This window comes from Argiope bruennichi, chromosome 7 (genome assembly GCF_947563725.1).
Source record: "Argiope bruennichi chromosome 7, qqArgBrue1.1, whole genome shotgun sequence".
NCBI classification, from domain to species: Eukaryota; Metazoa; Arthropoda; class Arachnida; order Araneae; family Araneidae; genus Argiope; species Argiope bruennichi.
In genome coordinates, this window is record NC_079157.1 from 20,623,945 (window position 1) to 20,696,033 (window position 72,089).

General features: G+C 29.8%; 3 long non-coding RNA genes across 3 annotated transcripts; all 3 read left to right on the top strand.

The window, feature by feature from the left end:
- Positions 1–1,828: 1,828 nt before the first annotated feature.
- LOC129974833 (uncharacterized) lies at positions 1,829–7,486 on the top strand. Its single transcript, XR_008784970.1, has 3 exons — positions 1,829–1,950; positions 5,194–5,330; positions 7,313–7,486. It is a non-coding gene; the product is annotated as an uncharacterized LOC129974833 (long non-coding RNA).
- Positions 7,487–13,813: 6,327 nt separating this feature from the next.
- LOC129976517 (uncharacterized) lies at positions 13,814–25,177 on the top strand. The gene is made up of 5 exons (XR_008785152.1): positions 13,814–13,931; positions 18,620–18,785; positions 19,417–19,580; positions 24,155–24,240; positions 24,796–25,177. It is a non-coding gene; the product is annotated as an uncharacterized LOC129976517 (long non-coding RNA).
- A 4,975-nt stretch (positions 25,178–30,152) lies between these two features.
- On the top strand, positions 30,153–34,485 carry LOC129974897 (uncharacterized). The gene is made up of 3 exons (XR_008784993.1): positions 30,153–30,264; positions 33,415–33,587; positions 34,359–34,485. It is a non-coding gene; the product is annotated as an uncharacterized LOC129974897 (long non-coding RNA).
- Positions 34,486–72,089: the final 37,604 nt, after the last annotated feature.

The window sequence follows — 72,089 nt, forward strand, 5'->3', positions numbered from 1 at the left end:
ATAAGAGAATATGCATTGCTTGTGCTTATTACCCTTCATGATCTGCGAGATTAAATTGCTATCATTAAGGTAGGTAACCAAGGACCAGTTACTGAAATGCGGCTAGACATGGGCTTTCATTTCAATTCCATTCGTGCATTGACGTTTGATACAAACTACAAGAAAACCAGTTTAAATGCAAAAAAATGAGATATTTTTGATCCAAGGAGTATCATGTACGTCTTTTATTGTTAATTAAAAATATTTTAAATGTGATTCTTTTAAATAAGCTTTAATTTATAGTAAATTGAACATTTGGAGATAATTTGGTTTAAAATGTCATTAGCCGATATTCTGACAATATATATATATATATATATATATATATATATATATATATATATATATATATATTTAAAAATCTGATATCATTGCATGTAATAGACGAAAAATGGATTCAGGAGATTGACGTGTGGCATTAATTAGCGTTTTCACTCAATCTGTCTTGGAATCACTGGTTATTTTATGATTAATATCTGGCAGGTTGTTATTATGTAAGTACCCGAAAATCAATATGAATTTTAAGGACCCTTTTTCTGACAGATTGAAACTAAAATTTGACATAGGACTGCAACTATAATTCATTGATAACATGCCATATATCATTCATTTAGATATCATTGAATCTTTCAGTTATTGCGATTACAAATATGAGAAATTAGACTGTCAGTCAACCTATGAACGGATTCAATTTCAAAATCTGACGTGGATGGTTTGCAGTTATCCTGTTCAGTGGTACTCGAAGAATCGAACAAACCAACAGAATCTGAAAGTACTTTATTCAAAATTCAGCATAATACGAGCAAATCCACTATACCAAATTTTTCCCGTTTAGTTCAATGTGTTTTCGTGTAAGCATGTTCATAGACAGACTAGAATACCGCTAAATGTTTTTTTTCTCTGAATCAAGGAGGTTTGATAAATGCAGATTTGAGAAAATCTTGAAATCAAATTTTTGTGGTGATTAACATACTTTATGTTGCTTTCTTCGCGTTCGAGAAAGTAAAGAGCTTCAAATATATTATTTGCGATGCATATTTAGATAAGTATGTAAGAGGCCTTAAATATGATTTTTATGTATGTTAGAGTAATAAAACTATATAAATTATGCGATGGATTTTGATATGGATGCCATACTACCAGGCAGTGGTTCGATGGAAATGAAGTCATTTCACCATCGTAAGATTTTCAATCATCAAAAGAAAATTTTCCTTTCGATAAAAATGGCAAGGTCTAGAATTTCGGATTTTCATAAAAAATCGAAATTTCTGGATGGCGTGTTTTGTCACTAATCCTCTCACCTCCTTAAATGTTCATGTTTTATTTAATTTATTGTATTTCTGTCTCATTTTTGCAAAGATTATTTCTTAACGGATCTATCATGTTTGAACCATGGCTAATGGACGAAGAAAACACCTGAGACGATACAGTCTTTTCTCTTTAATACTGAACACCACACCAGTGAGATGACATTTCAGCTTTGACCAAGTCAGAACACATCAGGTCCATATACAGGTTGGATCTTCCGTATATTCCCCTGCTGGTGCTTTACCAGGAAGTCAAAGCTGATCCCTTCCCCCTCCTTCCTTTAACAGCCAAGTATACGTTGCACGGTTTCCGAAATTGTGCGCCAAGAACCGAAGTATTTTGAACTGATACAATAAAATCTTTCTAGAATAAGGTACATTTCTCTTGGAAGAACTGAAATGAACGGATGAGATTTAGCGACGGTAAGTGCACCATTCGCTGAGTATAAATATCATATTGTGTATATTTAATTCAGATAGGTGTCTAATTGACTGAATTTGCATCAAACTTCTTTTCAAATTTAATTTGAATCAATTTTTTTTTTCAGTGTCATTTGATGAAGGTTAATTTGTTATGCGGAGTGGAATTTTATATTGGTGTTTGGTAAGAAAGCTTTCATTTTGTCATATCAAAAGTGTGAATTTATTTTGTAGTTCTCATTTGATATCCGATTCATTTTATGTTGCATATAATTCGTATAATGCTGAAATCTCCATATAAGCTTACCCTTTGACTGTGAATTTAAGATCTTACTTAGAGGCTTCATTTTGTTTTGAAAATTTACTCTTAATTTAATTAATATAAGAATAAAATGCGCACTCGAGATTCTCCCGCTCATCCAATTTATTCTACTTAAACAGTTCTAGTTCTTGGATAATATTTCATGAACAGTTCATCGGATATCAAAAATAAGTAACATTTTTGTGTATTCTCTCTTATTATAAGCCTTTTAACCGTAGTTTCTTGATATTGCTTGTATTTTTCCCGTAGCTTATAAATTATTGGAATTTCGAATCAAAGTTCTATATTTACGTACATGTAATATCGTAGTTAAATATTATTTCTCAAATATATTACAATTGTAGAATTCTGAGACTTTCGGAAGTACTTGGACACTCGAATTTCAGTTACTATGTTGCAGGTTTTTGAAATGAGATTGAGACATTTAAATATAACTTTTTTTTTTAATTGTATTTTCAAAACTTTTTCGAAAGAAATATTCCATGTGATCACGATTGAAAATATATTTGGATATTTTCAAAGCTGAAGAAATTTTCCAGATTTTTTTAAACGTGGTTTATATTCCAATTATGGAATACTTTAAAATGTCGACATACAATCGCAAACAATTCTGAGGGTAAACGTAGATTTCGGGAAATCGATGTGTGAATAATATAAAAACTTCCGAGAAAAAAAAAGTTAAATATTTTCCAATGAATAACTTCAGATGCGGTGAAAACTTGGGTAAGTAGTCAAAATTTAACGTTTTCTTAATGAAGTTTTAATAGTATATCTACTACTTCATATAATCCTATATCAAAACTTTGCAATTCTAAATTGCTGTAATTTACGGAGCAATGATTTTTTTTTTACTGTAAAAAAAAAGAAGAAAAAAATGACAGAATTTTAATTTCTAAAATTATCGATTATATTTACCAATTGGGTATTAATTTTATCTTTCGCATTGGCAACTTCGGTAATTACATTGGCCACCAATTTCCAAAAATAACAGTTGAAATACAGGATGTCCATATTTAAGTCAATGGTGAAAAGTCGACAAATATTACGGTTTTAGCAAATAATCCTATGTTTAGTAATCGTAATAATTAATATGTAAACGTAACTTTATTTAAGCTCAACATGAGTATTTTTCTGTGGACAAAATAGAAATGGAACTATTTGAAACTAACATTTTAGGAATATTAAATTTTAATTGAATTGGTTTACAATCTCGTGACGGAGCTACAAAATGCTCGATAGGAGGAAAATGTTGTTCTGTTTTGAACAAAAGTGACACGTATGCATCCAAATCCTTTCCGAATTCGTTCTTAAATAATCGGGAATATACTGGATGCACTCCTTATACTGCATGTCTGGAGCATTAGGCTATTCTATGCAATTATACATTCTTCATATTACCTGTATTAAGCTGAATTTATATAAAGAATTGTTATGTTGACCTCTTTGAAATATATGCCTACAAATTTATTGAGTAATTTTTTAATATGTTGAGTGCTATGGTCTCGCCAATGCTGTAAAATTCAACGGTAGTAAACCCATAAATATGAGAGCAAATTCTATCGTATAATCGTATGCATTACCAAACTTCTTCTTTAATAATTGACAAGCAATGCAAATTCCTTTCCGTTTTAAGGATGGATCCACTTCTATTTAATAAAATGCTTCCACATTGAATAGTGTCTTATAAGGAAAAGTTTTTATGGCGTCAGTCGCCATCATTTTTGAATACTTCCATTAACAACTTTTTGAAAAGAAATTTGTTATATTGAAGACCATTTATGAATGAAGAGTAATTGACGTCGTTCTCTTTAGCCCTTTCAAAAATTTAAATTTAAGAAAATGTATTATATGCCCAAGTCTCGGTTCTTGAAATTTATTTATTCACCATAATATTTCCGTGGTACGAGTTGAAAATTATACTTATTAATACTTAAAAAAATACTAATTGTAAGATTTAGCACTATATATTTTTGTTTTAATGTAAAGGTCGGTTTCATTCAAACATTATTTTGAGATAGAATAAATGTAATTTTTGGGATTTGCCAAGTCTCTAGATAAGACGTCAATATTTGTACTAATTGTTTTACTTTATTGTAGTGAAATAAAAAAAAAAGTCCATTCAACTAAATACTTTTTATGTATCTAATTTTGTTTTTATTAAATTTGTTATAAAATTGAAATTTATTAATTTTTTTATGCATCGAATAATTTGTCACCAGAAATTCGCAAAATATTACACCATCAAGAAGACTATAAACGACAATGTACATTTTCAAGTCCTTAAGGAAATCTTTATAATTCAAAGTAATAAAAAAAAAATACGCAAGCGTCAATAGTATATTAATAATAAAATGAGTGTTTTAGTCTGAATTTTAAGGACTTTCTAAAAGCGAATTTTCAAGATTTGGGTTTGGTTAAGGGAGTAAAGAAAACTGCAGATTTTCCCTCTTGGAAACGCGATTTACACATATATTAGATGAAGGAAAAGTACCCATGAGAAAATTAGGCCTCTTGAAACTTTTACATCTAAAGAAATCGATATTTGAAGAAAAAGATCCGCTTGTTCAAGAAATTTTAAATTCATTATTTCATTGTTTATTCACAACGTTTTTAGTTACTAATAACTTTGGCATTGAATTTTTTTTTTCAACGCTGGTTTGAAAGATATTTTCTATATGTCCGCTGACGAATGTATGTTTCTAGGTATTCTCAAATCTGAGAAAAATATGTTCGTTTTGTTATTTTTTATTTCATCTGGATTTGTTTATTTTCTAACAAGTCTCGTTTATTTAGTCTTGGGATCTTCTGAAGGGTCGAAAAATGGGTAGGAGCGATAAGAAGTATTTCGCAGAAAGCAAGCAAGCATCGATTCATGACGGCTATGCGAAAGCATAGATGTGCAAAAATTCTGTCAAAATCGGAAATTCTACACTTTGCTTAACATTTCTGAACATGAGTTTAACATTTCTCAATGTTTAATGAAATTTTTAATAATATACCTGTTATTAAGTAGTTATATGTTCATATAATTTCAAAGTTAAACTTAGTCAGTTAAAGTATTTTAATTTTATTTTAAAAACGTAATTTAATATTGTCGAATTTTAGTCTGAAATTGAGATAAAGGAAGAAACTGGTGAGCATCAAATCTCAAGATTAGAAACGGCCCACATAGTGCTTGATCTCTCCAATCATGTAGCATTTCCATCAACTCAAGCATCACTTGCACCACCAGAAAGATACTGGTAAGTAAATGGCAATCACATTCGTTATTATTTTGATATTTATCGACGCGAGAAAGTATTATTCTAAACTGGGGACTGATAAATGTTTCAGACGTCAAGTATGTCATTCTAAAAATATTTTTTTAGGAAATGTATAGTGTGGGATCTCGGTTAGTGCGATTTTTTCCATACTTGTTTTTACAAGCATTTGAAGGAGTTGAAGACACTTTCTTTTCGGTTTCCTTCTGAGAACGGAGTCCATTAAGTAGTTGCGTCCAAGCTAGAATTAGGACATTATGCAGTTAGGTTAACAGCCTAAAACGCGATATTTTTCTATTAGTTTCCTAGATTTTCAATGAAATAGCAATATAATTACTTGTTGTGGTGGTATTTTTTATTGGAGCATTTATTTTTAAATATATAAAACAACCTCTATTCTTCTCAATTCAAGTTTCATTATTTCTAAGTTGACCTGTCTTTAAACTCGATCTTTATCTTTTTTTAAATCTCCGATTTGAATGGACTTAGCCAATCTCGCGAGCATTAAGAGTATTAGCTACTTGCTGAGACAATTTTCTATTCAGTAATTTTATTTACAACTTATGCAATAAAAAGTACCTAAAACTTTTATTAAATTTTTATATCATTCAGAAACTTTTTCTTTTCGATTCTGCTATTTGGACCTATTATTACATCTTGAATCTTGTAGGATTACAAGATTCACGATTCTTGTAGGATCGTGAGCTCGTCGATTACACCTTTCTGAGATCTTATCTATTTTTATCGACTGTTCTAATATAATATATGCATTGAAATTCATCATGTGTTCAAGAGTTTTCTACTTAATACTATATTTTAATAATTCCGAAAACTATCAATTAATAAATTGTTTTTATAAGGGTGCTGTATTTTGTAATTTTTTTAGGTAATTGTGGTATCTAATAACGTTCGAAGAGATAATTTGATTGAAATATCCCATAAAAATTTTCAAAAGGCATTTAATACTGAATTTATAAAACGCATTTCTGTTAGTAGTTTAATAAAAAAAGAATATGCTTATTTTGGTCAAAAGTTTATTTTCTGTGATATAAGTATAAGAAAACTAGGCTTTAACGTCAGAAGAAAATCAAATTATGCCACAATTCTACCAAGAAAAAGTAAATTCTCAAACTTTCAGTGAAAATTAAATCTTTTTGAATGCGATTGGCATTAAAATTATTTAATTATTCGTAGATGCTTTAACTATTTTTATTTCTTCCACCATACTTTAAATGAAAAAAAATCTTTAAATGAATTTAAGCTTCTAGTCCGAAACTTCTGTTAATGATTATTTTTTGACTTAATGAATCGATTCTTCCTTTAGATGGTTTGATTATTTTAGGCGAACTGTTCATAATTCAGTGTGTAATGATTTTTCCAACCCTCAATTTACAGAAGACGCTTAAATACCTTTTTATGCTACAGAAGAATCATTCTAGAAACAAATACATTCTTACAGAAAATTATTAATTCATAATAACCTTGTTTAAAATTTTAAAAATTCGTTGTTGAACAATATCTATTTAATTTTCTTTAAAAAGGTCTTTCTTTTTATATTTTATACTATTTTCGAAACTTTTAACCTTAATTAGAGAAAGAAACAAGTACTGAAAAAAATGCATTTAATTTCATGGCAAAGAACGTGATAAAAAAAAATCATTATCTGAAATAATGAGAAAGGAAATGCATCGTAAAAATATACAAAACATTGTTTTTAGAAACTTTTAAGGGTTTTCAAACGATTTATTTTTCTTTTTGTATTCCATATCGTTTGAAGCCATTTGTAGATAAATTGTCAGAATGTGAGCTTTATCAAAATACCAGTTAAAATGCCCATCTTGAATTTCGGTACATATAAACTTCTTTCCCTTGTGTAGATTGTATAGAGTTTTGCTTTTGAATGCAACATTGTTAGGGTATCTTGCAAATGCATTTCTAACACGAGAATTTAATTTTTTTTACAGAATCGTACCTGACGTGGTGGAAGAGAATTCTGAGAGTTTCATGATTGTTTCTCATTATTGTAAAAATTTTATTTGTAAATATTGTATCGCGTATCTCTATCTCATTGTTTAATATTTTTTGTTAATTTTGTAATTAAATTTCTTTCTTCTATATATGTTTCAAATTAGTAAATATTAATTTAATATAAGCAAAAAATATGAAGCGCTCTCGAAATACAATCGTCTTTTTTAGTTTGATTCAGAAATCTTAAAAGAAATTTCATAATGTTTGTATTTTTGTTCGTATTTTGAATGTAATGCAATTTTTGTATTTTTTATTCTTCTAATTGTATCTTTTTTTAGTTTAAGAAATAAATTTTTATTAAAATATACCGTAAGTTATAATGTATTGTATATAATTGCCGCATTGAAAAGAGGTAGTGGACTCTCCATGACCGAATGGTCATAGCACTGATCTCATAATCACGAGATCGCAAGTTCGAATCCCGCTAGAGACGATACGATTCACAGTTTGTGTAAATATTTAATTCCTTGATTTTTATATTTTCCTTTATTTCATGCTCCAGGAGATACTGAACATTTCTTTAGTTTACCAGACAAGTGTTCTGGACTTTTCTTACTGTCTCCAGAAAAGTATTCTGCAATTTTCCCTGCTAATATAAAAGCAGAAGATCTGTCGGTCACTGTGTTCTCAGTTCAGAATCGAGTTAATAAATTGGTTTAGCTCTACTTCTTGTGTGTGTCATTGAATTCCACACTAAAGAAACTATATGACAATATATATGATGTGTAGTATGTATGCAACTTCAGCATTTAAATTTAATTAGATGAGAACTTCGCAACGGTAACAATTGCGAGAGTGGATAATTTTACTCGAGAGAAGAATGAAGAAATTATTCAAAGAGTCATTTTTCTTTCGTCTTTATGTAAAGAAATTTGGATATTCCAAGAATTTTTATACTTAATTATGAGTTTTAATAATTTTTGATTTTATCGGGCAATAAAGTCTTTGAAGTTTGAATTTCAAAATTATATTTTGAAATATAAAGTGAAAAAAAATCGATTTTAATATATATAGCATTAACTAAATATTTGTTTTAATACAATTTGTTTATTGATTACGTATATATTAATATTAAAGTAAAAACAAAATTAGATTTTTTTTTAAATTATCTGAGGCGCTTGAATATAAGACCTCGGTATTTTTGCTGAAGATTTCCTTTTGCTTTATTCCAGCGAAATCGGAGTAGTTTATCCAACAAAATTCGCTTCATGTTTCAAAGTTTGTTTTTCAGAGCCACCAGGAAATAACCCATTAGTAAATCGGGAGGTTATTGACGAAACAAATGTAAGCTTTCAAGGCCTTGGAGCGAATTTTATCAAATTCAATTTAAGTATTGGAAATCTTATTTAAACGAAATTTAAAATATTTATAGTCTTTCTTGCTATTTTCCTCCTTAAGGTTAAAAATTAGGATGAATACATTAAATTTTTTAAAGTACAGAATTTGTTAAGTATACGTTTAATTGCATGATATTCTAAGTTTTTGATGCAAACTCTGAAGACTAATACAAGACGACTAAATGAATCCAATTTAGTACATATTACTTCAGTAATATAATGTTAGGCATGGATGTTTGTCCTGAAGTATTAAAATTTAGAAATGGGACTGAATTGGCTACTTTATTGACAATAATGTATTCAACAAATTACAGAATTGTTTTAGCGAGAAACGTGATAGATGAATATACTTTATATCGCGTTCAGATTTCAAAAATATGGAAGCAGACGAGACAATCAACGTAGATGAAATTTTCATGAGTGAAGATCAAAATCCATCTACTCCAAAATTCTTCACCAAATTGGCGACGAGATTATCGCTGTAGATCGGGAATCTCCCTTGAAAAATCTACAAGCGTGATTGCATGATTTATCATGTAAATCACTCGTTGAACATGCTCGACTGAGTAAAAATCATTTTAGTTCTTCTACCTGATTTATAATCGTGTATCTCTGATTTATAATAGTAAGAAATGCTGACAATAGCGTTGGAATGCAAAAGCAATTCATTTTGACATGGAACAAGAAACTCCGAAGGTGGCGATGACAAGCCAACAATGCCATTTAAAACATCATCACAGGGAAAAAAAGTAAATATTATAATACATAAACTCGTTTAGTATTGTCATTTTTGTCTCTAATTGAACATGTTTCATAAAGAATTTATAAAATCTTTCATTCACTGAATAAAATTCGAGTTACTATAATGTTGTAACACTAAGTATACACTTGTTGTAACACTTAAGTATATGGTGAAGTATACACTTTCACCATATACATTTTAAGTCTAAAAGATGTATTCATGCAACACTGAATTTACAAAATAGATGGAAAAATAAATTAGATTTTGCAGAACAGTTTAAAGGTTAAAATCAAATAAAAAAAAAACCACTGAAGAAGGCTCTCATTCTTTAAAATACAACATACCCAATATTAATTTTTTAGTTCCATGTGTTCCTAAACAGAAAAATTAAAGTAAAAAAAATTTAGTAATCTTATCAGTCTAAAAAAAAAATCCAGACTTTCTAAAAAATTTTCATAGTGACAAAAATAAATACATAAAATTTTTCCATAATAAAAAATCCACAGAAGTCCTTGATTATTCTTTAAAGACACTAGTATCAATGTTTATAACATTACGATAATATTACAGTGCAAAAGTTTTAAAAATCGTCCCTAAATCCTTTCCTAAGCAAATGGAATGAATGCTCTACACGTATTCTAAAATACCATAAAAGAAAACACACGCGAACGGAAACTTGAACGCCAGTTTTTATACATAGGAACTTTTGGTCGGTTATAGGCCCCTAAATGGAATGGAAAATGAAACCATTCCCATAGATAGATTCATCCGCGAATACATTTTACATTGTGCACTCTTAACATTTCATATCGCTTTGCGTATCATGTAGACCGTTCAATACTGATCGGAATCGAGTCTTTTCAATATCTTCCAGTGTGTTTCCGTGACATCGCTTCATCCTTGAATGCAATGACAGACGGTATTGGGACTCATCCGTACGGGCATTTCCATAAGTCATAAATATCCAATAAATCATTCGTAACTCATTGAAAAAAGGGGGTTGGGAGTGATTAGTCTAGGTTTGCTGAAAACATGTTTGCTGTTGGTAAGAATATTTCGCAAGAAAGTGTATTATTATTTTAACTAAATTTTGATGCTTAAATGTAAGGAAAAAGCATTTGTCTGTAAGACAAATTAAAGAAACAAATCTTGAAGAAATAAAGCAAAAATCTGATGAAATCAAAACCCTTTCGTTTAATGAGGATCATTATGTCTTATCTAAAATAATGCATTTACTATCTAAAATATAGAAAAAAAGATTATTGCTTCGAAATAGACACGTATTTATATGAGAAGAAACATCATTCGTCTTTGATTTTTATCATTCATTTTCGAATACATTTAAAAAGCAATTTATTTTGTAGTATTCAGACTGTATTTAAAATTATATACATTCTAAATTGTATCAAAGAACATGTCATTTAGTATTCAAAACTGCGTTAAACTTCGCCAAATCTGGCACTATTAGATAATGCTCAAAATTTTTTATATAACACAACTTCTAAACAAAACCATGGGTTGGCAGTTTTATGATCAGTACGGAAATGTTCAGTACGGAAAAGTCATACAACCAAGGGGCTTTGGGAACAAGGTATTAAGTGCGGGGTTTTGTATCTTTCCCAACTGTGGCAGTTTCTTTTTCCTTCAAAAGTACAATTTCACGAACAATTTGCGGAACACTCCCGATGACGTCCAGCAAAGGATTAGTTCCGCGATGTATCGAATGGCACGTATATAGAAATGTCTGTAGAGTGAGGGACAATGGGTACTGGGAATTAGATGGATCTATTTCTGTATGCTTCACAAATCTGGCAGTCTTTTTTTTTTTCAGAAGTGAGACTTATTTTGTTCATATCGCATTAGGATAAAAGAAGAAACTCTTCCAATGAACATAGAGGCGAGTGAATACCACATGTTTCTATAGCGACTATCATAAATTTATCATCTTGCCAGCAAGTGTTTTCGTGGTAAACAAATAGCAACGCATGGAATCGGCGTTGCAGTTTTATGAAATCATATTTTTATCTGGGCTTATGAATTCTTTTTAAAATTTTATTTTTTGCTGTTTTAAATAGATCGTCTTATAAAGATTTTATATAAAGTATATCAAATGTAAATCTTGGTATTTCTAAGTTAATTAAATTCAAACTACTTTGTCATATTAATATTAATTCCTTCTCAATGTTTATTAATAACGTTTAAGTGGTTCAATATTACAGAAAACTTTATTTCGTTCATTTTAAAAATAATATTAGTATACCAAAATTCATAGAACGAAATGTACATTTTTCTTACAATACATAACATAATTGTAATGAAAATGGAACCTTAGAGAACAGTAGTTATGTGAAAAAGGTAATTATTCAATTTATCTGCAAATTAGATGAAACTTTTTGCTACTTTAAATTTTATAATACTGAAGCTAAGATATAAAGCTAGATATACATTTAATCATAAAGCAACATTTCAACTTCCTATCTAACTCAAAAAAAGATCGTAAGTGGAATAGATCTTTATAAAAATCATTTTTTTTCAAGTTTCATATTCCTTTTTTTTCAAAAAATGTAAAAAAGTTTCCTTTTACATTTTTTACATTACAAGACATGTCTCTATATAATAGAAGCTTTAAAAATGTGAGGATAATTCACAAGATTTAAAAAGTTGTCTTAAAATTATACACATTGAAGGAATGTTCAATTAGATATCGATTTTTTTTCCTCATTATAAATATGTAATGCATAAAAATGCAAAAGAAGCTGTAAATCAATCGTTTAGCAGTTAGAAATATATATCTAGTACAATTTCCCATAATTAAAAAATAAACTTCATTTATGTTTTGAACAAAACTCGAGTTTCTTATACTGTCTGTTACTGCTACTTATTAAATTATGTCAATACAAAGCGCTCATTTGTGTCTGAGCGCAAGTACCAGCCTTCTTAATTCTGGTGATTAATATCTGGCGTACCGTTAATATACAATTTATCGAAAATCAAATACATATTAAAAGACCATTTTCTAAAAGATTGAAATTAAAATTTTGCATGAAGCTATTGATAGGTAAACACTTTAATCAAAGATATGTAATCATCATATGCATTTTAGTATGTAATCCCAAATCATAAACTAAATTTCATTTGAACGATCATTCACATTCAGTTATTAAGTCTACAAGGATCAGAAAGTACAAAAGTTGAAGTTGATACACGATCAACAACTGGATGAATTTATTTTCTAATTTTATAAGGATTTACAGATTAGACAGAAAAATCTGTATACAAAATGGCATCTATATATCCATGTATACTTTATAATTATTATTTTCACTTGTACATTAAAACCACACACTTATTTCCTCAGAATTTCTTTCAAGATTCGCTAAAAATCTGCGTATTTGGCATATACTCTTTACACCAAATTTCATCTGTAAAACTCAAAATACTTTCGTGTAATCATGCTCACATAACGATCAATATGTGTTTCTCTGACTCAGGGGGGACTGAAACATTCAGGCTTGTCAAAATCTCAAATCCGAGTTTTTTCACTACTACAATACATTTCCCTCGGTATTCTTCGTATTGGAGAAAGTAAAAAGCTTCAAATGTAGCATTTCCGGAGCATTTTCAAACAGTTCGAGCAAGATCATTTCACCACGGAGTCATCATTTTGATTGGTGATCGAATAAAAATGGTTAGAAATTTACATTTTCCCTTCTCAAGAATTCATATCCTTAGAAGAAGGACACAAAATTTTTAATTTTCACAGAAATGGCACATTCTGGAAATTCGAATCTTCGTTGGAAATTAATTTCTAGGTCGCATCTTTAAGTCACTACGTCTTTCTCCTCCTTATTTCCTCATATTTTATTCAGTATTGTTGTATTTCTAACTTGTTCTTTTAACAAATAAGATCATTTTGGAAGATATCAGTAAGGTTTGGGCCTTGATCAACTGATAAAGAAAACACCTGAGATGGCAAAACCATAATTCTCAAAAAATTAACACCACACTAGTGAGATGACATTTCGACTTCAACTCACTCAGCACTCACCAGATCCATATAGAGAATAGAACTTCTGTATAATGGATTTCTTTGGGCGATTCTTTACTATGAAGCCCAAGATCAGCCACCCTCCTTTCTTTCTTTAATATACAACGATGATTTTGAACAAAATGACGAAATAGGGCGCAAAGAACTAAACTATTCTGAAATGGCCCGAAAAAAATAAAATTGTTCAAGAATTAGGTATATTGGTTTTATAGGAACTGAAATGAATGGATAAGATTTATTGATGGTAAGTACACTATTCGTGGAGTATAAATTCTTCATTACGTACTTTTACTTCAGATACTTTAATACTGTTTTGAGTAACGGGCTATTCAACTACTGTTAAATTTTGATTTTAATTAAACGCTTCTCATTGCTATTCTGAAGAACACTTATTTCATCTGATGTGCAGAATTTTTTATTGGTGTGTGGTAAGAAAGCTTTAATTTTGTTATAGGATAAGCCTGAATTCATCCTGTAGTTATTCATTCTTTTCATCTCGTATCCTGCGTCTGATTCGTTTATGTTATATTCAATTCATTTATTGTATAGTGATGGATATTCAGATCTATAGACAAGTTAAACTTTTTAAATATGAATGACCTTAACTAGAAGTTTCATTTTATTTTTAATATATATTAATCAACATAAAAACGAATTGGGATATATGAGTCTTCAGAGCACCGAAGTTAATTTCTACACAGGTTTAAAATTGTTATCATTTTAAATTGTGAAGGGGACATGCGTCCCGTTAGTAGCAAAAAGGTTAAAGTAAAGATTGGAGCCAGACATACACGGGTATCTTTTTAAATATATCGGGTATGCTTTCCGTTTTTGTATGAATGAAAATCCCTAACCAATATTGAAAATAAAATATGTATTCTAGTTGAAATTTGTAGTTCTAGTTGTTGGACAATATTTTTAACTTCTCGTGAAATATCAAAGACAAATTATTTCAGTACGGTCGTTTCTACTATAAAACGAGTTTTACCGTCGTGATTTTCTTGACTTTGCTTTCCGAAATACTTTGCAATCGTCAATAAATAAGCAAGAATGATGCCTAGATGGAAATTATTTTCAGGTTAAATAATTGGCCCAATTGCATGTGTCAGTGATCGCTCATTGAAATTTCTTTTTGGGGATTTTAACCTTTAATTATTGTTAATGTTTAATGTTAAATTCCTAAGCCATACTGACATCGTATTCTCAAGCACTGAAATTGATATTAAATTCTTCAGCTTAAATTCGATACTGAATTGCAATTAATATACGTATATCTCTGATAATCTATTTTAATCTCAATCGGTAAGACGATACATTCCGGAAACGAATGATTTAATCCAATTTTAACTTAAAAAGAATCGAGATGTTAGCTTGATTTTTCGCTTTTGTTAGGTAAATTTCGCAGTCTACTATATAATGTTTTTATATTTCTAAGCAACTACTATTCTCTGAGAATAGTAATCTTAAGATCTTCATGAATTGTTCGTAAAACGTTTTCGATCTCTAACGGCAAAAGTTTGGGCAGATAGCGTATATCCAAAGAATATCTTAAATATCTTGTATCCTACTTCAGATGAATTTGCATGTTTTCCAATGCATATTTGCTTAATGAATTCAAAGCTGGAGGCCAGAGCAAAATCGTAAACCATTGATATGCTCAAGACGATAAGGAAATGACGTTTGCATGCATAGTAATTTTTACAGGATCCCTTTTCTAGCACTTCTAAAATCAAATGGCGTTATTCTAGGTTAAAGCATTTACATTTGCGCTTTATGTATTTGTAACTTTTTGCTTTGACATCCAGAGTTTTGCGATTTGCTACAATATATTAGCAAATATGTGGCTTTGAATTTTTTCAAGTATGAGTCTGCCTGAAGTACCTTTAGCTCGTAGATACTCTGGCTCAAGAAATATTTTGACCATGAGACTCTGAGCAAATAAATACTTAATGTTCTTGATGGCATCTTGAATTTATGTTGATTCTTTGTTGAGTGAAATAAGATAGTTAATTAAATATTTTAAATACTTCCCTTTATTAAGTTGTTTCCTTTATATCGAATAATGTTTGATCTTGTGATATTTTGAAGTGATATTTTTTAAAGTATGTGTTTTTATGATCGTTAATTTTTTAATGAATCTTTGAACAAAAAAAAATGCCTCAAACGGACGATTACATTTCTGTTTATCAACTTCTGAATTCAACCTCGGTTGAATAGGATGCAATAAAGAATGAAATCAGTTATACTTAATATTCCCCTTATTACTTTCATTTTTACAATAAGGAACTGAATCGCGAAGGCATGGATTTATTAAACAATATTTGTAAGAATTTTTCAGAGTCTGGGAAAATTTCTCCCTCGGATTTTCTTAAGCCATTTTGACTAAAAGTTACCTAAGCTTTTATTAAAATATTTATTTTCAAATCTACAACCTGCCCCATTTATGAATCGGAGGGAAGATTCAACGGAGATGAAATCTTCATGCACAGCTCTAAATCTACCTACAACAAACTCTTCATCAGATTAAAAACTGTACTATCTGCATAAATGACTAACTTCCCTTGCGAAATCCAGTCATGAGAAATTATGTGGTCACGCTTTAACCTTCCAATCGGAAATACTCGGGCCAGTACACATCTTCTAGTTCTTCTGCCGAATTTATAATCGTGCATTTCTGTCATTTTAAAGCTTGCGAATCTAAAGAAATCGATATTTGAAAAAAAATATTCACTTATTTCGAATTTTTAATTGCCTTTTGAATATTTAATACCAAAAATATTTGTAATTAAAAACTGATTTTTACTTTTCGAAACTTTTTGGAATGATATGTTCCATGTGTCTGTTGATGAAATTTTGTTTAGTTATTTTCAAAGCTGAAGGAAATATTTCTGAATGTATTTTTTTCACCTGAATTTATTTATTTTCTAGTAAACCGCATTTATTTTTTAGGCGTGGGTTCTTCTGAAAGGAAGAAAGTTGGTGACAAATGAACGTGAAGTATTACACGGATAACGGGAATCCTTCATAACAGCTATGCGAAAGCATAGCTGTGTAAAATAAATAAAAATAAAATAAAATGAATAGAAAAGAAATACAAGTATTTTCTAACTAATTAGATTTTGTGAAAACTTTCATAAGTATTTACGATTTCCCATTTTTTAATTAAATTTTCAATAATGCATATACCTGTTATTAAGAAGTTGTATATTCATATATTAAAAATTTTAACTAAGAATTACAGTATTTCATCGTGTTAGTAATTTTTCCAATTGTTAAAATTGATCAAATTTTAATTGTATCTTTTTTTTTCCTTTTGGGCTTAAAAAAAATTGTTAAATCAATATATTTATAAATTTATCTTTTAAACATGCAACTTCAGCACTTAAATTAAACAATTGTTTGACAACGAACTCGAAACCCCTCGCGCTTTTGCGCATGAGTTAGGATGGGTTTAATACGTTAAAATAGGGGTTAGAGGAAAGATGAAAGGCGGGGATGTTTACAATTAACAAAAAAATGAGTTCGGATTACTGAAACTGAATTAAAATAATACGGACAAAAATTGAACAATAAAAGTATATAATAGGACCGAAATCAAGATAAAAAAACTGACGAAGAATTCCAGAAATGTCCGCATTCTTTCTCGTCTCTCCCCTTAATGCGACTGAAAAGTGGTTATCTCGGAATACTGAAACGGACACTGATTTACAAAAATAAAAACTGATACACGGATATTTTTATTTAACAGAAGATGCAGATATTATTCAAATAAACAGTCATTTTTGTTGTCCTTTTGGAAAGAAATTTAGACACTTTAATAAAGCGTTTTTATAACTAATTGTATGTAAATACTATTTTTATACCTAATAAGAATGTATTCTTATACCTAATTATTACTAAAAATTTTCTTGGACTATTAAATTGCAAAATTATATTATGATATTTAAAGCATGTATTCTGAAAAAAAATGTATGAAAATATTGAGTATTGGTTAAATGTGTTTTAATGTAAATATAAATTTTGTCTTTATTTTGAATACTAACATTGAAATGAAAACAAAATTGAGATTTGAGATTTTCTAAGGGACTTAAGTGTATGAGAATTTTAATACTAAGGATTCTTCTTTTTGCTTTTTCTTAAATGAAATTGAAATATTTTGATACGTAAAATAATTACGTTGGATAATTTTTTCAGCGCCCCTTGGAAATAGACCATTAACAAAATATCAGGAGAACACTGAAGAAATTTATGAAAGTTTTCAAGGGCTTAGTGCAAATGTTATAATTCAAAGTCGATTAAAGTACTAAAAATCATACTTAAATGAAACTTATAACGTTATTTTTCCCCTTACCATGATTCTTTTCCGATATAAAAAAAATCAGTTTTATTTTTCATCCTTGGTAGGCAGCTGACTTAGTCGACTAGCTAGTATGCTGGAATTAATAATCTCTGAATCCATCAATTTATGCTGTAGAGTTTCGTAATATCTTCTGCTAAATATATTTAAGGTTTCAGATTTTGAAAGTCGTAATATTAACTCAGATTCTTTGTTGTTGCTGTTTTGCAAAATAACGGGGTTTTTATTTTTTTTCTCTATTATATAGTGAAAAAACGCGACAATACATTTTGTAATATATATTTTTTACGACACGTGCAATTTTTGTCATAATTTCTTGAGACCAAAAATTGAGCGAGCTACAATTATTGCAAACGTAGCATGAAGCGAACATAACAAAGAACAATCAGAACAGCGATAGCATTCATTGGCCCTATTGAAGATAAACAACTGATGCAGAGGGCGGGAGGCAGTAGAAATTACATCTTCCTTAGGGAGTTGGCGACGAACTTTTGGTGATAGCCGCCCAGCTAGATTCTTCAGAATCGGAAATAATATACCTAGTGAAGTATATACATAAATCTAGGATGCAGTTCAGCTATAGCCTTCGCATTAAAATGTTTAAATTCAACATATTAAGATTACATCGTTCTATATATTCTTAATATTTCATATTATTTATTTTTATCATGTTTTTTTTTTTGTTGTTGTTGTTTGGTTTTTGATTTTGTAAACCATGGTTATTCTTATAAATATATATTTTCCATATATTCCTAACAGATCCAACAATGCCAGACAAAATGTTAATTGAGAAATTTTTGATCCCTTCGTTAGAAGGCAACTTTCAAACACCTATTGACCCATGTCAATAGGGACGAAGGAATCTTTAAAATTTTCTGGCAACACAAATTCCTTGAACTGGAAGGAAGATTTCCAAGTTTTCAAAGTAAGCCCATGAAAATTTCTTTTGAATATTTCAAAAGAAAAGAAATATTGTTAATTATCCATATGTGTCTGTAACGTGCATATTCTATTGCTTATTAATTAACAGTTTGGTTAAGTAACATTTCAATTCAATAAAAATTGGATATTCAAATTTTCATTATCAAACGATGTTTAGATAATTCTTTTTATTAAAAATATCAAATTTTCAGTTTTGAAAAAATGCAATTTTGAATCGATAAATTAATAAATTTTCAATTGATTTTGAAAATATCTGATATTTTAATTCTCGATTACTTTACATTATTTGAGAATTTTTCATTATGATTACTTATTAATTTATTACCTTTAAAGATGGGGGCTTATTCTGAATTTAAAGGAATCAATTAAATCAATATTTGAAAAAAATATTCATGAATTTTTAACTGTTACTTTATTGATTATTAACAATTTTTAGTTACTACTTTTTGGTATTGAATTTTACTTTACAAAACATTTTTGAAAAAATGTTTTCCATGTGCCTGCTGATGAGTTTGCTTATAAATATTTTCAAAGCCAAGGAAAATACTTGGTTGCATGTGATTTTTTTATATTTAATTTGAATTTATTTTCTAGTAAATCTCATTATTATTTAGGCATGGGATTTAATGAAAGGAAGGAGGGCCAGCAATGACCTCATATATTTTACCGACAGCAAGCACCGTTTTGCGAAAGCATAGCTGCGTAAAATTTTTGAAGTCTTCTGAAAAGAAATACAAGTTTTTTCAACTGACAAATTTTAGGTTCTGTGAAAACTTGTGTAAGCATTTAACATTTTCCAATTTTTTATTCAATTTTTAATAATATACCTGTTATTAAGAAGTTCAATATTCATATAATGCAATTTCAATTTATTCTTAACTAAAAAATGCTGTGTTTCAGTTAATTTTTTAAATTCTAAAAAATTATCGAATTTAAATTTTTATTTCTTTTTTTCTTTTTTTTTTACTTGAGACGCTTTAAAAAAAACTGCTAAATTAATAAATTTATCCTTTTAGGCTTGCGACTTCAGCACTTAAATGTAACTATACCCTAATTTCCAAAAATAAAAACCGAGATACGGACATTTTTATTTAATAGAAGATGAAGATATTTTTCAAATAAACAACGCCATTTTCTTTGCCTTTTTATGAAGCAATTTAGATATTTTAATAAAATGTTATTGTATGCCTAATTATATGTAAATACCAGTTTCATATCCTAATTAAAAAAAAGTATTTTAATATCTAATTACTAGAAATTTTCTTGGAATTTTAAATTGCAAAATTACATTTCGAAATATAAGGCATGTATACTGAAAAGAAAGTCGGTATTAAAATATTTAGCATTAACTAAAATATTTGTTTTAATGTAAAGATAAATTTTGTTTTTATTTTGATTACTAACATTGAAATAAAAAAAAAATTGATTTTTGAGATATTCTAAGGTGCTTAAGTATATGAGAGATTCAATACTAAGAACTTCTTGTTTTTGCTTCTTTTAATGAAAATGAATATTTTATCCAACAAAATTTACTTTACGTATCAAAAAAAAATTTCAGCGCCCGTAGAAAATAGACCAACAGCAAAGGAGAACATTGGAGAAACATGCAAGTTTTCATGGCCTTAGAGCAAATTTTATAATTCAAATTCGATTAAATTACTAAAAATCATACTTAAATGAAACTTATAACGTTATTTTCCCTTACCATTCTTTTCTGATATAAAAAAAAATAATTTAGTTTTATTCATTTTTCCTCCTTGATAGCCAGCTGACTTAGGCGACTAGCAAGTATGCTGGAATTAATACTCTGAATTTTTCAATTCATTGATTTATGTAGTAAGGTTTCGTAATATCTTCTTCAGCTAGATATATTTAATATTTCAAATTAAGGAAGTCATTTTAGTCATAATAAAGGTTCCTTCAGCTGTCCTAGTGGTTTGTATGATGCATTTCAGAAACTTTCTGTCAGCTTCTGTAAAAGTTGAATAATTCAATTTTAATAACTTTTGTTTCAAATTAAAGTTAAAATTTCCTAAAAGCTGACATAAAATTCATCAGGGAATTTAGTATTGTTCCCTTCACTAGGTATCTCCCTATTTTTACATCATCTGATGTAAAATATAAATTGATGCGAAAGCGCTTAAACATTCAGTTGAAGAGAGATTTTTGCTGAAATCGAACAAAAATATGTTCATTAAAAATCTGTGTTCAGAAAAAGAAATCGTTCTATTTTATGCGCATTACAGAGAAGTTTTTCGTTATTTATGCGATAATTCATGCAATTATTGAATAACGTTTGGTCTGATCATCATTAACTTCAGTTTTCTGTTCAAAAATATTAAACTACTGGAATAATATCAGTTTATTTGTTTCAGTCAATAAAATTACTTCTGTAACTATCAAGAATTCTTTATTTTATACAGTTGTCTAGTCGCAAGGAGTCGTATACAGTGAAATATTTAGGCCAACTTTTAAATAAACAAATATAGAAAGAAAGCAGCGATAATGAGCTCCTAAATATCCAATTACAACACAACGGATTAAAGTGATCAAAAATGTCTCTTAATAAACCCTTTGAAAAATAAAATCTGTATAATATTGTCGTACAAAATTGAATCAATTCTGAATTCCAGTAAATGAAAAGGGTTGTAAACTTTATCAGAAAATATCTTTAAAACTTTTTCAGATTTAAAAATAAACTTTCAAGATATAAGATAATATTAAATATCAGATTTGACACAAGTTAATTTGTTTCTAGTCGTCTGTCTGTAGAGTAATTTGATAAATTTTCACTTAACCAGAACATGAAAGATAAGAAACGGCAATACCGGAAAATTCCTTCTGACTGGAGGTAGCCTTGCTTTTACTTGAATTTTCCTAGACTACTAGAATTTCACTATCAGAAGATATCCGACTATAAAAAAACGGTTAAGTAAATCCAAATCTTCTTTCGTCGATAAATATCAGAAGGAATAAGGCACTATTCTAAAGAGGAACCAATAAATATGCGAGTCGTCGATTACGTCCTTCAAATATTTTACCTCGAACGTGTGTACTGTGTCTTCTCGATCTGTGTGCTTTTTCTAATGCCTGGTAGACAAGCTTCAGTTTGGAGCAAATTGGAGACGTTTGCTTTCTGAGAATGCAGTCACATTAGTAGTGGCGGTTAGGACATCGTTAGCAGTTTAAAACACCATATCAAGGAAGAGATGTGCCATGTTGGAGATTATTTTTAGGTTAGGTTGAATTCTTGATGTAAATTCTTGGTTTGAATATTATATGTTAGGAATATTCGAAAAAAATATGCACACGTTGTTACTCGAAGTATGATTCTTTTCTTCGAAAGATTGAGTCGAAAAAATAGCACCAGAATTTATAGCACCAGAGCCATTGTTAAAGGAGCGATGGCATTGTTAATGAATAGTACTTATTTATATAGGGGAAAATCTAGCACCTGCCAGTATTTTTTATTACTTTATAGTATAAGAAGTGCAAAACATCGAAATCGTAAAAATCGAAACCGATTATTGTAAAATTTTGTTTTAGACCTTTCTAGGTAAAGAAAGAGCAAATATTGGTATGTCTACTGAGAGCGGCAACTCAATGTTTTGAGTTGAATAGTTGAAGTTTTCTTATACGGTATTTAAACTTATAGTTATTAATAAAATTTTGTATGAAATCCTTTGAGAATTTTCTTTCATTGTACAAGTGAAAGGTTATACAAAACTTAAAAAGGTAGATAAAAATTTGTACACAAGTTTTGTATGTAAAATTTAGACGCGTAGGTTTAGAATCTAAAACTCGCCGTAGATGTGTATCAAATATGATACCTGAAATCTGTAATGTGTTAAATGAATGAAATTAGATAGCAATTCTAAGAAATTTTATTTTCTTTTTGCGAAAGATTACGTAATCAGTGCTCAGATACTGGTTACTAACGGCTTACCAACGATTAATCAACGAACTTTGCAAACTAGATTCGTACCAAGATCGATTATTAGTAATACTTATTTGCTAAAATTCTGCAATTTTTATATAAGTGCTAAATACTCAAATTCCCTTGAAAGAAAATAAAAATCCAAATGGCTTTAAATGAAATAAAACTTCTATAGAGCAAGGTCCACATTTTTTGTGGTAGGATGGGGGAGGAATAAAATCATTCTTTGAGTAGAGGAGAATGTTTCTAGGTGGCTCCTCCCCGTTTTAAACGGGACAGCGGTTCCCTGGTGACAAGGTCTCGGCTTTGGAACCGGAGGGTTTCAAGTTCTAGACCCGATACAAACCGAAGAAAGGTCGCGTAAGTGGATCTGGTGCAGGTAAAATCCGTTGGAGCCAAACATCCTCCCACTAGCGTGGTGTTGAAATTTGGAGAGGGTGTTCCAGATCAGGTGTCGTTTTCGTCATCCGATCACAGTTCAAAATTACGAGGTCCGTCCCAAAATTGCCTTAGTGTTTTAAAAAGGACCGTTAATATAATTAAACCAAACGAAAATTGAACCGATTTAAACATAACTTTTATTAAAACTAAATATTGGAACTAAACGCTCAAGCCATTTTAAAACTTCTTTAGTAAAGTAAAGAACAGTTTCCTCGCCAAACCCCACAGTGAATATAAATAGCCTTTGTTTACATTGTGACATAATTATGTTTGGCGATTGAGATAATAGACATATTAAAGACGTAAGAAAAAAACCCCAAATAGACGTAAAAATGAAAAACGATGTTCTGAAAGCAATCATTCATTTCAAAATGGGAAGCTCGAAAAAAATTTAATCCGAAGTGAATTTCGGATGAAAAATTTATGAGAGGTACTATTTTGATAAAGTACAAATTTTCGTCTAAGAATTATTTGTCAACATTAACAGAATTTTCAATACAATATGTGCAATATAATGCATTCTGATTTTCATTTAAATTTTTGGGTAATGTGAATGCTTCAAATACTGCTTGCTTTGAAGTTCAGCATGAGTTTAATTATGTCTACGCATCCATATTCCTTTTTTAATGATTAGTATTAAGAACAGTATTTCTAGTTGTTTTTTATAACTTGTGTTGTTCATCAACTATTTACTTCTTATTCATTCCTTGTAGGAATAATCGTGAATTTCCAGAATTCTTCATTTCTATAATAAAGAAATCCAGCATTCTCTTCATTTACATCGTACGACTTTTGTAAAATTTATTTCGGTGATATTGAATATATATTCAACCGTTATTGCTATGTATGTAATATAGAAAAGCGTTAAACCAATTAAAGAATATTTTTCATTCTAAATCTATAAAAAAAATAAAAAATTCATTTTGATATCAATACAATTTATTAGTCATGTCTATCATCTTCATTCTTTCTAGGTGTAACCATGACCGCCTGGAAGATCCAATTGCTGATATAACGAATTATCACCTATTTACATTTCTAATGCATGACTTTTAAAAATGTGAGTGCATCAGTTTTAATGTGTTTGGCCATTATCCTATGTATGCAATACTAAAAACTGTAAAATCAAACTTTCTGCTTTTTTATTTTAAAACTTTGTATATAAATTCTTTATTTTGGTATTCATTTCAAACTATTACATTTAGTGATATTTCATGACATTTTTCCATGTGTTACCGCCTTGTTGGCGCTTTTTGTTAAAGAATCTTGCAACCATGCGCTGACTTGGCTTCAGCGATAAAATTATTGTAACCCTGCAGACATGGGATCAGCTTTCAAAAACAGTTTCGTACCGAGTTCGTTGCGGGGGCGTTGCGCCTCGATGAAATAAAAAGTTGGCTTTCGAATTGTCTTTGATTTTAAATAATACAGTCCACTTATTAAAAAAATTGAAATGAACCAGCTTAAACTTATGGTAAATTCGTATCACCATGTATTATCTTTAACATATCAAGAAGTTTAAAATCGCTTTGATTGAGAATGCGCATTTCATGGCAAAATATATGTGAAAAAAATACAAAATATTTTTACTAATCTGTAATGTTGCTCCCAGCAGTTAGTTCCACTGTTGGAAGGAAAGTTTTACGGCCAGCTCTACCGGACACTGATCGGATGCCGACGAATCTATGACTCCCGGACTTCGGCAAAACCAGTGTCAGAATGGATGATAATAGAACCTTCAAGAAATTTATGTTTATTAGGTCACGACTGAAGATCTTTTACTGCTGTACCACGTGAACTAGAAGCCGCGAGACCTCGAGGCAGTTCTTTGAGTACAGTTCAGGTAATTAGTGGAACGAGTTCTCTCCCTGGCTACTTCGAGCTGCCTATCATTGTTGTTCTGCTATGTTTCTTGCTGTCTGCTAGAATTGCTATTGTTTATTGCTTACGTGCGTCTGGGCAGTGTCTTTGTCTTCCGTGTATTTGTGTTAATAAACATCGCTATTTGTTACTGATGCCTGTTGATTGTGTCACCATAACACCTTACAAGGGAACCTATTAGAGTTTTTGAGGAATTGATTTATGTTCGTAACAATATTAAAATTTATTTTGTACAACACAATTTCATTATTAGAAATAACTTATGTTGCTTCGGCGTCTTTGCAAGTATAATCGTGACCTTTGAGCTGAAACGATTGATAGGATAACGAATCATTACTAACATACGCTTTTGTAAATTTATTTCAATGATGCTAAAAAAATATTAAACCTTATTGCTGTGTATAGAATGCTGTAAATTGTTAAATCAATTAAAAGAAATGCTTTACTCTAAAACTGCAAGCGAATTTGTAAAATTTGCTTCGGATACAAATTGTGCATAAAAAAATTATACAGTACTTCGGGAAATGAAATGAAAATTAAAAATTTTGTTTAATCCCGATTTCGGCAAACAATTTTTTATAAAAATTGTCAGTTTTTCATATTACTTTTAAAATGGAAAACTAAAGTAGATTTATGAGTTCTTTTAACTAAGAACACTTAACTTCGGATTTTCTGCATTTTTTTGAAGCTTTGTTTACTTCTTTAATTTTAGACTAATGACTAAACAATGTTTGAAGTCGTTTCCATTATTTTAGAAATTATTTTTTCAGAGATGTATCGACAGCGATAAAGTCCGATATTTCATTTCTAGATCGTGATCTTGAATTAGTTTCATTATTACACTTTGCTTTTTTTTTTTAGAACTTTAGATATTATCGTGAGCTGAATATTAATATAAGCTCACTTACTGTATGAATGGTTTCTTATGAATCTCTCTAAGCAGTAATAAAAACATAATGATCATCATTGCTATGTTTCAAAAACATTTGGATAGTATAAGAAACATTTATTTTGATGTTCAAGCATTCGTAATTTTAACACTGTGCTGACTATTCCGATTTGTAATAGGATTTGACAATATTAAATTGCTTGAATTATGGATAAATTTGCATGCAAGTGGTGATGAACTAAAAGAATAGGGTAAAGCAAAGTGCATGCCGCAGGAATTAAATATAAGACACTAGATGACAAATTATATCAAGAACAAATTTGTACTCTGCAAGACTAATTTTACTACGAATCCGAATGACCATTTAATATACTGTCATAATTTGTTTTATTCTACTCAATTTAGAATAAATGAGGTATTTTAAAGAAATAATTAAAGAATTATTTTTTCTTTTGTTTTGAACCCATAATGCTTAGGAAACTCTAATTCCTAATGTAAGGTAATTTAATAAGCGATGATTGGTACAGATTTATTAATAACCACATATCAAATATTTTTTTTTTTTTCTTTCTCAACATTCGATTCAAAAGATGAAACTCCAACAATCCTTCCTTCAAAATTTATCTTCAGCGATGTGCAACTTTATTTTTTTTTTTTTGATGGGGGGGAAAAGAATGGAAACGGTGCCTTCTTCGAGTCTTGGGTTTTTTAATTTGTCTGCGAAAGTTCTAGTGAATTTCTTGCAAATTGTTGCAACACAATCTGTTTTCATCATGAACTTTAAAATGTTTCTCAACTTCCTGAAACAAGAAGTTAATTCATTATTTCTCAAATTTACATAATTACTTAAAATACTTAAGATGTCTTGTTCATAGTTATAAGGTCTTATAGTAGTAAACTAATATAACTGAGCAAAAACAAACATTTATATAAAATTAGACTTGTTGCATTAAGTTGCAAACACAAAGTAAAGCAACTGCTTTAAGTACAGATTATTTATTGTGAATCCGGAATGATATAATTATGTACATTAAGTGAAGCTTCAGGAAGACTTCAGAGGATCGGTTGAAAATGGGCATCCATAATTCATCCTATCCACGCCAATAGGACAACTACAACAAGTAATCAGTCATTTATGCAAAAAAAAAAAAAAAAAAGTTAGAATTGGGCATGGCGTGGATTGAAAAAGGCTATCGAAATCATTCGAATGCGCTTCAATTCCAGGGAAGTTCAACTTGGCTTTTGGATTTAGTGCACAATGAATGCTTGTTTGAAGGGAGATGAAAACGAGATGCTGGTGCACTTTGAGCTCCAAGGCTGATTAACTTCACTGTACAGTAAAAGATATATAATGCATCCTTTCGACTATCAGTCTTGCAATAATCTTGATGCGCATGGTTGCTCCAAGTCGGAGCAAGTTTAAATTATTTATTTCTAGCCAACAATAACAGATAGGGAGATATATGGTACATCACTGAATGGAGGGATATTTTTTGAGATCGAATAATCCGGTGAAAACGACACTGTAATTTGTTTAAGCGAAAATACGACGTCACAGGAAACATTGTTTTGTAATCGGCTGTATTTGAAGAATGAAACCATTGTTGTGGTGTTTTTCTTATTAGCCCAACAAAACCCTGACACATAAAAAAAAATTTGCAGTTGGTATCTTAATGTACGATAGGATGTACAGGAAATGTACAGGAAATTCGTAGAATATGGTTGCACCTACAAAAGAAAGACATTTGTCAAATTATATGAGGATGCTGATCGCATCTCAATTTCTTTTGATTGTAACTTTAAGAAATGTAACCATGTCTAAGGGGATAGCTGCATGTAGGTAAGAGATAAGAGAGTATGCATCGCCTGTGCTTACTACCCTTCATGATGTGCAGAATTTAATTTCTATCATTGAGATGGGTAATATTGGACCAGTTTTTCATAGTATAGCAAGAAATGTGCTCAATTCGTTCATTGACGTTTGATGCAAAATAAATGGAACTCAGTTTGAATGCAAAAAAAAAAAAAAGTATTTAGAAAATTGTACGCATGTTTCTATCTTTTATTGTTAGTTAGAAATATTTTAAATGCGCTTCTTTTAAATAACCCAGAGTATATAATAAATTGAACATTTGGACAGAATTTCGTTTAAAATGTCATAAGCCGATATTCTGCTATATATAAAAAAAATCCATTTTCAAATCTAATGTCCCTTCTCTCTACAGATTTTTTTTCCTCCACATCCGTTCTGATTTCGCAAGTAAAAACTTGACCTGGATGCTTATCCAGAAAAAAAATCATTTAGCTGTGTTTCCCGAAATTTTAATTTGGGTGCTCACTCGTACATTCATGTTATGAAAACATTATTTAGAACATGTTAATAGATTTATAATAATATTATATATTATATTTTAAGTTGCCGCTCTTCATTGTTCTCTGTGGGATTTCGAGTCTTACAACATTGATACGCAATTTCTGTGCATGTCTTGCGTATTTAAGTGAAAGTACTCACAGAAAATGAATTTTAATATCTCCAAACATATATTAAATTGCAACTAACTGAATAATATAATGTTTTTAAAAAAATTAAGGGAAATTTCTAAAATTGTTTTTGTTTATATCTTCATTGTTACCTTATAGAAACAAAGATGTGACTGATGGCTCGCAAACCATTTGTTTACACTTTCTTACGCTTATCATTGATGATCCTTACACACCATACCAAGAGATTTCTTACATTTTCCATGAAACAATAAAAAATGTTTACGTCTTATGCATGCGATAAGTTATGAAAATAAATATTTTAATCTATTTAAATTTTTGTTTTATTGATTAATACCGTTTTATTTAATTAATATAATTATATGTCATTTCTACTCACCAATATCATTATTTGACAAAACCTATATTCTAAAAGTAAGTTTTTTTGTTCCAAGGAAATATCAGGCTCACGAAAGTTTTTAAAATAATTCCAAAATCTATCAGACTATCCCTATTTTTTTTATTTTTTTTTTACAGAACAAATTAAATGCTCTGTTTTCTCAAAGACAAAAAATATAAATAATGTCATTGAGAAAAATTACGAATGACTTGCATAGAATCGACGAAAAATGGATAAAGGAGATTGACGTTTGGCATAAATTCAGCGCTTTTATTCAATCTGTCTTGGGATCATTGGTTATTTTATGGCTCTTAATCTCTGGCAGGTTTTTATTACATAAGTAAAAAACCTATCCTAATTCCTATCATATTCGAAAAAACCTAATTCCTATCATATTCGAAAAAACCTAATTCCTATCATTTTCGAAAAAACCTAATTCCTATCCTATTCGAAAAAACCTAATTCCTATCATATTCGAAAATCTAATATGATAGGAATTTTAAAAGACCTTTCTCTGACAGATTGAAACTGAAATTAGACATAGAACTAATGCTATAATACATAGATCGCATGCCATATATCATTCATTTGGAAATGATTGCATTTTTCAGTTGTTGCAGGTACAAATATAAGAAATTAGACTGACAGCCAACCTTTGAATGGATTCAATTTCAAAATCTGACATAGATTCATAATTTGGATAAAAAGAAAATGTTGTTTTCGGTGAAAATGGCACTCTAAAATTTCGAATCTTCACTGGAAATCGAATTTTTGGATTGTGTATTTTGCCACGAAATCACTAATCTTTTTACCTCCTTAAATATTCATATTTTATTTAGTTTTATTGCCTGCCTGTAACACATTTCTGAAACGATTATTTTGTAAAAGATCTGTCAAGATTTAATTATGGTTAATTAATGAAAAAAATTCCTTAGATGTTACAGTCTTTGCTCTCTTTTATTTAACACCACACCAGTGAGATGACATTTTGACTTCGACTAAGTAAGAACACATCAGTCCAAATACAGGTTACAATTTTCGTATAATGGATTCGCTTGCTGGTGCTTTACCACGAAGTCAAAGGTTACCTTCCCCCTCCTTCCTTTAATATCCAAATATGATTTTGCACAAATTACTGAAATAATGCGCCTTGAACTAAAGTATTCTGAATTGACCCAAACGAAATATAATCGTTCAATATTAAGGTACATTTCCTTTCGAAGAACTGAATTGAATAGATGAGATTAGTGATGGTAAGTACACCATTCACTAAGTATAAATATCTTATTCCGTATACTTAACTCAGATAGGTTTGCAATTGACTGAATCGGTATTAAGAGGCTATTCAAATTTAATTGCAATAACATTCTTGTCTTTATCGTTTTGAAGGAAATTAATTTCTTTATCAGTATCGAAATTTCTATTGGTGTTTGGTAAGAAAGCTTTACTTTTATCACAGAAAAAGTTTGAATTTATTTTGTAGTTCTGATGTGTCTCAGATACGTTTATATTATGTGTATTTCGTTTATTAATGAAGGTTTAAGGTGCTAATCTCTGTGGAAGCTACCCCTTTGACTATGAACTTGAGATCCTTATTAGGTGCATCCTTTTATTTTGAAAGTTCACTGTTGATTTAATTAATACGTGAACGAAATAGGTACACTAGATGTTTCAGTGCTCCAAGTTATTCTACTTTAACTGATATAAAGGTTTTATCTTTTAAGCTACGTATTTTAAAATGCGAGTGTATTCGATCCGTTAATAATAAAAAATGTGGAAGTAGAAATTAATTTAAGAGGCAGGTATACACTATTAAATATGTGTCATACTCTCCATTTTTGTATGGATGGCTATTCCACATAATTGTTCAAAATAAAATATACATTCTAATTGAGAGTTGCACTTCGTAGTTTCAGTTTTTGGACGATAATTTTAGAATTGCTCCTAGTTTCGAGTAGAAATTATTACATTTCAGTATGTTCTATTCTCTTATAAAATGTTTTTTATCATAGTTTCTGGAATTTGGCTTTTTTCGTGGAGTATAATTTCATAAAATTTGGCCTTAAAGTTGTATGATACTTGCATACAGAGTGCATATATCTTGCAAGGATATCTTGTGTTGGTATATTAAGCTATTTAATGTGTTTTCAGAACAAACGGAGGGGGAGACTGCTTTTTAATCAATGATGTGCTAGAGCACTATGTACATTGTCTTGGAAAAATAAGCAAGAATTATGCCAATATTGGAAACTATTTATAGGTTCACTGACAGTCGCAATTGCAAAGTGCAATGATCGTTCATTGAAAATTTCTATATCAAGTTTAACCCCTCAATCTTCGTGACCCTAAGTCGTATTGATATTGAAACGGTAAGACAGATCCTGTCTGAAGCAAAATTTTTATCCAAATTAGTTAATTAAAAAAAGCAAATCATTAAGATGCTAACTTGATTTTTTTTTTTTTTTTTTTTTGTGCCTGTACAGACAGAATTTTCCAGTCTACTGGTAAACGAATTATTAGAATTAAACGAACGAATTACAATTCCAAGCACTTGCGATTTTAAGGAAATTTGTCTTAAAAATTACAGAATTTAATTGTAAATCACTCTGGAAAAAGTTGTGTGCAGGAGCAGAAGTATAGACTGATAATGTATACCCAAAGTATATCTCAATATTAACAAATTTCTCGTTTTAAAGTAAGTCGCATGTTTTCTCTATGCATATTTCATCAATGCACAATCAAGTAAATAATGAATTCAAAGTTTGGACGATAAAACAAAATTATAAAATCTTGTTAAAGACAATGAGACTTGTTTGAATTGTAATTTTCACAGGAATTTTTCTGACTAACTTCTAAAATCAAATGGTGTCAAACTAATTCAAGTACTTACATTTATGTCTCGTGCTATTGCAATATATATAATTTTAAAAACGACATTTGTAAGAGTTTCGAAGAAAGGCATAATGCCTACGGAAACTCTGAAATGAATTAAGACTATTTCCAGTTTTGACTAAGATAAGCAATTATCTATAAACCTGCCTCTTGCCTCATTTATGAATTGGAACGTCTCGTGTAAATCGGTGAATATTTTATTGCAATAAATATATTGACGATAATATGAATGATTTACCGGAAGTATGTATATGGTTATATCGATATTCAGATGGGAACATTAAAAACTTGCTAAATCAAAGTTTAAAATTCGACATTTTTTTTTTTTTTTTTTTTTAGAGTAATGTTTCAGTTTTGAATTTTTTTTTGGGGGGGGGGTGATGAGATAGAAGTTTATTTTTTCTTAAGATATAGTTCAATGTAAAGTACATTATGCAAACTTATCAAAATGGGCAAGTAGGATTCTCTCCAGAGAGGTAATATTTCAATTTCAAAATTCCGCAAATTCTTCCACATCTGAATTTGGAGTAAGGAATTGAAGTTGCAAGTTGCAGAAAGGAAAAATTAAAAAGTTTTTCGCGAGATTATAAATACTTTTTGAATTTTATTTCTCAAAATTCTTTTGAATTTTCCCATGTGTGCATGATTAAAGGTGTATCTAGATATTTTCAAAGCTGATGAAATTATTTCCTTAATTAAAAAAAAAAAAAAAAAAAAAAACTGTCCTATTTTCCAGGCATGAAAGGCGTTGAAAGGTCGGTATACGAGTGCAATTTTTTCTGTTAGCAAACATCGTTTTTGCGCAGCAATGCTCATGCATATTCGTGTGAAAATAATTAAAAACAAACGAAAGGAAATTTAAATATTTTTAATTAAGTTAAAATGTAATGAAAATCAAAGAAAGTAGTTAACATTTCGGGTTTCTTTAATATATTTATAATATATCGACTAGTGAAAACATATAATACTATTTCAATAATTTACTGAAAAGGGACTTTTTTTCAATGATAAATACTGTCGCAAATTTAATTTCTGAAATTTATTTTTTCTTTCCTGTCTAATAATTTAAAAATCAATAAATTAATGTATTCTCAAACTACAACAGTACTATTATTGGACACTAATTTTCAAAAATAACTGTTGTAATATCGAATGTTTTTATTTTATTGAAAGCATAATACCAAATAACAATCAAATTCTTAAAAATCGATATTTGAAAAAAAATCAAAATGCAAAAAAAAAAAAAATCGAATAATTTTAAACTGTTTTCTTCTTTTGATTTTTACCACGGTATTTTAATGTTAATAATTTTCTATTGAATTTCCATTTTTTTAAACTTTTTAATATATTCCAGAATGAAAATAAGTCGAGAGAAAAATGTTAGTTGCAAGGGATTTTATTTATACTTCATCTTTATTTTTAAGAAATTCTTTCATTTTTCCAGGCGTGGGATGTATTAAAAGGACGGCCTATAAGTGCACACCTTTCAGTGAGCAAACATTGATTCAGTACTGCAATGGAATATACTGCAATACTTTACTGCAATGGAATTACCTAATCACTAGAGTTTAATATGTACTGCCCCGCATAATTTTAAGTTTCGTTTTATTATTTTTATGATGTCTACTGATGGATACTTAACTTCTACATTTACATTGTTACATTTATACATTGTTTCTATGCTTTCACAGCTAACTGTAAGATGCCGGTTTCAAGATTATTAAAAGATTTTCTAATGCCTTCACTAAATGAAAAAACCTTTGGACAACTATTGTCTTGGGTTGAAAAGGTCCAAAGAATACTGAGAACATTTTGGGAGCACAAAAGAAGTCTTCAGTGGAATGAACATTTCGCTGTTTTTAGAGTAAGCTCTTTAATTTTTTTTCTAATATTACAAAAAATAAGGAAATTTGAGGTCAAATACAGTTATGCGTCCATATGCTTCTGTAAATTGCATATTTGATTACTTATTAATTAAACTTCCATTTCAGCATCTTTTTAATCAATCGATAAAACGCTTTTTGGATAATCCTTTTCATGAAACCATTTTACTTTCATATTACTAAATATGCTGTTTATAAGAAATTATCAATCATTTATTCGCTCACCTATTTATGCATCAAAGCTCTCAAATTCAGCAGAAATAGTAATTCCAAAAAAATGCAGACTATTTAAGTTTTTATGGTCAGTAGATTTTTGAACTCGGGTTTCAACTAGAATTTTATTGCAATTCTCGAAGTCAGATTAGTTAAGATGGTAATGAAAATTGCATTTTCTTTTCATTAGAGCAACAAATATATTTATAATTCATATGACGAAAAAATATATTCATGCAAAATTTGCTGTCGATAAATTTGCAAATCTTTAAATCAAATTAAATATTTTTAAAAAATCGATATTTGAAAAAAATATCAAATATTGGGAGAAATAAAGACTAAAATATTGAAATAATTTTAAACTGCGTTTTATTTTATTGATTTTTAACATGGATAATTTTCTACAAAGTTTAATTTTTTGTATTTTTTTAAATAAAATTTCAATGAGTTCCGAAATGAAAATAGGCTGAGATGAAAATCTTCGTTGCAAGGCATTTTATTTATATTTCATCTTGATTATTTTTTTTTTAATTTTCTAGGCATGGGATATACTGAAAAGATGGCTTATAAGTGCCAACCTTTCTGTGAGGAAACAGATTCAGCACAGCTATGCGGAGGCATAAAGATGTAGAAAATATAAAGTTCTGACAAAAAATTCAAATATTTTAGAATAGTTAATTACAATGGGAATGAAAATTTGGGTAAGTAGTTGAGATTTTACGTATTTTTAATAATATACCTTCTGTAAAGTAGCTCTATTTAAAAAATAGTAGTATTTAAAAATTTTTAATAATTTAAAATGCAGTAATTGACAAAACAATATATTTTCTCTGACTTTAAAAACTTATCAAACCTATTTTCTAAATTTTCCCTAGCGAATTTTTTAAAAGAAATTTTATTTATAAAGGAGTTAATTTATCACTTCGGCTTGCAACTTCAACACTTAAATGGTATTGGCTACTAACTTCCAAGAATAAAAACTGAAATGGTGCATATTCGTATTTAACAGAAATTTCTTAAGGTATTTCTGAAAATATTAAGGCTTTCTCAGGTTAATCGGTTAATGTTTAATACACTTCATGTGTATATGCAGTTAAATGAAGCGTTTATAATATATATGGATAGAAGACTGTAGGTTTCCTTATGGGAAAATAAGAAATTAAACTTATTTAACACCGACCTTATTTGAAAATAACTTTTTTAGAAATGCTAAATTTTAACTTAATTATTTTGTAATGTGTCTATCAAAATCCCTATTGGAGGAAGATGCCATTTTGAACCGACGAAGATGAAATCTGTGCATTCCAAGTCCTATATATTTTCACGTCAGATAATCGGGAGGGTATTTGATGCACTTTTATTGGGACAATAGGCACTTATAGCCAACTATATGCTCTTTAGAGAAATTGTACCGGTATTAATCACTTAACTGTTTTGCCCGTATGCCATACGTGCATTGATTTATCGAATTTTAATAGTTATAAGCAAAAAATAAACCATTCATAGCGATTATAATTCAATATTAAAATTACTTCGAATGCACAAATAAGTGAAGTATTCAATGGATTTCCATTTGAATAAAAATAAGATTCTCAAAATAGGTGTCATCTTATTAAATAGTAAAGAAAATAAAACAGTTAAGTGGTTAAAGTGCATTTTAACTCAAGCGAAACTGTTACTACACTGACCTCTATTTGAAATTCTGAAAGATTCGACACTACATCTACTTAGTAATATTTTTAATGCTATTTCACAGACTGTGCCTTGTGAAATTTGGTAGTGGTAACCCCCCTAAATGTAAGTGACAATTCTATCGTATAATCGACCATTCATCTTTAATTAACGAAGAATGGCAAAAGCTTATCCAGTTTAAAGCCAGATCCACTTGTATATAATCAAATATTTACAAATTTCATATTGAAAACTTTCCCTATAAAACGTCAGTCACCTCCATTCACAACTTTTGAATATCCCAAACATGATACTTTCATTGATAACTTTCTAAAATCAAACCTGTTAGATTAAAACAGATTTTAAGGCAATCATTGAAGTAGGCCACTTCTGAATGGAGAATGATAAACGTCATTATTCTCTTGGCCTTTCAACAAGAAATTGATTAATGATCCACAATGAGGATTAATGATGAATGAAGTCATAATGGTTATTAAGTCCCTAACTACCTTATTTGATTCTCTATTAATTGTTTAAGTAGGCTTTTAATAAACATTTTCATTGCCAAACGCTTCTCTTCTAACTGGCAAAAGTTATGGGATCTGCAGATCGGAAATAAATTGCATTCTGTTAAAACGGACATTGCTTTGTGGCCTGTTCATCGTATACGTGAGATGGATGTTAAATTGACTCGTCTCCGTATAGGGCATACGCGCTTCACCCATAAGCATCTCGTATTTGGAGAAAATGCGCCTAAGTGCAACAGTTGCAAAGTTTCTTTTACTGTTCATCATGTGTTAATTGAATGCCCTGTTTTTAATTCTTATCGTGCACATTTTTTTACTTCGGCATCTTTAACATTACAAGACCTCGTGGGTGAAAAATACCACCCAAATATTTTTAATTTTTTTAAAAGCTATTAGTTTTTTCACTTGTATTTAGCATTTTTTTCTCCTTTTGTGCTATAAAAGATTAAATGAATTACTTCTGTTTTGCTTTCTAATGAATCATAATTTCGACTCTATTTGTATTTGTTTCATCTTTTTGCATGTGTTTTTATCTTTACACCGCTGATCTTGTTTTTTTAATAAATGAATCTTTTATAAACATTTTTATATTTCTACCATTAGATTGGCGCAGCATGGCCAAGCATGGCTCTTGCGCCATAAAACTCAATCAATCAATTCATTGCCAAACGATTTATATAAACATCATTAAATAATGTTTTTATTTCAATTGTCATGTTAGTGAAAATAGAATTTTCACCGATATTTTAATGGATTTTGAAAATTTGCAGAAATATTAATTCCAGATTACTACAGAATATTTAACTTTCATTTTGAGCAATTATTTGACATTTGAACTTGAGGGCTTAGTCTCAATTTTATGTGTAAAAGCGATTTTGGGTCTTCGGTTAGATTAAGACGGTAATTAAAACTTCAGAAAATCATTGAATGCTTGTAATTCGTATGAAAACCAATATATTCCTGCTAAAATTTGACTTCCTGAGATTTGCATATATAAGGAAATGATTATTTAAAAAAATGACTTGTATTCAATAAATTTTAGACCATTTATTACTTTGGATTTTCAATTTTTTTTAAAAAGCAATGTTTTATGGAATGTCAAAGATTTTTTCAAATGTATTTTCCATGCATCCACAGATGAAAATATAATTTGATATTTTCAAAGCTGAGAAAGATGTATTCGTTTATTTTGTCTGAACTTAATTTTTAATCTCATTTTCTAGGAATGGGATAGGCTGAAAGGAAGACAAGCGGCAGAAAATGATAATGGGTATTATACCCGAAGCAAACATCGTTTTTTAACAGCTATGCGTAAGCATAGCTGTGTGAAAGTCATGAAATCTTCTGCAAAGAAATGCAAGTAATTTTAGCTCACAAATGCCGAAAGTTGTGGAAAACCTGGCTAAGTAATTAGCATTACTTTCCTTTAATTACTTTTTACTTTTATTTCATATTCATATTTTTAATATACCTGCTAATAAAGAGTTGTATAATATAATATTTCAATAATTTATATTCATAAAACATTTCTCACTACTAAAAATTGCAGTAATTTAGCAAGTTATGAATTTTCCCATTGTAAACTTATCGAATTTAAGATCTAAAATGATTTCCTTTTCTTACGAGGTTTAAAAAAACAAAACAGCTCAATTAATAAATTTATCTCCTCGAAAATACTCGCTTCCAAAAATAACTGAAAGAGTGGATATTCTTATCTAACAGACGGATGAATCATTATCTTTTGCCATTTTGGAAAAAAATTTAGATATCTTAAGAATGTATTTTTATACCTAATTATAGGTTATATCGTCTATTGGATTTCATCAATACACCAAAGATCTTGAATATTTAAATTGCAAAATTTGTATTTTGAAATGTAAAGCATATGTATTGAAAAAGTCGGTAGTAAAATATTTGGCATTTTGTAAATATTAAAAAAAAAATGAAATTCCTTTTTAATCTTCAGTAAATAAGTGTTAATATTGAAGGCAAAATGTTTGATTTTTAAGAAACAAAATCATTTAAATCTCCCAGACGTCTGTGTTTGTATTAATTTCCTGTTGTTAATTTCGATGAGAAATTATTTTATCCAAGTAAATTCTCTTTATGTAATAAATAATTTTGTTTTTCAGCGCCACCAGGAAATGGTCCAATAGTAAAATCATCAGGAGGACACTGAAGAAACAAAAGTAAGTTTTCAAGTACTTGGAGCAAATTTTATAGTTCAAATTCATTGGAAGTATTAATAATCATACTTAAACGAAATAAATAACGTTATTTTTCCCTTGGTTTTCTTTTCTGTTATAAAAAAATTATGTTCTATTTTAAATGATTATTTCAAGTTAGCCGTATAGTTTGCTGCATGTTTTGGAATTTTTTCGTCATAGAAAGCTGTGGATATATTGGTGATCTTAAGATTTCTACAGAATTTCTTTCTGGCCTTTTGCATTTAAAAAAGCAATATGCTGCATATTTATATGCGTTAATATAACATTCCTTTAGCGCTTAGGAAGATTGAATACAGTCAAAGGATTGTCCTGGTGATGGCGTTGACACTCTATAAGCCAGACCATTTGGACACGTATATCTAGAAGGTTGGTAATGTTCACCTCGGATTTTTTGGTTTAAAATTTGGAAATTTTAACTAAAAATTAAGCTGAATCCCGACATTTATTCACCATTAAGTCAGAAAATATTATTGCACAAGAATCTTCTATTTAGGTTTAAATTGTCATTCGGCAGAATAAACGTGAATTTTTATTTTTAGAGATTTTCCCATTCTAAGGTTTTCCGTTTCTCTCACCAGATTGGCATTCTGGCCAGATGCGAGAAAAACAGGTGACGTTACATGTCGTTAAGTGAAACCGAAAAGCCATTCGGGGATTCACTTCGCCAGTGAGGTCCCCGGGTCTAGTCACTTGTTGTATCCAAACAAAGGACCACATGTGTTTTCGACGTTTCCAAGAGATAAATCATATCCAAATGAGTAGCTACTCAAAACCATCTAGAAGTTATCTTTTCCCCATTATGAACGGATTCCTCATATTCGAAGAATAATCACCAGCAGCCGTTGTCATGAAGTGTCGAAGTCGGTAGGACTTTAGCCGGTTTTAGTGGTGAATTGAATATAATTAACATGCGTTCGGGAAGAGTCGGCTACAAAGATGACTCGTTAACAGATATTCTTACGATCGAATAGGGACGACCATTGAGAAAGCATTACTGAGCAACTATTGGGTGATAAGGAACTCGTGTTCAGCAATGAGGAATGAAATGCGGCAAAAATGAAATGCGGTATTTTTTAAAGATCTGTGAGAGCCGTTTAAGGAGGAGTTGGAGAGACGTCTGTGTTCAAAGTGTTCCCGATTTTGCGAGAAGCTCCGTGTGATTCGGGTTTCTGTGTTAAGATCCACCCGCTGAAGATCGGTGGATTTCTGGAGCTGCCCATGGAGTAGCAGTTTCAGCTAATAGCCTGTCAGCGTTTCCTTTTGCACTTTTTCTCCTATCTTATGTTTAACTTTCAACTGTTGTGTGAATTTTGTAAATAATAACCTAGATGAGAACAAGTTGCTTTTGTGTACATACATAAGGCTGTAAATAAAATGTTTTTATGCTACTCTCTTATCTGATCGGTCAAGATCAAGACATTATACCAAATTTCCATAAGTAGATTGCAATGTTGCTGGAATTGAAACAGTCTACATTGCGTCATCAGATATTTGATCGCCTGATTTTTCTTCCACTATGCAAAGCGAAAGGGATTTTGTTTATATGAGTATTTTAAAAGGATAATAAAAAAAAGAGTGAAGTTACAATACCACAATGTAAATATTAACCGGATATTTAAACTTTTAATAATGACATAATTTTCTCAGGCGATCTCCATTTTTAAAACGGTTTAATGGGCAAAACAAACAAGTCATTTAATTGTCTTAAGTTGTAACACTCACTATTTGATGGTTTCAGGAAAATGGAATTGTATCTAAAAGGTTTTTAACTGAAATATACTAATCTAATCTCAGCTAAACAATTAGTGAAGAATATAAAAAACTAAATTACCAAGAAGAATTACTCTGAAAGTTTCTAATTTGATTTTATAAGGATATACAATGAGCAGAACAAATATCAAACTATAAAAATTGCAACGTATTTGGCATAATTCAATGCTTAGCAATTTTCTTGGTGAAATATTTAATTTACCTTTTCCAGGTGAATCAATGGCGGATAGTACTTACTAAAACTTAACAAGAGTTTTCGCTGTTGTATAGCTTTTTTAACAATCATTATTTAGGAAGAATTTGAAAACTATACATACTTCAGAATGTCGAATCAGACTCGAATTTAGCCTGCAAAAGTTTAGTTAACGTAATAATCAATCCATGCTATAAATTTAAATTAAAGGCGAATGTGCTAGGGAAATGAACTACCTGAATATATTTCAGCAATGTTAAATTTATCTAGAAATGAATCTGCAGAAGCTCCAATTTGGGACTGATGAAGTTTATTGGTATTACAATTTAATGAAGATGGAACATGAGCATATCAAGCTACCTAACATCCTCAAATCTATTATTGTGTGCTTTAATTTAGACAATGACATATTCATTAAAAATGTATTCATATTAAAATTCATTGGACATCATTGCTAAAGTGACCTGTCTTTGAAACCTGACCGTAGCCATGCATTTAAGACTAAATTCCACATCTTAATTGAATAGCGTTGCTGCATATATCATGCTTAGTAAAAGCAGTGAGGGGCAACTCGTAAATTGAGAAGCTCATTAAGTGTTTGATAGCCGAGGTGGTTGCAAATGTTTATCAGTTGAATACTTCATCTATATATAACTATATTTTTACTCATTGAATTATATTTTTACAAAAGTCTTTGACTATGAAAGCATTTCCATTCTCTTTTGCATTTTTTTAATTTACTAATAATTTGATAAAATCCAAAGTCGAATAAAAATCAGTGATTGCATTAAACTTGGGCTTTCTTTTCAGTTTTTGATTCTATAATTTGAATATCCAACAAATTTAACGAGTCGGTTTGTATAAGACTTTAATTTTTTAATTTTCTGTTGTATGCATTTTAATTTTCAAATACAATTAAAAATGATTTTTGAAAACTCTTTTTAGACAAATCGATATCCGGAAACAGCAGAATCTGAACTTTGTTTTGTGGGATAAGTATGTCGGATATTTTCCCAGAAATACCTTGTCTTTGGACGTTACCAAAAATCTTCCCTTTGTTTCATTGTAGTATTTCTAAATTCATCGCTATCTTCGATTGAACTGCGTATTCGCTGTAACATCCGATTGTTTACATCTAGATATTTGGCGTGTAAAAATATGGAATGAATATTATATCTGACATTGGTCTATGCAGACAGTGGTGACCGCATTTTATTTCTGCTATAGCTAAAAGTAGACATGTAAAATATGTTTAATGAGGACCTATTACATTGTTTCCGAGGAATAATTTTTTTTCTCAGTTTCAACCATATCAAACTGATATTTAATGTTTGATATAATTTAAAACTAATGCTTTTCTCAATTTTTGGCGTGGAATATTATCCATCGTATATACTTTGGTGGAATACATCTTACGAGATAAAGATTGAAAATTGGATCTGTTCTTCGATATTTCGGAAACGACCTTGTACACCTGATTGGCTTTTAAATTATTCTTCACTAATTCACTTCCGATGAGAAAATAAGCAAGAGTGAAGTACAAAGCCTAGGTTCAAAAATATTTGCGGTAAAGTTTAATTCCACTTAAATCTAATTTTGAAATTAGTGAGTGATAACAAGATAATAAAATATGAAGTTCGTAATCTTTCAGACTTGCATCTTTTACAAGGATTTTATTAATATTAAGCTAATTTATCTTTCTAAAGGCAAAACAATTAAAACTTCTGGTTGAGTTTTCGTTTAATATATTTAAAACATTCTTTCATCTTGAAATGCTTTCAATTGTATTTTCTGGTGGAGTATATTGTAACAGATGAGGCACAGATCTTGACGTTTCAAATTTGTTGATGTGTAATTCAGCCTTGTACACTTCTCAGCTGACCATAATTTCCAAGTGAATTTTAAGGTACAAATACTTCACTATATTAGTAACGGGGCTTCCGCAAAAGCGGTACAATCCCATTTCCTAAATCTTTTAAAGTAGAAAATCAAGGATAGATAAAATAGTCTTAAGATCATGTGAAATCGTGTTTTCTTGAATATTGTTGTATATTTCTCATATTAAATATACAGGAAGAAATGTATACATCACCTTTCTTTGTCTATCCCCAGGGAAACCTGAAGCATCAGTCCATGAAAACCAAAGTACTTCACCAGTTGTATGGGGGGAAATATGTGGCACCTCGGAAGAAGATAGTCTTTTAGGATTGTAACTGAAGAGAAAGAAAGTGCTCAAATTTTTCGAAATTAAAACTGAAATAAAAAAAATCGAGTAATCAGTGTGGTTTATGTTCATTTTCATAGATGACGACAATGTTCCATTCATTGAACTTTGACACTTTTTCAGAAAAATTGGACATTAGAAGTGTCATTAGAAATGTATTCTCATTGTTATCTATAATAATAAGATACATTTTCAGATACTTTAAAATACTATTTGGTGAAAAAAAAATGTTTAAGATTCCTTAAAAATTCTTTATTGGCTTTATTCATATTTATAACTGCGCATACTTTTTAATTATGCGGAAAATAAGAAATAATTGAATTGCTGTGAATTTCATCATAAAATCTATGAACAAAGAAAATATATTGCTATTAACTAAGGAATTTTTATTCATATTTGAACACATGACCTGTTTCATAAGTTCCTGAATTTCTATTTAAATAGTATTATACTTTCACATATAAATCTAAATAGTTGCCTATAGCTCGAAAATGGAATGGGGAAAATCGGTTATCGTATTTTTAAAAGTGGCGTAGTAAACGTAAATGTGCCCGATGCATAGGATTATTTTATCGTTCATCATTAAATATCATTCTCATATTTTCGCTCACATTAATGATTCGAGCCTTTTTTTTTTTCATTTATCCTTTAACTTTACAGTAACTATATGGCAATGCATTTAATTTCTATCTATAAGCTTCACATAACTGTTCCAAAGGACAACAAAGAGTACTTGGAAATCCATTTTTAGATGCTTTTTGATGAACTTTTGTAGAAAAGGACGATATGGCATAAGTGGTACTAGTATTAGATTTAAGCTAGAAATTTCGAGGCGTGCAAAGATGGCATTTTGTTTCAATAGTTCTACCATTACAAATACTGACAGGATATAAATCTTTTGCATTATAAAAATGTACACTAGTGCAAAGGGATTTTCATTGCACAATTATGTAATTTGTGTCGCTGAGACATTGTTTTATTCATGATGTAACCATTTGGCACATTTTGATTTTTTTTTTAATTACACGAAAAAATAATTAAAGATTTAATACTCTTCCTGCATTATATGTAGCTATTCAAATTACATTTTTTTCAAAAAATTAATTGGTATTTTAGGGTTAAATATGATGTCTGGTATATCTGACCCCATCATGCTTCTCGTTAGATGCATATTTTGATCACAGATAATATTAGGTGTAGATAAATTTAGTGAAGAAAAAATCTATAATTTGGATAATACGAGCCCTTTTAAAAATTCGTTCGTTAACTCCTTTTTTTTCAGTTATCGCTCTGAAACACATCCCTTTAAACAGAACCACAAGCTTAATTTCTAATGATTTAAATCCAGCATACAATCTACAAAGTCATCTACACTTACAACAAATGTTCAAAACGCTTTACAAAGTAAGTTCTTGCATTAACAGATCCAGTCGCTTTACAGTAAGAAAGGAAAGTGTTTGAAGATATTTATTGGCTTTCAGTGAATTGAAAATTATTTGTTTTATTTATTTATTTATTTTTTCTTTTTAGATCTCGAAGCATATTTTCGTTCAAGTAGCAATGCTATACGCGTTTCCCATTGAGTAAAATTGAGTTTCAATTTATAAAAATTTATTACTGTTACTTTACTTCTTTATATTTGCTTAACTCTGCAAAATAATTTTTATTACAACTTACTAAGGGGTAGGGGTAATAGAATAGAATTTCATTTACTTCTTTGGATTAAAGGATTCCTTAGCCGTAGAATAATATATTTACCCTTCGACCAACGATAGTTTTATTTAATCAAACGCATTATGAAAATGCATGCCCTTTTTTTTATTATTTTGCTATTAAAAACGCTTCTTTGAAAAATGAGGAATTCGTCGTATATTTCCATCAACAAAAGAATTTCACTTGCCTACTAAGCAGATGCAGCGGTATCGGTGAATGTCACTTTTGACAGTTAATCTATTACCATAACTGATGTTATTTTAACTGGAATTTTCAACATAATACGTATTGGAAAGCTTCTCCGAGACAAGTAGACAACGCTGTCGGCTTGCATTGTTATTGAATGTTTAGGGTGTTTGTTCAATAAATCTTCCCTACTTACCTTCCGTTCTACCTGACAATAAGCTACTGTAGACCAGAGAATATTTGTAAGACAGGAAGGACTACGTCGAGTGTAAGAATTTTATCTTAAGGAGGGTATTCTCTATTGTCTGGCAAAGAAATGCTCAGGGTTGGTGCATGGAGGGACTGAAGATATATTTGGGAATGGAAGAATGTGGACGTTTTTCCCTCCCAAGGTTCAGGATTTGTGGTGATGAGAAAATTGTGGTGGATGTCTGTCAGTGCGTTTTCCTTAGAGGCTGGTCATTATCATAACATTTGTACATCACGTTTCTAAGCATCAAGCTTCCTGTGTGGTCCTGACAATACTTCCGTGATAGCAAACGATTTGATTGTTTGATGTTTCAACCTACGATACCGTTTTGGTCTGCCACGAATAATGTTGATGTTATGCAATCAGAAACCAATAAAAACCTGATGCAGACATGTTTTTGTATCAGTCTTGCAATTAGAGGTACAAAATGTCGGAGAAGCAATTAGAATCTTGAAATCTATTGATAGCACGTAGATATAGTACCATTATTTGATTTTGTCACAGGTAATTTGTTTGATAAAATTAGCTTGTATATCTGGCCCGATGGACTTTTATCACGGGTAATGTATTCTTACCTCATGCACAGTAATATAATTTAAATGAATTATATAATATTAGCAAATCTAATTCATTGATTTTAGACTTATAAACACAGATTTTCCACACAAAAAATAGCTCATTCCATTTTCTATGTTTGTTTTTTCTTTTATTTTTGGGTCTAGACAATAAATATAGGAGAAAGCGCATTTCAGAATGTATCATTTGAGCCCAAGATTCTAACTGTTTTTCATTGCTTTGCTTTTTGATTTTTGTCACGACAAACAGAAATAAAACCAAAAGCGATCTACTAATTTGTTGCATTCATGGAATTAATAATCCTCAAGAAAATGTAAAGAGTGATATGCCCTTTTTTTCCTAAAATTTCATATAATGCTTAATATAAAGGCTTTTTTTATTGATTTAATAATTTTTGAAATTCATAACTTTCAGAATTAAAATATCAGAGAGAGAACTCAGAGCTTATCTCTGGAAAGAGCATTCTCTTTTTACATTTGTAAAATTGGTTTCTATAGAAGGCACACGAAAAGGTAATTGAATGCCTATAACAATTTTATGATATTTTATATGAAAAGTAAATTAAATATAATTTCAAAAACACTAAATAAAATTATTTAATTGAAAATTATTATTTATATAATGTAGGATGGAAAATCTAAAGAATATAGAAACTGCTCATTTTCTGAATACTATCTTCTTGCAATATATTTCCAGAAGCCGTGACTAAGAAATTTTCATCCCTTTCTCATGGTATTTCAATGTTTTGTAAATTTATCAGCTTCAAGCAATGTCGAATTGCAGTCAAATCTGAGAAATTATTGGTGGAATTTGAATTATTCGATTAAAAAGTGCAGAAAAAAATCAAATTCTACTAAATACTTCGTATGAGGACATACGAAATAATATGTTACATAAAGATATGGCCATCGATAAAATTTGAGTTAACATCCAGAAGCTACCTAGATATTTCTACAATTAAAATATTGATCATTCTAAGAAAGCTCATCATCTGTCAAATGCCATCAGTGAAGGAAAGTCTTTATATCAGCAGATGACATCCAAATTGCCCTTTCCCCTGAAACAACACAATTTTAGGTACTCTTAATCGAATAATTTCTTTTGAAGTCTTTAGCTACAATCCTGCAATTTGTCGACGCTTTTTCAACTAGACATTAAGTCTTCTTCTAAGTGGCTGTTGGAAACAGAAGGCACTTTAATTCATTTGGAGAGGTTTTCAGAAGGCAGCTTTCATACTCAGGTTGAGTATTAACACTTATGATGTGAGTTATTAGCACTTATGATAATTGAATCAAGAAATATTTTATGTTGTATAGCTTTAAAAGAAACAGTCAAGAAACTGACAGATTAAGTAAATCAGTCTTGTGACCTTTACTTTATTCATCTCATTAAGGTTAAAACTGAAATCCTTTGAGAATATTCTTAAAGATATTTTTTCGTATATTACCAATAAAGGAAACTTTCGAACAATTTCTCTGTATTAAAATCTGCCTAGTCAGATTGTATCATATAGAACATTCCAAAATTCAGATTTGAATTCCTAGTGGGAAAAATTATGAAATAATTGATCTCAAAACGAAATTTTGCTTACATATACTTACACATTTATCTCCCCTGGGGGCACCTCGAAACCAGGATGAGACGCTTGGTTGTTGGTTCTCACTATCCTGGAGGTTAAAAGAAAAGGTGGGAGATAGCTCCTCCCATCGATGACACGATTTACTTTCTTATGGAAGAGTTGTGGCCGATGATGGCCTTTAGGACTCAACCACAGTTTCCGCCAGTGTTGCTGTAGCGGCTGTCCTTTCATTCAGTTTTTTATCCATGTGCCTTCGAGGGGGGGGGGGGGTCAGAGAGTCAGTGATATGACTGACTTATACACATTTTGTGTTTCGTAGCTTAATAAAGAAAATATAGTATAAACTTTAAATATATTCTGATATAAATAATGGGACCATAATTTGATACAGATCAATGCAATTGGTACCGAGACATTATAAAAAAGTTCATTCATTCCCTTTTTTTTTTTTTTTTTTTTTTTGAGTTTTAGCATTATCATACAATGGAATATAGCAAATGACCGACGATTAACCTACAATTGGATATATTACAAGACTTAGGATATATCTGCAATTTTGAGTATCAAAGCATACGATAAATTTTATATGTATAATTCTTCTTGTATTTTGTTATACTTTCGAACGGAAATATAAACTTTTTTTTTTACTGTGATTAAGCAATAAAAAAAGTGTTCAAATCAAAAGAACTGGTGAACTTCAAATCAGCACCAAGCTTCGTCTTATTAACGCAATTAGAACCATATAGTATAATAAATATTATGAAACATCCATTTAAGAATGTGTAAGATGTACACTTTATTACAGTTTCCATAAACTGGTGATGATTAGGTGTCTGCCAAAAGTGGCGTTGTACCGGTAAAATGCTCATAGTTAAAATAAAAAAGTAAAATTTAAATAGCTATCAAAAGATTAGCTATAAAAAAAAATCATATGCATGTACTAGATCCAAAAGAGGTTAAATATAGCCAAAGGAAAATATATAAATAAAATTGAGCAATAAATAAAGGAGCAGGCATAAAACGAAAAAGTGGAGAAGGTCTAAATGACTCAATCAGAAGAGGCTACCTAATATTCCACAGTAACAGTATCATTGAAGCAAAATTATTAAGTAATAAAATTTACCAAAAGTAAGCAGCTTAAACTTGAAAATAGAAAAATAAAAGCAAAGAGAAAAATATAAATAAAAAAATTTAAAAATAAGTAAATAAATGAAAAATAAATAAACAGAAAAATAAATATATACATTGGCTCAGTCTAAGGTAGAATCCATTATCAGGAACAAAAAAACTAGATAAAGGCTTCTTTTACGTTTTTTTTCTTATACTCACAAGATACTGTTCACTTTTAACAGTGCTTGACTTTCTCTGTGCATACTTTTAAAACCTCAGGCAATAATACAAGTCCCTTTTAAAGTTTACAATTGTTAAAAAAAACACTTGACACTTGAAGCACTAAGAGGAATACAAAATTGCTTTGCTACAAGGTATAATTGACAAAAAAAGTCTTTTTTTTACATTGTAGTAAAATATCACATGACTTCAAAAGTCCTTTCTTTGTAGTAAAATAACATATAGAGTCCAAAAGAAGAAAGATCAGTCCAGATAGGAGGCAACCTAGGATGTGTGTAAGCTTCAAATCATATAGTAAACATGTGCAAATGAATGAAAAAGAGAGAGAAGCAGAAAATACTATAGTTCTCAATTGACCGGTGGTATAATCAACTGATAGATTATTAATGTCACAACGACAATAGTGGCCTTTGCTGAAGGATATAAAGAAGATAAGGACTATGTTTCAGTTGTGCACAAAGATCGACCACATCTGGAGATTTAACAGATAGAAGTGAGCAATTTAATTACTGTAACAGAGACGATTTAGCTGCCATTCAGGCTAATAAATTCTATTACTAAATTTGGAGATTGGAGAGAAATCTTGAGCCATATCAGGCCACTCATTTCTCGCATATTTATTAGTCTCTTCTTGTGCACGAATCATGACTATTAAAAACTTTAGAAATATAAGAAATGAACGTCTTTTAACGAAAATTGTTTAATTTTTGCGAAATTTTGCGAAATTTTTGCGAATATGAATAATTGCACAAGAAAACGATTCGATGCATAAAACGCGTTTGATTTCCATATGCAAGAGAATGAATGATAGATTAAGTTTATCCTTCACAGATGAAATCTATCCTGATATAGATATAATCAAATCCTGACAAAATCTTATAAATGATAAAAAAAAAATCACCCTCGCCGCTTATACCCTCTACATTGGATTATAGAAACATATATTTGGTCAATTTTGATTTAGAATTTGAATATATTTGGTAGATTGAATGTTAATAATAAAGATGCTTTTATAAAACTTGCAGTTTCGGAAATCAAAAAGCGATTAAAAGTACTAATTCTGAAATGTTTAAAACATGAATAACAAGTATTATGGATAGTAAGTTCGTTTATAGAACGATGTACTAAATTCTAATTTTTACCAAATTCTAGTTTTTAGGCAGTTAAGAATAACATACAGATGAAAGGAAATACGCCATTTTGCATTACAGTTAATTAAAATTCCTCAAAAAATTATTTAATGATGAAAGATTTCTGTTTTGAAATAATAATACTATTCCCTTTTATTTTGTCATCACTGGGTATGAAATTCGAAATTTAAAATTGGAAAATAATATTTAAAAATAATTATGCAGAAGCCAATTTTAAATTCAAAATTTGGCATTAAAAGTATTTATTTTAAAAACAAAATAAAAAGATTCCTCAAAATATCTTAAATAAATAGAATGAGGACTTTTTAAAGCAAGTTAAAGTACTACATATTTGAAAATAAGGAATGTATATGAAGGGATAAAAATACATTTTTTCAATATTTAAGACTGTAGGAAAGCCCAATATATATGTCAAGAGAAATACTGAATTGTAATAAATCTGAGAAATATATATTTGATAATTATGAAACTAGTTGTTTGCCTCGTTTCATCACTGTGCTATATAATCGAAAACAAAAATTATTGATAGGAATTATTTCCACTTGTCATGAAAATTTGACGAGATTGAATATACGATTGTCATGAAAATTTGATGTCATCGAAATTTCCATCAGCGCCGGATTGTCGAATTAATTTATTGTCGATTTGTGAGTATAAAACTTGGTTATCCAATGAAAATTGATTCATTATTTTAGTACTAAATATTATCTTCATCTTAAACACACACAAAAAAATTTAGTACAAGAATGTATTATAAATCAAAACTTACGGAACTTTTTAAAGATATAAAACTCGGAAATATATATATATTTAAAAAGTATAAAAGTATTTGAAGTAGAAACATGTAAACAACAAGTAAAGCAAAGGAATTGAAATGTAAAAAAAAAATGTATATTTTACTTATCTTAAACGCTCATCAACTCATCACTGTTTTCGAATCTGAAATAAATACAATGGATGGATATTTATCATTTCATTAAAAAATATATTTCTATCAATAACGATGCCTCCGAAACAAATCGGAAGATACAGTCAGAACTTAACTTATGATCATAAAAATCCATGTTTCTAATCAGTACCGAACACTCAAGTTAGTATTGAAAGGAGTGAAATTAGAAAGAGCCCACAATAGCCTTTAGGAGATGCATGTGTCTTTTGAGGTAATTAGTTTTACATTGTGCATTCCTGTGTCCTTTGTTAAGGGATAAAATTCCCTTTCACGAAAGGATCACTTAACTTTCTTTTCACATTTGTTGTTGAGTTTAAGTGAAAAACACCTTTTAGAACATGTGCTGACCGTACTTTATGTTAGCATATGTGTAACAAAAGGCTTTACAGCTGGCGTTTAAACTTTTGCATTGTGATACTACTTTACCGCTAAAAACACTTGATTCATCTCCTTCAAGAATGATCAAAGTGCCCGTCAGGACTTTTAATTTTGAAAACAGAATATCGTTGCCGGTTATTGTCGGAAGATACAAAAGAATTCACAGACTGTTCAGCTTTCTATTCAAGATATTTTTAAGCTTATAACTCCAATGCAATACTGAAACTATCAATTTTGTAATGCTTATTTTACATTTGATAGCATTTTGAACACAAAATATCCTAGATATTAGTAATGTTGATTTTAAGCATGCGAAATTACTTCCCCTAACAGACTGATAGATATTTGATATATACTTAAAACTAAGCATATAGAATTTCGTTACAATGTTGTTATTTTTAAGAGAAAGTTGATTTAATATTGTTCGTAATGGCTAAAGAGTCAAGTAATGCTTTATCATTCTATTTTATGCTTAACATTAAGTAATTTACATTTACTCCCATTTGATCTAAAATTAATGATGAAACAGGTCTCTTGTATTTTCATTGTGACCGGATAGTCTGTTTTTCATGTAAATAACTTTAAATTATTAAATCAATAATTTAAACGTAACATTTTCTTAAGATATAAAAATTAATTTCAATTCATATAATATGTTAACAAGAAACTTAAAAATTTTTGTAAAAAAAAAAAAAAAAAAAAAAACTGCTTTATGCAATATTTGGAAAATTTAAATTGGTAATGGCGCTTGGTAAACAACGACTATAATGAATTTATGAGTTATTCATTTCGGAACCATATATAATTCTGCAATCCTGTTTGCAATTCTACAATTATTTCCTCTATATTATTTTCTTTCTTCTAAATTAATTCGAATAGTTTTAAATGTGTTCCATGGATTTTCAGTTAATTTTAGTTATACTTTACATTCAATGAATATTCGTTGTCTAAGATTACAAAAACTGCAAAAAAAATAATGTTTTTAATCAGTAAAGAATATTTAATCCAGGCTTTTCATTAAAATAAATAAATATCTCTCATTTATATAATTTTTGGTTATGATTTCTTCTTGTGTACAGTAGATCAGCCCGCCATCATTAAACGAAGCAGTTTCGACAGGAACAAATAGTTTTTACACATACATAAAAAAGGAATTGGCATCAAGATAATATAAAATAATTAAAATTTACAAATATATTGTAAAATTTTGATCAAGGCCGACTTAATAAATGAGAAGCGTATCAAAATAATTCTTTTATTCACAGCCGTATATATTTACAAAAAAATAATATTAAGTTAAGTGAAAATAATGTTATTGACAATATGAAATAACAATTCAATCACGAAATATTCTTCGTTCTGCTCAACGAACTAAGTAATAAAAAAGCCCGCTATTTACTAAAGGCTACTACAGGGCAGCTTCAGAAATCCACAGATATTTTTCTGTTGGATTCTAACACAGAAACCCGAACCACACTGATCTTCTCAAAAAACTTCGCAGCATCAACGTCTCTCCGAATTCCAATTACAAGCCTTTTTCTATTCTCTGGGGGAGGGAGGGTGTACCGTATTTCATTTCCATCAGATATCCGGCTCCGGTTTTCTCCATTGGTGAACTTGAGTTTCCTAAAACCCGAATTGGTGATCAGGAGGCTACAAAACACATTCTAATAATACTCTGAAATCGATTTCATCGAAAGTTATTTCAGAATAATAGTAAAAATAGAAAATTAATGACAGAAAGGAAAAGAAAAAGGAATCGCAAACAAGGTATTCCACAAAGTCACAATTCAAACATAAATCCAAATACGAAAATTTCAGAAATTGGTACAAATAGGAACCGAGTTGTACCTCAATTACTATAAAATTCTTTGAGGTACATTAAGTTACTGAGAGTAACTCAATTATTGAGTAGAAAACTGTCGTTAAAATAATGAAAATTCTCAATCCTAACTATCCTCCTAGAATTGTAAGAATAATTACGAAATATCAAAATTTGGTATGAAATTCATATGGAAACTTCGCGTGATTAATCGCTAGCATTGCGGTAAGTACACTAGTACCAGCGAATTGATTATATATTTAGATTTTTTTTATTCTATCGATTTATACCAAAATTTGTCACAGAAGTGCTATTACAGTCGCAATTTCCACACTCAATTTCATTTATTAAACTCATTGCATTTTTCTGGTATCGTTTTTGCTATGTACCTACCTTATAGATTCTAAATCTTCAAATTTACATTTATATATAAAACTCGTGTATCAAATTTTAATCATCAAGCTTTTTATATTGTTACAATCATTTTTACTTTGACTCAGATTGCCGGGAACACAAACTTCTTATGAAAGAATTTCTTACAAAATTTTATTTAAAAAAACCCTACAAATTAAATACATAGGATGTACAAAAAAAATTTGTCTAGATTTGTACATTTAAGATATGGCATAAAGCGACATGCATAATTATATATATATATAAAGAAAATAGAATTTGAATTCCATACACAATGCTCCGAGATACTATGTACGCATATTTTTCAAAATTTTTTTACCCCCACTATTTAATATTCAACTCAAGGCACTACTAAAAATTGTATTCACTTCAGAAATGGATAGCAAATCTCTAGCTCAAACTCATTTTTAACTCCTTGACATACGATTTTACTTAACTTCTGAATTAGACGACCCATTTCATTTGGGTCTTTTATTATTACCCAAGTTCCTAATATAATATAATAGCTTTCGTGGGATTTTTGATTTAAATTTAATACTTTCATTTAATTGCAAATTAAAAATTAAGTAATTTGATGCGTGTGTCAGACTCGTCACTGCATGCAAAGGAATTGAGCAATGAAAATGCGATTGAAAGAATTTAGGATATTTAAAATTATGAGTTTCAGAAAAGAGATTTTGTGAACACTGTATACCAGTTCCAATATCCTTTTACATAGGAAGGAAGTATTTAAAAACCAACAGAAGCTGCTATAATGTCTTAATCTAGACTGATGAAATAACGAAGCTGCATTTCAAGACAATTCTTTATTTTACAGCCCTATATAATATATATACACACACACACACAAAAGAACAACTTGTTCCAATCTTGATTAAATAGTTATTTACACCAGTAGTAGGAGACAACAGTCAAAGTCGAAGGATTATCTTGAAACTCAGTTGGTTCTCGGATTCCGAACTCGTGGGTGTAGTCCACCAGTCTCCTGCAATTCGTTTCTTCTCTCCTCTCTAAAAAAATCTCCGCGACAATGTGCGCCTCTTAATTTACATTGGTCATTTGAGCTCATTCGGCCAATCTGGGTTCAGCAATATGCTCTCTCAGTGCCGCCAGTGGGTCGTGGGAAGGTCCTTTCACAAAGAGAAACATCTAGCATCCAGATGTTTGGACAACCCCTTCTCTTTGAAGGTACTATCAATACCTCTTGGACGAGGAGTTCCACATGTGTTCTTTCACTGTAATCGCTAATGAACAGATGCGAGACCACCCAGGTGAAATGATCCACCATCTGACTATCTCGAGGAGTTTAGTAAGTAACAGCGATGACACAGCTGGCTGTAACGGTCTTATCAGTACTGGGAGACGGGGAATGTTACAGTGCTGAAACTCACACTTACTTCATTCCTCATATCTTCTAGTAATTCGGATACAATCTTCATTACGTCTAACTGTAAAAAATATATATTATATATAAATTTGTGCAAAAATTTAACGGAATCTTTATAAAAAATAGTGCCGTCATCGAATAAATTAGATGCTATATAGTATATATCTGTATATATTATTCAGGATATATGATTTGCACAGTTTAATATTATAATAGCGGTTATTACAGGTTTCTTATAAATTCAAAAATCCTGATTTCAAAGGTTCCTGGCTATTGTCTTAATCCTAATCCTAATTAAAAAGAGCAGGAATGATTTCCCTAAAACTTTCTCGCAGATTCTCAATTAAATACGTTATCTCTTTCATCCTGTACAAAATTAGGAACTGTATAAATTGTACGGTTAACTTTATTAATTACCCTGTATGAAATTAGGAACGAAACGAGGGCTAAGATTTTTATTTTCATACTAGAGTTGTGCTTTGGGCAATAGTAAACAAACCTAGTTTTATGCATTAATCGGATGCCAGTAGCGAAATTGTTACAAAAAAAAAACTTATAAATGAGACCTTTCACGATAATCATTGCAACTGTTTAATACGCAAATATCAGAAAACCAAAAAACTAATTAGGAACCTTTATACTGGCTAGTTAAAACTAATTTTTTTGCAGAGTACTGCCATTGTAGTCGCAAGATAGCCTGCCAAGTGCCATTTATTTCAATTATTGTAGGAATATTTTGGAATATTCAGTCACAATGAGAATATTTTCTTAGTGAAATTTCTTACTAATAATAGCACAAAAATGATTGATAGAATTTATTTGAAAAAATTCGAAACCATTCAATATCAAAACAGCTAAATTATTTCTGGTTTTAATTCAGAACTGCCTTACAGACAATTTTTTGCCAAATGTACCCGAACAATTTGTTAAAAGCTTAATACATTTATTTTAATTCGTGTATTATTCTTTAATGAAAATACAAAAAATACTTGCATATACTCAATAAACATGATTCAGTTAAGCTGGCATGTCGTACAACGATAAAAGCGAGATAAATATTCGCAACAAAATATTAAATAAGAAATTTTGCCTCAAGAAAAAGACGTATCCAAATCCAGATGGTCATATTGTAGCGAAACTTGATCTTGGCGGGGATTGTTTGGCTCAAAGGTAGAATGCTTTGAACTGAAAGAGACAGTTCGTATTGGACTGCAGACAAGTTGCCTGAAAATTGTTCTGTTATTAAATTTAGTTTGTTATTCGTCGTTTGGTCCAGAATATTCTTACAATTTGTTTCTTTCTAATTCTGGAAGATTCGAGTCGTTTCGTCTTGCGGATAAAAACAAATGCAAGATTTAGTTCCTTGAATTAAGTCCCGAGTTAAGCTTAGCGAGTGTCATCTTTGACTTTAATTGTTACACTGTTTATCTACCCTAACTTCCTTTAGGCGACACTATATTAACATTTAAATTATTTGAAAGCATCTTTAAAAGTAAATGTACTTTTATCGAAAAGTTATATGAAGCAATTACTTACATGGAGCCGTGTTTCATTCTTATGACGATATTTGAAATGGGGCCCATTCAAAGGCGCTCCAGAAATGTCCAAAAATTTAATATATATAATCAAATAAAAAATCGGTATCCAGAAAAAAGTATTGTATATATTTGAAACAATCAGCAATTAAGAAACTACAGATAACAAAATCCGTTACTGCAACTTGCAGAGTAAGTTAATACGCAGTTTACCCAGCAAAATAGTTTGAAAATATATTAAAGCAGAGGTGACTAAAAAGAATTGAAGTAGATATTCTTTTGGGAAAAGCGGCAATTAAATTTTCTGTAATGTTTAGCAAGCAATACCTTTATTTCATAATATTTTCCGTTCATATAACTATAATAAATTTTGTCCGCTTATTTAACAGAAGTTTGCTAGTGGACTAAAAAATGAAATTGCTATATATATTTTTTTTTATTTTACTCAAAGGATTAATGAAAGGTTTTAGTAACATTAATAGGTATCATCAATTCTATTTATTCATCCACTGTACTAGCCAAAATAATTGTGTTAACTGTTTTACATTTTAATTTGAGAACTTAGAGAAATTTATTACAGAAGAATATAGAGAAATTTCTCCATTAATTTAACAAACATTTGCTCGAAAACTTTAAATGAAAGAAATGCAACATTTTAAAGGAAATAAATGAAGGGGTTTTAATTTTCTTAGATGAACGCTTACGTCGCAGTCATCATAATCTTCAAGAAGATGGTCTTCATCTCCATCAAATCCCTGTTGCTTTTCATCAATTTTTCTAGTTTTAGTGGCCTCACCTCTCGAAAAAAAATACGTTTACATTTTGAATTAGAAAACAAAACACCCAAGCTTTAGAAAGATACGTCAAAGTATGCCGAACAAAAACGTCTTGTACATATTCCTGGCCTAAAATATCTAGCTGCATAATATTATATTTCGTTGAAAACCTTATTAATTTACTCACTGTTAAAATTACTTCAAGCCGTTTCTTATGCGCCTGAATGCTTTTGGAAATTATTTAAAAATTCTTAACAAGATATTCATTTTAAAGACAGAAGATTGTGCATAGAATTTTATAGCATCATGAGCAAGATCACTTTCCAATTTTAAAAACTTGCCGATTAAAAATAAGTTTATTTTGGTAAAAATATTTCAATCTTCTGTTTAATAAGTGAATCATTTTCCTCAACAATTCCATTATAATATGTTTGAAAGGTCAGCAAGCGTGGAAAGTTTCTGCAATGCACAGTTTTCATTACCTCTTCAAAACAGCATACACCTAGGATGATGTTTTATATTTAAACTGTATACTTGCCACGACGTTGGCCATACAATTACAAGTATGCCAAAGAAGCAAGACTGTATGAAGAAGTTTAAAATAACACGTTTTTTAATTAGGGCAATTTTCAATGGTGCAGATATGACCACATTAAGCTTGCGGCTACGTATTTATGTAAAGAACCTACCAAAAGCATTTATAAGAAAATTAAATAATTTTTGTTTTGCATCTTCTTTGGAAAGCACAGCCTATAATTTAACTACATCGTGTTTCAAATGTTAAACTAAGTCGGAGGCATTCTACCATTTATCTCAGATCATGATCCTCGTATAGGGGATACAGGTAATTTGGATGCCCCACATGTCCACACTTGTTTCGAAATCGGTAAGTTGCACGAAGAGGATGAAATGGGCCACTGGTAATTTGCACGCCCCTGAAACCCAAAGTATACGATACCCTCTTCTTTAATAACGTTTTTGACTCTGAAAATTGCAACCAAGAGCACAAAAAGAAAGTAATGTTAGACAAAAAATTCTCGGGACTTGCATGTAGACAATCAATCTTTATGCGTAAATGGGCAGATATTTTCATTTGGATATCTTAGGACATATTAAAAAATAATAAAAAGTACTTAATTTTATATTAATGTTTTCAAATATTTTATATTTCTCATAATAAATTTTATCTACCACACAGTTTCAATCAATTTTCTAAAATTATAAAAAAAATTATTTCATTGTAATGTTAAACTTATTTTACTTTTTTTAATTAAATCGATCAATGGGTGCTTAAGACAATTTAAATTTTGTTACATAGATTGTATTTTATAATTTTTTTCTGAGTCTATAAAATTATTAGTTACTACTCATATTAGAGCAGTGATATAAAGTGAATATTTTTATCTAATTTTTATAATATTTTATGCGAAGGAATACAATGTAATTGAATGGGGAAGATTTTAGCCTTTTTTAATTAGTTCCTCCCATCTTTCAATCAGAAAAAGTAATCTTGTTATTCAGAAATCGTGTTTTTGGTGCTATATGGACAGATCGGACTTTTTATATCCTACTGCGCATTTGCAAAGAATCATAGTCATATGAGAAAAGTATAACTAATCGGGGGAGCATTGAAGAACGGGAAGAAGTTATACAGGAAACCATTTTTGACCTTAAAGACTGAAATGCTCAGATTTATACTTACTACACAAATTAAGCCTTGAAAAAAAGAAAATGCCTCATCAAGTGTAAGAAATTCTTCGATCTGGAAGAAGAATTGATAAAAAGTATTAAAAATTGAGCCTGCAAAATATATATCAACAGAAAAAGAAAAACTTATGCGGATTATAATCGATAAATAATGGAATATTTAGTTTTATCTACAAATTCCCATAAAGTGCGAGCAAGCAATTTGGCAGTGTTCGATATGACTTTTGCAAAATCGTTTTAAAGCACCAAAATGTAGGTGAGCATGGGAAATAGACATTTAAATATTCATTATATTGCTCATGTTGGGAAAAAAATGCCTATTAGCTTGAAAAAATATTCCAAGTTGTCTTATTACTTAAATTATTCCAAGAATAGTAACTTGATTTTTAAGATAATTGGCGACTAATAACCAGAAATATATATAACGTCATCTTTCCCAGATTTATAAGCACTTTTAGAACGACAAAAATATTTTGTAACATTTTCTTTAAATAAAATACTTAAAACTTGAAAAATTATTACCTATTCGGCAATAAAAATGTCCAAAACACTACTTACTTTAAAATTTAATGTTCGATAGGTACTTTCAATTGATCTTTTGATTTCAAATTCAAATTGAATTAAAATATTCTTTAATACAAGAAAAAATATTCATTTCATTTATTAGAGCAATCTGATACTTAAAAAGTGCATTCTTTCATAAAAAAAATCCTCATTATGTCTTCCTGCACGTAACATTTCATATATTTGCAATTATCGCTAGTCTTATCTCAATTTAAAAATTAAGAGGATCTTTATCGAGTATTGCATATCTTGTGTTTTTTTTAAACACTCAGATGAAATAGTCGATAACTCAATCAAAACGCTTTTTTTTTTCTAATTAAACAGAAGTTTACGCCTTTCTGTGATTTTTTTTTAATTCTTTCTGAAAAAATTGATAAAACTATTCAACATATCAGATAAAAATCTGATAATTATGTTTTTTTTGTGATATTAATAAAATAAACACTTACAATTGTGGCTTCAACTTCTTGTTCGAGTTGGCTTTCCATTGCAGAATCTGAAGAGAAAAAAAATCAATTAAATTATATGAATGTTCAAAAAAACTCCTTTTTGTTGCTTTTTTTCAATTCATATTTATGAATAAATCTTAAAATTTACAAAAGGGAAATAAATAAATCAAACTGAAAATATATCAAAATATTTCAGGAAACCAGCAAGAAATATTTTTGGATAATTATAAAATAAAATATTAAAACATAATGGTTATCTGCTTTAAAACACCAATCATAAGTAGACACGATACTTCGTATTGCCGCATGGAACAATAATGACGACTGATGTTACAAGCTCTTTCACATTATTGTCATTTAAAAAAAAATTGCATTACTTGAGAGAAAAGGATTTAAAAATTGTATTACAATTTTAGAGACTGAAATCCATGTTACGAGATTCAAAATAAAAACTTCTCTGCCAAGCCAAAAAGGGCCGTTTCTTCTTATTGTCTATATAAGCATAATTCATTCTGGGCTTCAAAAAATACTTGAAAAGTCAGTATTTTTACGAACTCGCATGTTTGTTTGTTTTTTTAATTCTAAGGAATGTTTTTTTATTTGTTTATGATACACAGGATCAAATATAAAATTTATATATATTTTAACTAATGCAAAATCTATTTTGGAGAGAAAATAGTTTTGGAAGATAAGAACCTTAGCTTTCAAAGACAAGTTCTTGAGACTACACATCTTGCAACGGGTATCTGCTCAACCCGTTCTCATGTTTAAATAAATGAAACAAAAGATGAATTTTAGGCTTTACAACATTTTAATTTTGTCATTAAAATTTGTCCATTAATAATGATCCATTTTATGACTACATTCCATAGAAGCATGAATAATGAGAAAAAATTAATGCTTAGTTATTGAATAAATACAGTTATTTCTCTTATTTCATAAATTTTTTAAAAACTACAATAATATAAAACATTGGTCTATATTTAACAATTCTTAGAAGGATTTCTAAATAAAATTTAGTTTTTTCAAATCTTAAAATTTTCGAAAGCAGGAGATTAAAAAATGTTTTGATGGCTTATTTACATAAATACTATAATTGCAATTATTTATCATAAGAAAAAATTATTTCAAAACGTAATTTGATGAAAGATTACAGAGAACTAATAAGTAAAATTGAATCAAAATAAGTATGTAGCAAATTTATGAAAAATTAAAAAAAAAAAATATTATTTTCGTCTACAAATGTTACAAATTGAGGTTGGTAAAAAATTGCTTCGAATTACTACGAATACTTTATAGAAGTCGCATCAAGTTCAGTACAACAAAGAAATTAAGTCACTTATTTTTAATCATAATGCTTTATAATCATTGAATTATCACGCGTTTAAGAAGGTTTCAGATGACCTTATATCCCATTCGAACGATCATTAGATACGGGCACTTCAGAATTCTGGATATCTCGAGTTTCCCTTTCAAAGAAAAGAAAAATTCCTTGCCTATTTAAAAATAGCAGTGGCAGCCTATAATTTATAGTGCTTGATACACAAAAGAGCACCCTTTTCTTAAGGGCGGTTGTGTTTTGACAATTACTGTGCCACAGGTGAAACACGGACATCCTCTGAAAGTCCCCGGAAAAAGTGTTTGCTCCCCCTTTTCACAGTTGATTTTTTTAAATGTAAAATCGCAAATATATAGCAATCTAATTCGTCATACTGATTACTTATGAACATTTATAAGCCTGACAGGTCAAAGTGAAGATTTTATTAATTTTTAAATTAAATTTTTCCGCAGTCATTGAAAGAACGAAGTCTTCAATTACTGCTACAAATTCATTCTATCAGTCCGCAATCCCCGACTTGCTTGAAATGGGAGATGCATTTTAACATTTGTTACTGTCAATATATCAATAGTTATTAAAGAGAAAAATGTCACGCCAAGTAATGAAAACTATCAAGTCCCAACCAGAATAAAAATAACCCGTCACATCCAAAGAGATTTATAAAACTAACATAAAAAATTATTCGATAATAACTGCATTGTATTAGATTTCTATCAACATTTGTTAAAAGAAGAATGTCACTGCAGCATACAGTTACATTATTACGAGAGACAACTTCGGGGGGTGTTTCCACTGCCAAATCCTCATCTTAGCCTGGTCAAAACCTCCTTCTCAGAAACTGCAAAGGAAACATCTCCACCTCACTTCGAGATTAAACTTGACCGTCAGTCGTTAGAAAAAACACACCGAGAGAACACATAACACAAGGTTCAGAAGACCAAGAAAATTGTTAGCAGACATCGGTGACGCTTCAAATATATCAGCTCCATGTTTAGAACCGAGTTTTCATGGATAAATATAAAAATGAATATAATTGCGATTTACTTATCCGTTTTTTTATGATAAAATAACTTCTTTTGGTGATGGTGAAGTTCTGACTGTACTGAAAAATTCCAGTAAACCCAGAGCTGCTTAAATCCCCGATGCTTTTTCGGGCTTTGTTGTTCCCTTACTCTCATTCGCGAGCTAAATGATTAAAATGTCAAATTTTACAAGTGACGGATTAGAGACAAATGAAGTGATGTCTCATGGTTCCCATTTTAACACTTTACGCTCGGAAGAGGAAACCGATACATAATTATTCACCTAATATAAGGGCTTGTTAATTGGTTCGAAAAATAAATACACAACTGTTTTAATTTGAATTGACTAAAAAATTAACCTGCATAGTTTTACCATTCTGTAGGCTTTTTTTCACAATCAGAAGGGAAAATTCAATAAAATGTCAAATGATGCAGCATCTTGAATGGCGCGATAGAGACACTACCCGAGTGCAAAGGATTTAAAGACTAGATATTCATCAATGAAAGACCGTAAACTAATTCGAATATATATTTGTCGATTTCTTGCCTATTTTCCCCCGGGACGCCAAACACTACTTGGGGTGAGGAATTCTCCACAGCAGTAATTGGAAGTTTAAGGCCATAGTGTTATCTGGATTTCTATAGTAGTTTTCCCCCGTTTTATTCAATCAGTAATAATTTTACGAGTTGTAAAACATATTTGATTATGGGCATAGATTTTACCACTACGAGTCTATATGCCATCTTTAATTTTACGTTTTTTTTCCCTGATCATATAGAATTGTTGGTGCCTCTTTGTCACATCCAAACTTTGCGTTCCCCATGTTGAACTACAAAACTAAATTGTTTAAAACCACGAGGATCAGGAAGGATAAAGTCACCTACATAAGTTTTCGCAAAACCGTCGTCTTAAATGCGTTGGACGTACTAAAAATTAGTTGCTCCGATTATTTTAGTTGAGTGATTAGTTTATCAATCGATATTTCAAGACTAAACTATTCATATGAGGATACTTACCCGAGGTTGATGAATTTTACTACGTCCTTCAAATGCAGCAATTGCGCAGTGAATTCTCAAAAAGTAATAACTGAAATTTATCGCTTTTCCGATTGAAATCAATGAAGTTCTTGACTAAATTAGATATAAATCTTTTCCATCCGCAGTTATCAAGAATTAAATATCGTAATACGAAAATTATTCCAGATTAAGAAAGTTAGTTCAGATGATAATTCAAATTAAATTATTTCAATTATGCACGGCATACTCAGTAGAATTTTGATTTGCCTTCAAAATCTTATAGAATTCGAAATAATTTTGTTTCAGTTTATTGAGTCTTTGTACCTTCTACATTATATGGTTGACACTCTATAAACATTTTATTTTTTCATTTGAAAATTTCCAATTCATGGTTTAATGCGCGAAACACTAAGAGTTGTATATCAATGCCGTGTGATAAAAGGTACTCTCAAAACAAGAGTACGCAACAAAAAAGAATTGAAACTTCATTACAGCTGCATAACGAGAGGCTTATGCACAACATAACATAGTATCATAGTAAAGGACTCGAATCGGCTAAGCCCACACATCAAACAGGTATGCGGTATTGTCAACATGTAATTACCTTTAGGAATACATGATAAATGCCTAAAAAATAAGCTACTGTCCTATGTAACGATAATGGGCAAGAGTATGTCCTTGCAAACTAGCAGCACAGAATATGCAAATATCATCCAATTTCGCTATCAAGTTACATTAGATAAAAATTCCACTAAACATATTTAACATAAACTAAATCAGTTAACGAACCACAACAAAGAACAAACTCACCTTGATAGAAACTAAACTTCTTTACAATGGGGAAAATCGTATTGAAATGCAATAGCTGATTTTCGATATTTCAAGAGCAATTTTAAAATACCGTCTAACACTGGAATTAAAAATTTCTCATAAAAAACCATTTTTTGGAACATTTATAGATATTTAAAAACAATCCATATTTCTAAATTCACCCGAGATATTTAAAAATGTGCTCCATTATGTTTGTCATTCAAATTGACTCCTCAACTATTAATGAGGCCTGCATCAAATTCGCATTTCACTCATCAGGTCGACACTCATTTAAAAGAATGGCTTCTTTACACTAAAATGTCCTTTCCGTTTTTATTTGAATGAAAATATAAAAATGTCAAATAAAATAGCTCATCCAAATAAAAGCTCAAATAAATTCATTATTGACGCTAACTTATATCTAGATTTGAATACCAAACATTACGAAATGAACGAATACCATAAGATGAATTTGTTAAGTCATATGAAAGCAAAGCAATTAATAACCAAAATAAAAATTAATATATTATCAATAATAAAATAAAATCTGTCTTACCGAACAACAACAGAAAATTCTATACATCATAAGAAATTAACCTCCTTCAAAACGACGATAATAATTGGATTGATATGAAATTTAAACATATTTTAAAAACTGATTCTACCAACAAAATTCCTAAATACATAAGTTACCTTCAGATAGTAAAGTATTTATACACAAAGAATTGTGTACTTACCATCATTGCATCTCATCCATTCACTTCAATTCATCCCAAAAAAAGGTACCTTATTCTCAAACGAATTTATTTCGTTTCGGTCATCTCGGAATACTTTAGTTCTCGGCGCACCATTTTGACATTCTGAGCAAACCTTTGCCTATAGTGATAGACAAATATCCTTCATTTTATTCGAATCCATTTCTGTGTTAAAGATATGTGCATTCAGCTCGGTCTTCGTGCTGAAGAAGAGCACTCGGGAACACATTGTAAGGAAGCTCCCTCCCACGCATAGATCTGGTGCACTCTGAATTGATCAAGATCGAAATATCATCTGACTGGGAGTGGGGTGTCAGATCTTGGTGAGGAAGAACTTCAAAGCTTTGTAGATCTCTTAAAAATAGACCCTTCGTTAAAACAGAATAAGACAGAAATGCAACATACCTAAATAAGGTGTGAACATTTAAGGAAGGGGGAAGCTTCGTGTCAAAGAGGTTGTTAAGATATTCAACTGCCAATGAAGATCCGAAATTTAAGAGCGTGCTATTTCATCGAATACCAAATTTTCTCCTATTGATGAGTTCAGTTTAGTTATATTAAAGTCCTATTATAAAGCAACACTAGAGCTATTTTGGGATGGACATCGCAATTTTTTACCTAGGTCAGATGAGGAGCAGGGCACCTGAGCTGGCACCCACCGCCACCAGCAGGAGGACATTTTTCCCGAACCGTTTAGCGTGAACCGCACCCGCTTTCACGCCGGTTCTTCGGTAGAATCCGGTCTCGAACCTGAAACCTTCCGGTTCCGAAGCCGACACCTTACCACCAGGCCACCGCGGCCTCTTCTATTGATGATTGGATTTCGTGCGACGGCGAAGAAGCAAAATATCGTATATTTCATTGAACCACTGGCCAAAATGATGCCGTCCCTTAGGAAATGACTTTCGTGTGCTTTTATATAGACATGTTAGAATAATTAAATAAAAGTGAATATTGAAGTTCGTATTTTTAATTGTTTGTATTTACTTCGGAAATAATAAATTTGAAACCTTTTTTTTTTTATCTGGAATACGAAAAATTTAGATAGAAAGTATTGTAATTGTCAAAAAACTTAATTCAAGGTTTTGACAAATCTAGGTATTTCAGATTTCCCTGATTCAGAAAATTACATATTTAGCATTGTCTCTTTCTGTCACTCTATTAAATTTATAATACAAATTATTAGCTTTAAACATATGAAATTTGGTACATGGAATTTTCGCACAATTTGTACATTTCTATCGATTAGTGAATGAAATTCATTCAGAAGGATAGAATTTAAATGAATTCATGAATGCAAGTGAACACATTAATTCAATGTGTGAAAGGCTAAATATAAATATCAGTCACAGAGGTTCTCAATACAAATGATAATTTTTTTAAGAAATTCGAAATAAATTCATCAAGTGGTTGACCGTCTATTAGTCTGTATTTTCTCATGCTTGTGAACATGATAAGTCAAACACGAAAAAAGTTCCAAATGAATGAAATCTGGTATATTTTCTGTGATATCTACTATATTTCAATGTCATATTTTAGGCCCAGTCGTTAGAAAAAAGAGCTTTTCAAAAATCATATTCGATCTTCCCTTACTTAGTGTAATTACCACAGGCAGGGATTCATTACCTTCACATAACCAATGATCGCAAGATAGATTCAGTAAAAACTTCGAAAAGTTTGAACTTTTCCATACAAAAGGTCATTCTTTCGTATCCATAATTCAAGAATTCCATATAAGTCATTCGCCATTGTACCCGACGCCCACAATGTTATACATGGGGGAAAACAAGGTTTTAGAGAATATAGGGAAATAGTTTGTAGAACCAATCCTTCTTTTTCATTTCTGTTTTTTTTTTTTTTTTTTTTTTAAGAAATAGCACGTTAAATTCTTTTGTAATATAATTTGGAAAAATTCTGAAACGCGACTTTAGATTTTAAAAATCTCTCGAAGCCCGATATGAGCTTACCCCCAAATAAAGTTGGAATGTTTGGAAAGATCAGTTTTACTCCAAACATGTGTTTTTAAGTAATGGAACTCACAAGAGTGTATTCAAACTCGTATTGCAACTATGTGAATAATATATATATTTAAAAAAATGATAACATTTCAGTTATTTTCTTTTTTTCTCCTCATTTTAAACTAAATGCAACAAAATGGCAGCAGACCATCGGTTGCATGCTCTTACAAAGATCATTGGTCATTCCTACTCATTGAATCAAGACGTTTCTTGAATTTTCAATGGACAAATTGAAAATTTTTATGGTTTATGCATGCAAAAAGTTTAAAAGTTCCTTACATCAAACGTAATAAAATACGTAGAAATAAAAGAGCATTGTTAATTGCTGTAATTGTTCAATTGTTGTTCTTTTACTGATACATTTGTTTCATCTTATTGTTATTCTTCGCAATTTCTATTTTTCGGAACAATAATGTTATTTGACAGAACTGTATATCGGTCAATGTGACAAGACTCGAAACCCCACAGAAAGGATCTTTGAACATCTATTTAAAATGAAAACAATAATCTATTTGCGGGTTCTAAATAAATAAAATTTTTATTGTATCAAAAACTATACAATCCGAAAGAGGGAGAAAAATACGTTTTTTTTTTTTTTTTTTTTTTAACATTTAAGACAAGTTTTTATTTTAGCAATTAGACAGAATATTGGAAAAAATCTGTTTGAAATAAAATAACATTCAATTTGAAAATATATTTCTTATGGTTGAGAATAACGATGAATGCATTAAAAGAAAATCCGTTGAAATGTGTGAATTTTTGTAAAAATCAGGGATATTTGACAGGAAGAAGCTGTTTAATTTATTTATTTCTAGTTAAAAATAAAAAGCTGTGATACACGCAATACAATCCCAGGGCAGAATATACTTCAAAGTTTCATTTTTTGCATTCAAAATGAGTTCAATTTGTTTTAAGGCCAACATCGATTGATAAATTCATTTGAAATGGGTGTATATTCTTACTATATGTAAAATAAGTGATCCTTAGTTATTGAACTCATTTTTGTAATAATTCGAACTTGTAGATCTTGTGGAGTAGCAGATATAGAGGTGCATACACTCTTATCTGTCTCTATTCCAATAGACAGAGGTACATTTGCTAAGGCTACGCAAAAAATGTCTGAGATACGGTTATCATTTTCTTTTGATGTGAGCAAACAGCCAGTACTTTCCCCTTTGGTATACAATTGTATTCTCAGAATTTTATGTATCAACTTTGAATGTTTTCACTACAAATCAGTGCTTTTGTTGAACAATCCACAAAATGCGAATAACGATATAAGGATTCACTCTTTGCATGCAGCAGAATGCAAAACGAGTTTTCCTATACAGTAACCCGATAGCCTATACAGTACGACCCAGCCTATACAGTAACCCGATAACAATAACCAGATTTGAGCGTACAGGCAACATATACACCCGGTAAAACTTTTACCGAAATTATCCAATAAAAAAAGAAATTGAAACTTGAATTTTATATATATGCTAATGTATCATACGTGTCCATATCCATTATTGCTCATTAGAAATTATTTTTTAAATTGACTTCTTCTCTTTGAATAACCATACACATTAAAATTATTTTAAGGATGTTTTAAAAGCATAAGGATAATTTCTATATATTATTGTTTGTAGTTTATAGTAACCCGTCTTCTAACATAAAGAAAATCGACCCTCAGTTTTCCTCTCCCCTTCAAACAAGCATTCAGTGCAAAAGGCCATGTTGGATTTCGCTAGAAATGGAGGAAATCAGGATGGGTTGGATAACCCGTTTCATCCATGATTCTCCAATTTTAACCTGTTTTTTGCATTAATGTTCGTTTCTGAAATATCTGCGTTCTATCGTAACGACGGTTGGTTTTTAATTCCTTCCTTGAACTAACCCTCTGAAGTTTTCCACATGGTTTAATCAATGTAAATATTCACGTCTTACGAAATGTAAATTAAAGAAAATAGCTCTGATCTAAAGAAAGCTGATTCATTTTTTCTCTTTTTTACAATTTAATATAACACATTTCATTTCACATTTGGTTTCGCTTTATATAAATAATCATATACATGCAATTATGTTTATTTAATACTATGAATCAATATACCTCTTGTGTATTTAGAACCAGTATTAAATTTTTGTAAATAACTCATTAGCCTTTGATTCTAAATACGTGAAAAGCATTTCAAAGAAAGATTTTAATCGCAGTTTTTTCAAGAAATCAACTGGGGATTCCTTTACAGTAAAATTGAAAATTCCAGAACTCAAAGAAGGTGCCATTTTATTTTATTTTTTACAACGGTCTCATTTGTCCTCAACAAAAACTATATTGATGACCCGTATAAAGAAATAAATTTGAATGAAGGAATGTTTCTCAATTTATGAAGTTTCTTTTGTTCTAAGGCATATAAATGTCAAATTATATTTTTCTTGTCATTAGTTGTACAAATTACAATGTGTTCAAACTATTTCCAATGCAGTTGCCATTTATATGAAAAATGTATTCTCCATATATGTTATTTCCTTTATATGAAAAAACCGTGTAGATGATTTCATATAAAGGTAAGAATAGGTCCAAATGCAATGAAGTAAAAATATCTATTAAAGCAAGTAATTTTAAGGCTGAATTAATATTGGGAATCAAACTGTTGAGAATCAAACGTAATAAATAGTCACTGCACATTATATAATTCATATTTCGTAAAAGACTTAATTTATCCTCTGCAATATTTTTTAAAAATTTGATAGAATTTGTTAACGAATTACTTCATTATTTATAATTAATAGAAATACAGTATTATGTTCATTTGTTTCGTCTCTATTTTTCCATTTATGTCCTTTTGCATATAAATTTATCCATCCTTCAGGTGATTTAACGCGTTAAAAGTCCATTTATTCCAAAACATTGTATATTAAAATTGAGATTGGCTTGAGGAAATTGAATCATTTAGCTTATTAGATATTTAATTTGATTAATTATTGAATTTGGTTAACTAATAATTAAGTAACGAATCAAGACCCACCATTTTGTGTGAGAAATAGAACTGAAGCATCTAAGTTTCTGTCTTATTGAAAAAATTGTCAGAACTTATGCCTATCTACTTAACTCCATAGAACGATTCCTGAATTTGGGGGGAAGCGAAATGCCCATGGACCTAGAAAAGGTTAATATTTCCTGATCCTAGTATAAACCAAGAAAGTTTACAAAATGTTATGATTAATAATTACTGGTGCACAACGAGATAAATATTTACTTTCTTCATCTTAACAAATGCTTTCAAAATCCACTCAGAGATTATAATGATTTCTTATTACTCATTGAGCTTCGTATGAAATTATTCATGAACAATAAATGACTCGATTTCAAATCATGAATTTTCATAGATTAAAAATAATTTAGTATTGAAACTAGCGCAATATCTTTTGATCTCAAAAGATCTTTCAGTTTTGTAGTTGTCGATATGTTTTTATAAAGAATAATTTTTAATATAAATTATATCCACTTAGTAACAATCACTTTGCTTAGTAACAATTGCAAAGTTAAAACTGATAAACAAAAGGACAAAACAAATTGATAATTTATTGTTCCCAGTGAAATTAAGAATCAGAATATTTTAAAATGAAGACCTAAAGCAAAAAATTAAGAAGGTAATACATATAAAATTTAACCTAGGTTTTATAAAAAACGATTTATTGAAACCAATATTAACCAAAATTGATAAAATCTCACTTACCAATTATTTCAATTTCTGAAATACTGTATAGAATAATTTTTTGTCATTATAAATAATATTTTTATATATATTTTTTTATTTCTTTTATTTGTGTTTTCTAATGAAATGCACTTAAGGGATCAAAAGATGAATTGCATTTTCTTGATATATTAAAATTTCATCTTGAGATCTTTTCATGTATCTTGTACCAATAAATGTAATCAATTTTTTTAAATTAGAAAATAATTAGTCTTTATGGACTTTTTTCTTGCTTAGCCAAATATGCTCCTATGAAAGCAATAACACTCAGTACAAAATAATAACAATACTAACAATATTGCTATATACAAAATGAAGAATTTTATAAATAATGCTACAGTTTAAGAGAAAAAATATGATTTAATTTATTTAACAGTATACAGTATTAAGTACATATGATGGAAAGGGAAGTGGTGGTGACAGCTGTTTGGCCCTTCAGTGAATGCATCTACACAATCAAGTTTATTCCTACAAAAAAATAATAATAATAAATTAATTAAAATTAAGCAACAATTTAAATAATGGCAAAAATTGTTTTTAAAAATTGAAACATTAACTAAAAAAGTTTATTTATACATATAACAAAAAGTCAAATTGAACTCTCAAATCGAACAATAATCCTTGTTTTAAAACCCTTTTAATGAATTTTGTAATACATTATTAGATATCTTGAATGCTGCTGGGAAAATAATATGAAAACCTTTCGCAACTTCGTCAAAAAAAACCTTCTCAAACGACAGTCTGTACTTTGTCAATATTTATTTTTTTTTTTTTTTTTTTTAATGGAGAATAACTTTTTCTTCGTGGAACAAATAAGGCATTTAGTTTCTAGAAAAGTTTCCGATAAAATTCTCTTCTACTACCCATTCCGAATTTAAAAATTGGATTTTTCACTCTTTTTTAAAATTCCTTTCTTAAGCATCTACGAAGTTTTCATGGATTTTTAGTTTGTCTGGTATCTGAAGCATAAAACCTTGCCTTAATGCAGGGAAATGCACTTCATATTCACTATGAATTTTCCCTTCACGTAGGTTATATCAGTTATGGTGCTGAGAAAATTCCGGTATGACGAGTGTTTCTTCCCATCTCGATGGGCACAGAAGTTCAGTGGTGTCATCTACACTGTACTGATAAAGGTATTTGTCTCGTACTGGAGGGATTGTACCGTGGCCTGTGATGGCCCTCACGATTCAAGCTAAGTTATCGCATGTGCTGCTGAGCTTCCTGTCATTCAGATATATGCGTAGGTCTTCAGGCTGGCCAGAGTAACTATTTATGTTTATATTCAATATGTGTATGAAAATGGGAAATATTACTCGATTTAAAATACAGTTATTAAATCTGAGGACTGATGAAATGTTCATTGTTTAGTTTGAATATTCAAATTTAAAAGACGATTTTTTGTTTCCAGGGATAGTGGTCACATTGAAACTGTTTCGAACAATCTCGAAGAGACATGATATTCCTCATCCCCGCATAAAAATGTAGATTTTAAACGATTGAATGTCACGAAAATTTTGATTTTTATTTTCATTCATGAGAATTTGAGTATTTTATAGCGGAAAATATTTCACAGTAAGGAAAATGTATGTGAACGTCAGGATTTTGGGGAATCTGAATGCAAAATTTGTACACCAGTACCACAGAATTGAAATTTATATATATATATATATATATATATATATATATATATATATATATATATATATATATTTGTTATGTATATATATTTAATCTTTTTAGAACGATGCCAAGATATGCCATGGAATTGCTATTATAACGGAAGTCTGTTCATAGACTCGAGAAAAAAAAAATTTACTACAAAATTTCCTTCGATTTTCTACAAAGTTTTAATGTAAGGCTTTAATAACATTGATAGATATCATCACTGTTAATACTTACACCACAATCGTCCACCAAAAGATGATGTTCGCCATCATCTTCAATTATGGCTTGTTTCAATTCCTTGATTTCGTTTCCTTGAAATGACTTCAGTTGTCTTTCGTGGCCATTTATTTCTATGTTGTTCTTCGGACTCGAAGAAAACTGTGGAACAGAATAAGATGACATTTTGAAACAGAAAAAAAAACACGCTAACTTTAGAAAGGCATACGTCAAATTATGTTGTACAAATACCGGAACGTCTCAAACGTGTCCGTGGCCTAGAATA